Source organism: Mus musculus, chromosome 1 (genome assembly GCF_000001635.26).
Source record: "Mus musculus strain C57BL/6J chromosome 1, GRCm38.p6 C57BL/6J".
Lineage (NCBI taxonomy): Eukaryota > Metazoa > Chordata > Mammalia > Rodentia > Muridae > Mus > Mus musculus.
Genome location: NC_000067.6, coordinates 142,493,672 through 142,565,760, shown reverse-complemented (window position 1 = coordinate 142,565,760; position 72,089 = coordinate 142,493,672).

The window sequence follows — 72,089 nt, the reverse complement described above, 5'->3', positions numbered from 1 at the left end:
CAGCAATTGTTTTGTCAGAGTAGTTCTATAGCTGAGTTACTCATACTTATCTTGAGTATTTCTGGGGAAGTTATATGGAGGCAAGATTCATATTCTTTATCAATGCTGTATCCATGCTTCTTGTCCATGTAATTGCTAAGTGACTTGTCTCTATTTGAAGTACAGTTTAGATACAATGAAAACTTTAGTCTTAGCAGATTACAGAAGGAAAGAAGGAAGAATATAATTTTTCATAAGTCTCCTGTTTTGGAAACTCTTAACACTTGAAATGCATTGAATAGTGTATTGCAATTTACTTAGGAAGCCTGTAAACTGTTGGTGGCTGCCACAGCTTGCTATCCATCCTGTCTGCATATACTAAACCCTAACACTGTTGCTGTTGCTAAGAGGAGCTTGCTAACAGGAACCTGGTGTGGCTTTGCCTTGGGAGGTCTGCCAGCAACTGACCAGTGAAGATGTGGATGCTTGGAGCAAACCATCACACTGGGCTCAGGGTCCTCAGTGATGGGGAGACAGAAGAAGGCTTGGAGAAGCAGAAGGGGATCACAACCCCATTGGAAGAAGAACATCAACTGGCCAGTGCTCCCAGGGACTAGGCCACCAAGGAGTGTAGAGGGGAGGGATCCATGGCTCCAGATATATGTAGTAGATAATGGCTTTGTCTGACATCCATGGGAGGAGAGACCTTTGGTACTGTGGAAGTTTGATGTAAAGCTTAGGGGGATACTGCAGCAGTTGGGTGGGAAAGTGTGTGTGGGTAAGGGAGCAACCTCAGAGAAGCAAAGGGAAGGAAAAGAGGGCTGTGTGATATGGGTGGTTATGGAAGGGTAACTGAGAAGTGAGATATAAATGAATGAAGTGGTAAATAAACAAACAAACAAATAAATAAATAAATACTTTCTGTACAACTCTTTAGAGTAGAGATTAGTGTAAAATTAATTAAACTCAAAGGAATTGGAAATGTCATTACTGTGTTGTACAAGCTGCTGAGAATCAATAACTTTATACATATATGACTTTGGCCAATATAATTATCTTTCTTTTTCTTGTTGTTTGTTTGATTTTAGGTGTGATATTATTGAGATAATTTTTTGATGGCTATACACATGATATACAAAATATCGGCAAAGGATGTGACTAAATATCCTAGAATTTATGTTTTATTTCTATGAGGTCTTCTTCAAAACCCACATAGTCTATGAAAAAAGCTCCAAAGGCTAGAATATACTTATATACACATACCCTCACATCTTGAATTTTATTAAAGGAGTAGAGATATTAACAATGTTGACATGGTTTTATGGCTATATGTGATTATATCTTAATACAAATAGTATTTAGAAATAGATTGAGTTATTTGAACAACTTGAAATGTGGTGAGAAAAAAAGGTCAAAAGCAAAATTTTTGATAGTATGTATTTTTGAAAGAGTATAGGCATGAAACCCCAAATGTTAGAATGGAGAAATCAAGATGATATTTTAGATCAGGTTTTGTCTTGGAAAAATGAAGAAATCAAAGGCCAGATATGTACTGAAAGGGCATTCTACCTACCATTTCATGTCATTTTTCCTGTTGTTTCTCTACTTTCAGTTAATTCTTTCTTCTCTGACTTGAGATATTTAATTTGAATGTGTATTTGGCTATATTTTTGCACAGCCATTTTGTTGGTTTGAATGAGAGTGACCTCATTATCTCTTATATCTTCATTTTTTTGTTCCCAGTTCGTGAACAGTAGGATTAAAAGGTACAGCCTTGTTGGAAAAGGTAGTATATCACTACAGAAGGGTGGCTGGACCTTGAGTTTTAAAAAGCCTACAAGAGGCCCTGCCTACCTCCCCACCTTCCTTTCTTCTTTATCTTAAAAGTTTTTATTAGATACTTTATTTACATTTCAAGTGTTATCCCTTTTCCTGGTTTCCCCCAAAACTCCCTATCCCACCCCCCTCCCCCTGCTCACCAACCTACACACTCCCACTTCCCTGTCCTGGCATTTCCCTACTCTGGGGCATTGACCCTTCACAGGACCAACGGCTCTCTCTCCTTCCACTGATGCCCTACAAGGCCATCCTCTGCTACATATGTGGCTGGACCCATGGGTTGCTCCATGTGTACTCTTTGGTTGGTGGTTTAGTCCCTGGGAGTTCTGGGGAATCTGTTGGCTTCATATTATTGTTCCTCATATGGGGTTGCAAATCCCTTCAGCTCCTTTGGTCCTTTCTCTAGCTCCTTCATTGGGGAACCTGTGCTCAGCTCAGGCACTCTTCATGTATCCTGCCTGCCTGACTACTACCATGTTCTAGGTCATAGTGCTAATATGACCCTCTACAATTCCAACAATGTAAGGGTTGCCTGGGTCATAGTTTGTCTTTAAAATAAGAGAATAGTACCTAAGAGAAATTGTACAAGGAATTTGGGGTACTGATATGATAGGCCTGACCATGCTGTTGTTTTAAGTAACATGGGAGATTTTGAAACTTTAGACTAGAAAAGAATAGAGAGCCATAGGAAGGCTTAATGGATCATCCTCATAGGAACATGGAATACAGTGGTGTTGACAGCAATGTGGACTATGTGGGACTAGGTCAAGTGGTGTCAAAAGAGTAGGATATTATCAGTTGGCCTAGAAAATATTCTTGTGATAGTTTGTCAGATATTTTGGATGATTTCTACCCTTGTCCGAAGAATCCTTCTTGGGCTAAAATGAAGATTCTAGAATTAATGTCCATGGCAGAGATGATTCTTAGACAGCCCAGTATTAAGTGTGTCACACAGTTACTAGTGATTACTGTTATGCAGAACTACAATGAAATTGAGCAAGTCTAACAAAGAGAAATACAAAACATATAGCTTGAGAAGGAAATGAGCACTGAGGAATGTAGTACTGAGGCCAAGTCTTGTGCTCAAAGAGATGAGAAGGGTTAAGAAGGCCTGATGCTGAATGCAGTAAAGGAAGTGATAACTTGAAGGCAAAATAAAACCCAACTAATATTGCAGTCTGTGTAAGCAAAAGGACTTTGGGATTTCTTGGACCTAAACAATTCAAGAAAGCAGGCATGCCCATGCATGCGCACATGCACACATGCACACACACACACACACACACACACACACACACACACACACACACACACAAAATAGAAATAGAAAAAAAAATAGAAAATAGATTTTCTAGCCCCAGTAAGCTGAAGAGCTTGGCATCTTCATCTAAATCCATCTAAATCTATGCAGTTCTGGATTTAGAGTCAAGAAAGCCATAGAATGTGGCTTGTAGTTGTGTTTTTTATGGGATTGCTATATCAGGATGATATTTTCTAGTTCCATCATCCATTTGCCTGCAAAAGTCAGGATGTCCTCGTTCTTAATAGCTAAATAGTATTCCATTGTGTAAATGAACTACATTTGCTTTATCCATTCTTCTGTTGTAGGACATCATGGTTTTTTTTTCTGCTTTTAGCTATCACAAACAAGACTGATATGAACATGCTGGAACAGGTGCCCATGTGCCATGGTGGGGCATCTTTTGAGTACATTCCCCAGAGTGGTATTGCTGGGTCTTCAAGGAGACCTATTTGCAATTTCCTGATTTCCAATTTTCCAGATTGAATTCCAGAGTTGAGGATGTGGAGAGAGAGAAACATTCCTCCATTGCTGGTGGGATTGCAAACTGACACATAAATGTTTTCAAATTAATTATTTTGTGAATCAGAGTATTGATCACATCTGTTGTGTATGACTGAAAAAAATAGAGAAAAGGACATTCATGGAATGTACTTACTAATAGGTGTGTATTAGCTCCCCCCAAAAAAGTGTCAGATACCCAAGATATAGCCCACAGAACTTAAAAAGGTTAACAAGCTAAAGGGCCCAAGTGAGGATGCCTCAGTCTCACTTGGGAGGAAGAAGAAAACAACCACAAGTTCGGAGGAAGGGACCTTGGAGGGAAAGTGGATATAAGGGCAGAGAGAGGAACATGATCAGGTACTGGGTGCGGGGAAACTACAGAAATACCTGAAAGCCAGCAGAAAGAATGGAAACATGCAACCTCAGGAGGTAGGAGGTTGGGGGAAACCTTCCAGAATTGTACCAGAGACCTGGGAGGTAAGAGACTCACAGGACTCAAAAAGAGGGACCTTAGATGAAATGTCCTACATGGGGAGATGGAACTTGTACAGCCCACCTCCAGCAGGAAGACAGGGCATCAAGTGAGGGATGGGGTTGCTATCCGCCAGTCAAAACTCTGACACATAATTGTTCTTGTCTGAAAGAACTGCAGGGATGGAAATGGAAAGGAGCCTGAGGAAAAGAAGGTGCAGCAACAGGACCAAACTAGGAGCCATCTCAAGGGGAGTTCCCAAGACATGACATTATTATGAAGGCTGTGGAGTACTCACAAAAATGGACCTATCATGACTGCCCTCTGAAAGACCCAACAAACAGCTGAAAAATTTAGATGCAGATAATTTGCACTCAAACAATGGACAGAAGCTGCTGACCCCTGTGGTTGAATTAGGGGAAAGCTGGAAGAAGTTGAGAAGGGTGACTCTGTAGGAGAACAAGCTGTCTCAAGTAACCTGGACCCAGGAGATCTCTCAGATACTGAAACACCTACCAGGCAGCATACCTCAAGTGCTATGAGGTCCCCAAGGCATATACAGTAGAAGACTGCTAGGTCTGGGTTTTGTCAGAGAAGGTGCACCTAATGCTCACAAGACTGGAAGCCTTAGGGAGTTTAGAGTTCTGGTGGGTGGTGTGGGGGTGTGGGGTGAGGACATCCTTGTGGAGACTAGGGGGCAGTGAGGAGGTATGTGATGTGGAACTGTTGGAGAGTGGACCAGGGATGGGTATAAAATCTGGAGTTTAAAATAAATAAATAAATTTAAAAAAAAAAGAAAACAAAACATTCATGTGTAATTCTGGGTATTTTCATCAAATGAATGTACATGTTGGGTTACACACGTAGCACATTCTTTTCTTTCTATTCCAGTAACAAGTATCATTTCTTTATCTATCAAACTTTTTTCCCATTGTGTTAGAAAACTATATTTTTTTGAGCGTTGCATGATGTTGATCAAAACTACCATGAATCTTTTCATATAAATCCTTTCTGTATGTGTTTTAGAACATGTTTGAATGAATTCCTGAGCTATAATGTACTGATGTCTGTGTGTGTGTGTATGTGTGTGTGTGTGTGTGTGTGTGCACGCGTGTATACTGTCATTTTTTTTCTGAACATATAAAAATAATTTAGTGCTCTCCTAAGCAGTTGTATGATTCCAACCTACATTAATTATTTTGGTTTTGATTGAATGTTGGTAACATCTCACTGCCATAATTTTGATCCTCTAGTTAAAAGTCAAACACTACTTTTATGTATACTGTTATGCTTCATGTTTTCATCTTTGACACATACACTGTACTTTATTCTAAGGTATTTATATCACCACATATGTTTTATTACACACAACTATCCCTCTCTTATCTTCCATCTTAATACAAATTATAGCAAACATTACCTCCGTATCTGAGGTGAAAATATAATTCCTGAATTCCATTTTCATATTTTTGCTTGTTTTTTTGTTTGTTTCTTTTCTGAGACATGAAAATCCATGTAATATCCAGAGGAGATTGAAAAATTTTAAGGAAATCAACTTTGTTGAGGTATTAGGCCTCTGCTTCCTTCATGAACCCATTTTGTACATACATTCCAGAATCCTATTTTTTTGTAATCCTCATTAGACACCTGTTGTTTCATTCATATTTCTAATCTTTCCCATAATAGGTTAAAATATGTAGTTTGAAATAAATTAACTTTCATATTGACAAATAATTCTATAAGGATAAACATGAGTATATTTACTAATGAATTTTTCAGTGTTTTAATTTGAATGTTATCTTTGAGGTTTTCTAAAACTGTTACTTAAAAAAGAATACATATTTTAAAATATTTAATGGATTTTTGTATAAGCAATGACTTTATGTTTGTATATTACTATTTCTGTACTACCCTAACTAATGAGGTTTATTTCTGCATTAGTTCTGATGAAGCAGCCAAGGCATATATTTTTTAGTATGTTACATATATTTGATGGTGATAAATAGCTGAGGTGATTAGAAGGACCCATAATTGACTAGCAAATATATCTAATTTCTAACTTAAGGAGCACGGAACTTAGAAGTTTAGTAAAACTAGTTTTACTAACACAAGTTTTTTTGGTTATGATGGCTGATATATTTTTTGCATCTTTTTTATAACATACATAATAATGTGTGTCTTAGGACATTTTCACAGGTAATATATTTTTTTAATTTTTCTTTCTCATGTATTTCCCTATCCCCCATCCCTATTTATGTTCTTTCATCCCATCCTCTACCACTCTCTGCTACCAGGTTGGTAATAGAAAAGCTTAGCCCTCTGCTCATCAGTCTTCCTGTCCAGCAGTACATTGTAATAATTTTCCATTTGTTTGATGAATCATCCCGTGCATTCATATCTAAATTGCAATTTGAATCCCTCATACTAAATCATTTTGATAGTATTCTTCACTTTGGATATTACAGAATATAACCCTTGACTTAGTCTGAAGCAAATAATCCTTTTAAAATCAGTCCCAGCGTTTCTTTGATTTTTATTCTCCTTTGGGTACAAGCGTGTTAATTAGAAATGAGTCAATGGTAGCAAGAACACTTGATAGCCAGTTTAATTAAATTTCCATGAAATAACAGAGGTGAGGAGCTGACTCTGTGTCTTCCCAGTTGCGTATTAAAGAACAGTTTTGTATTATTACTGAGAATTTCTGATCACTTAAGTGGTGGTTTAACTTGCATTAAATACAGTTTTTTTTTTCAGGCTTGTTTTTAATTGAATAGTATCCTTTACAATCTCTCTTGTATTTGGAAATGTTTCTGAGCAATTAAAATATTCTGGTAAAACTAGACATTTTTAACACAAAATAAATGTTTTGTAGAAAAATAGTCTTCAAGCAGTTTAAAAGCCTCAAGGGGAAGGGATATTTATCTCTGGACCAAGTATACACTATATATAATATGTTCTCTTTTAATCAAATATATGCGACTTCCATAAGGATTGCATGAGACTATGCCTTTGTCTGGCAAATACAGAAGTACATGCTCACAGTCATCTATTGGATGGAACACAGGGCCCCCAATGGAGGAGCTAGAGAAAGTACCCAAGGAGCTGAAGAGGTCTGCAACCCTATAGGTGGAACAATATGAACTAACCAGTACCCCCTGGAGCTCGTGTCTCTAGCTGCACATTTAGCAGAAGATGGCCTAGTCGGCCATCATTGGGAAGAGAGGCCCCTTGGTCTTGCAAACTTTATACGCCCCAGTACAGGGGAATGCCAGGGCCAAGAAGTGGGAGTGGGTGGGTAGGGGAGCAGAGCAGGGGGAGGGTATACGGGACTTTCAGAAATGTAAATAAAGAAAATATCTAATTAAAAAAAAAAGAAAGAAAGAAAAGAACCTAAGGTTTAGGATCATCTGTCAAACCTTTTAAATATCAAATGCTATCGGCATGAGTATCATCTGATTTTTATTTTCAGAATTTATAAGTCCTTTATTTTATTTTTAATTTAGAAGAAATTGTGAGGTAACTTATTTTTGCCCTCTAGACCTCAGGAATCATTACCTTCCTTTTCCATTTTCTTAATTTTAATTACTTTTATTTACATTCCAAATATTGGCCCCTTCCCGGTCCTCCTCATCACAGAGTTCTTCACCCCATTCCCTTTCCTTGTTGTTTATGAGAAGTGATTCCCAACCCACCCACCAACCCACTCCCCTCACCAACCTCCCACCTCCTCAGCCTCCATCCCCTCAGCATCTCTCTTTCCTGGGGAGTCAAGTCTCCAGGATTAGGCTTATCCTCTCCCACTGAGGGCAGACAAGGCAATCCTCTGCTACATATGTGCCTGGGATCATAGACCAGCCCATGTTTGCTCTTAGGTTGGTGGCTTTGTCTCTAGGATACTGACAGGTCTGGATTAGTTAATACTGTTGTTCTTCCTATGGTGGTGCCACCCCTTTCAGTCCCTTCAGTCCTTCACCTAACTTGTAAAAGTTTCAGGACTTAAGTCCAGTGGTTTCCTGTAAGTATCTGCATCTGGCTCAGTCATTTGCTGATAGATCCTCTCAGAGGACAGCCATTCTAGGCTCCGGTCTGCAAGCACAACATAGCATTAGTAATAGTGTCAAAGTTTGTGCAAGTCCATGGAAGGCCTTTCCTTCAGTCTCTGCTGCAGTTTTTTTTTTCCCTGCATTTCTTTTAGAAAGGAATAATTCTGAGTCAAAAATTTTGATGGTAGGTTGAGCCCATCTTTCAGGTTCCATCTTCCCACTGTTGAGCATTTCAGCTAAGATCATCCCAGTTCAGTCCTAGGAGCCTTTAGCATCCTAGATCTTGGAATATTCTAGAGATTCCCCCTGCCCTCCATCCCCTAAAGTTTTTATTCATTTATTTATTTATTTATTTATTTATCATTTATTTGTTTATACTCCAGAATTTATTCCTACCTCCAGGTTCCTCATCCCATACCTCCTCCCTAACTCCCAGTCTCCACCAGGATGTAGCTACTGCCCAGCCAACCAGACCGCTAAACTCCCTGGGGCCTCCAGTCTTTTGAGGGTTAGGTGTATCTTCTCTGACTAAACCAAGACCCAGCAGTCCTATGCTGTATATGTGTTGGGGACATTATAGCACCTGGTGTATGCTGTTTGGTTGGTGGTCCAGTGTCTGAGAGATCTCAGGAGTCCAGGTTAATTGAGACCACTTGTCCTCCTACAGGATTGCCATCCTCCTCAGCATCTTCTAGCTTTTCCTTAATTCAACGACAGGAATCAGCAGCTTCTGTTTGTTTTAATTTTTAGATTAGTTAACTCATTAAGTTTGAGTCTTCTGTTTCTAGTCCCTTCTTTCTTTTTGTATATAATCTCAAAAGAAATGGACTTACTTATTTTAAATAGCATTTAACTTAAATTTAATATTTATTACTAGGACATTATTTTACTTATGTACCTAGGATTCACAGTGGTGGTAAAAATTTCATGCACCAAAGCAAATATGATCCATCTCTTTGAAAGCCCCTTCCTGTTTTAAACTCAAAAACTGACAGAAATTGTGATTTCTTTCACACTCAACGTTTTGGCTTTTACTTATCTAAGGAATGGTTAAATTAGAATTTTTTTACTGCATTTTAATTGATAGAAGTGATAATGAAATTTAATTAGATGTTTTAATGAAATCCTACGATTGTACATTAGGTTCCTTGTACTTATAGTCACCTACGTGTGTAACTTTCTCAGTGGAAAAAAACTCATCCTGTTACCTTTGTGGTTTCTTGTTCTCTTTTACTCTATCATAGAAAATACATGAAGCATAAATTATGATATGTATAAGTTAAAAAAGAGGAATAAAATGTGAAATTGTAGTGATATTTTTACTATATTTTTTTATTTTTCACTTTTTAATAACTTAAAATATTTTATAATATAAAATTAAAAATAGGGGCAAGAGTCGTGGCTCATCAGTTAAGAGAATTTGCTGCTCTTGTAAAAAGTTTAGCTCCCAGCGCCCACATCAGGTGGACCATAAACACCTGCGTCTCAAGTGGCAGGACTTCACCATCTACCCTGGTCTTGATAGGCTCCTATACATACATGCACATAGACACACATATACATATACACATACACATACATATACATATATGCATAAGCATATACATATAGATATATATTTATACATATATAAATTTATATGTAATATAAAAGGGTAAGTATATATATATATATATAAAAATAAAATAATGGATATACAAAAATTCTAACCACATAAAGACATCATTAATCAAAAATAAAATTGTGGCTGAACTCCTAGAAAACAGAAGGTAAGTGGAATCTTACTGAAAGAAAAGAAAAATATGTAACCTGTAGCATGTAGTATTGTATCTAGAAGTAAAAACACCTGTGAAAATTCTCAAGCTCAGACTGCACATGTAATAAAGGAATGGAAACTGAAGACCAATTATCAGAATGATTTATTAACATTTTACCCAGAACCAATTGGTTCTGTGCTTACTTGTCAAGGGAAGCAATCAGCTTTTGTTGATGTTCCTCGGAGATAGTGTTAACCGTCCTGTGAATAGTGACCTACTAATCCACATATCAGAAGAACTGAGGAGGACAAGAACTGGAACAAGTTAAAGCAGATTCCAACAAGGACAGAGGAATGAAATAGGGTCATCGCACTTCTTTGCCATGGATGTCCTGCTCACTGTGGATCATACAATAGATGCAAACTTTTAGGAATTATATTTTATAGTGCAGGAGTACCCTTCTGACTTACAAATCTAAAATGGAGACATTTTACCATGTTCCTCAGTCAAAAGCAACTGCATTGTGAGAAAAACATAGAGTGCTACATGATTACCATCTCTCAGTCAAGAGCATTTATTCATTAAAGGCATACGTTAAATATGATATGCAAATATGACAAGTACAAATATGATTTGAGGATAACATAAAACAACAGAAAATGAAGCCCTCACAGAACATCTTACTTCTATCTAACTATAACTGGGACCTGTGGACCAATTTCCTCACACACATCCATTTCCTGTACTGTCTTCAGCAATTGGTAAGCTCCACTCCAATCTCAATGTCTAAGAGCAGCACATTCATATTCTACATATGAACAATGCAGTAGGAGCTGTTGCTTTCTGTGCCTGCCTTCGTGTCCTCAATGAGTTGTCTTTCCATCCACATTGGCACATATGACGTTATTTCATTCTATTTCTAGTTGATTATGATTCACTTGTATATATGTATATACCATATTTTAAAAACCCATTCAATTACTCAACACTTAAGTTCTTACCATTTCTTGGCTATCATGGATGCTTTTTAGTGAACATGTTTTTGCAGATACCTTTTCATATTAATTAATCTCCTTTGTATATATAAGTAGTGGTATCATTGATGGATCATGCAATAAATTTCTTTGTCATATTAAAGAAACATCTACACTGATTTATATAATGGCTCTAATAATTAGCAAACCCACTCACACTCTACAGCACTTTCTTGGTTCACCCTTTCCTTAGTACATGTAATGGTTTTTTTATTCATTGTTTCCTGAAATAAAATGATACTCAGTGGTGTTTTGATTGGGGGAGCCCAAATTATTATGGCATTGAACATTTTGCATGCATCTCGACAACATAGGTTTTCATTTTCTAAAATACTAATTTAGTTTAATTACTTATTTTTAACAAGGATTTTTTTTTTAAATCATCATGTTTAAGACTTTGATACATGCCTAAAAGGTGTTTTAGCAAACATGGTTCCTACTCCCTCCCATCCAAATCCTCTCATGTCCTCAGCATTACTTTCCTAAATTCATGTGTTCCTTTGTAAACTACTGAATATTGTTAATTTTTTGTTAGAATACAAACGTTATGGAAATGAGGATTGCTAGAAATTAAAGGCTTGATAAAAAAATGTGACTTTTTTGCAGCTCTTTTGGTAATTTGTATAGTTCACTCAGACAATAATGACATGAGGATAGCCACATATTCACAACTTCTCACTGACTTCTAATCATTTCCCTAAGTATTCTTTATTATCCAGTGCCTTATTTTGGAAAGGTTTCTTCTCTTGTTCATATCCTAGGGACTTGGCAAGATCAAAACTTCCATAAGTATTTAGCTAAGAGACACTGAGCTCAAAACTTAGATAACTGTTATTTACACTAAAAATAAGCCTTCGGTCTTTCGACCAACCTATTTAGAAAATAAGCTTCCTCTGGGATTAGAGGTTTCCTATTTTAGCAGTTGTACACTACTTTCTGCCAAAACAGAAGTACAGTTACAGTAAAATAGAGGTGAACTTTTTTAAAATTTTATTACGTATTTTCCTCAATTACATTTCCAGTGCTATCCCAAAAGTCCCCCATACCCTCCCGCCCACTTCCATACCCACCCATTCCCATTTTTTTGGCCCTGGCATTCCCCTGTACTGGGGCATATAAAGTTTGTGTGTACAAAGGGCCTCTCTTTCCAGTGATGGCCGACTAGGCCATCTTTTGATACATATGCAGCTAGAGTCAAGAGCTCTGGGGTACTGGTTAGTTCATAATGTTGTTCCACCTATAGGGTTGCAGACCCCTTTAGCTCCTTGGGTACTTTCTCTAGCTCCTCCATTGGGAACCCTGTGACTCATCCAATAGCTGACTGTGAGCATCCACTTCTGTGTTTGCTAGGCCCCGGCATAATCTCACAAGAGAGAGCTATATGTGGGTCCTTTCAGCAAAATCTTGCTAGTGTATGCAATGGTGTCAGCGTTTGGAAGCTGATTATGGGGTAGATCCCTGGATATGGCAATCACTAGATGATCCATCCTTTTGTCACAGCTCCAAACTTTGTCTCTGTAATTCCTTCCATGGGTGTTTTGTTCCCAATTCTAAGAAGGGGCAAATTGTCCACACTTTGGTCTTAATTTATCTTGAGTTTCATCTGTTTAGCAAATTGTATCTTATATCTTGGGTATCCTAAGTTTTGGGCTAATATCCACTTATCAGTGAGTACATATTGTGTGAGTTCCTTTGTGATTGGGTTACCTCACTCAGGATGATGCCCTCCAGGTCCATCCATTTGCCAAGGAATTTCATAAATTCATTCTTTTTAATAGATGAGTAGTATTCCATTGTGTAAATATACCACATTTTCTGTATCCATTCCTCTGTTGAGGGGCATCTGGGTTCTTTCCAGCTTCTGGCTATTATAAATAAGGCTGCTATGAACATAGTGGAGCATGTGTCCTTCTTAACGGTTGGGACATCTTCTGGATATATGCCCAGGAGAGGTATTGCTGGATCCTCCGGTAGTACTAAGTCCAATTTTCTAAGGAACCATCAGACTGATTTCCAGAGTGGTTGTACAAGCATGCAATTCCACCAACAATGGAGGAGTGTTCCTCTTTCTCCACATCCTCACCAGCATCTGCTGTCCCCTGAATTTTTGATCTTGCCCATTCTGGCTGGTGTGAGGTGGAATCTCAGGGTTGTTTTAATTTGCATTTCCCTGATGATTAAGGATGTTGAACATTTTTTCAGGTGCTTCTCTGCCATTCATTATTCCTCAGGTAAGAATTCTTTGTTCAGTTCTGAGCCCCAATTTTTAATGGGGTTATTTGATTTTCTGGAGTCCACCTTCTTGAGTTCTTTATATATATTGGATATTAGTTCCCTATCTGATTTAGGATAGGTAAAGATCCTTTCCAAATCTGTTGGTGGCCTTTTTATCTTATTGATGGTGTCTTTTGCCTTGCAGAAGCTTTGCAGTTTCATGAGGTCCCTTTTGTCAATTCTTGATCTTACAGTGCAAGCCATTGCTATTCTATTCAGGAATCTTTCCCCTGTGCCAATTTCTTCAAGGCTTTCCCCCAATTTTCCTCTATAAGTTTCAGTGTCTCTGGTTTTATGTGAAGTTCCTTGATCCACTTAGATTTGACCTTAGTACAAGGAGATAGGAATGAATCGATTCCCATTCTTCTACATGATAACAACCAGTTGTGCCAGCACCATTTGTTGAAAATGCTGTCTTTCTTCCACTGGATGGTTTTAGCTCCCTTTTCGAAAATCAAGTGACCAAAGGTGTGTGGGTTGATTTTTGGGTCTTCAATTCTATTCCATTGGTCTGCTTGTCTATCACTATACCAGTACCATGCAGTTTTTATCACAATTGCATTATAGTAAAGCTTTAGGTCAGGCATAGTGATTCCACCAGAGGTTCTTTTATCCTTAAGCACAGTTTTTGCTATCCTAGGTTTTTTGTTATTCCAGATGAATTTGCAGATTGCTCTTTCTAATTCGTTGAAGAATTGAGTTGGAATTTTGATGGGGATTGCATTGAATCTGTAAATTGTTTTTGGCAAGATAGCCATTTTTACAATGTTGATTCTGCCAATCCATGAGCATGGGAGATCTTTCCATTTTCTGAGATCTTTTTTAATTTCTTTCTTCAGAGACTTGAAGTTTTTATCACAAAGATCTTTCACTTCCTTAGGTAGAGTCACGCCAATTGTGACTATTGAGAAGGGTGTTGTCTCCCTAATTTCTTTCTCAGCCTGTTTATTCTTTGTGTAGAGAAAGACCATTGACTTGTTTGAGTTTATTTTATATCTAGCTACTTCAATGAAGCTGTTTATCAGGTTTAGGAGTTCTCTGGTGGAATATTTAGGGTCACTTATATATACTATCATATAATCTGCAAAAAGTAATATTTTGACTTTTTCTTTTCCAATTTGTATCCCCTTGATCTCCTTTTGTTGTCGAATTGCTCTGGATAGGACTTCAAGTACAATGTTGAATAGGTATGGAGAGAGTGGACAGCCTTGTCTAGTCCCTGATTTTAGTGGGATTGCTCCCAGCTTCTCACCATTTACTTTGATGTTGGCTACTGGTTTGCTGTAGATTGCTTTTATCATATCTAGGTATGGGTCTTGAATTCCTGATCTTTCCAAGACTTTTATCATGAATAGGTGTTGGATCCTGTCGAATGTTTTTTCCGCATCTATCGAGATGATCATGTTGTTTTTGTCTTTCAGTTTGTTTATATAATGGATTACCTTGATGGATTTCCATATATTAAACCATCCCTGCATCCCTGGAATAAAGCCTACTTGGTCAGGATGGATGATTGCTTTCATGTTTTCTTGGATTCAGTTAGCGAGAATTTTATTGAGGATTTTTAAATCTATATTCATAAGGAAAATTTGTCTGAAGTTCTCTATTGTTGTTGGATCTTTTTGTGGTTTAGCTATCAGAGTAATTGTGGCTTCATAAAATGACTTGGGTAGAGTTCCTTCTACTTCTATTTTGTGGAATAATTTGTGCAGAACTGGAATTAGATCTTCTTTGAAGGTCTGGTATAACTCTGCACTAAACCCATCTGGTCCTGGGCTTTTTTGGCTGGGATACTATTAATGACTGCTTCTATTTCTTTAGGGGATATTGGACTGTTTAGATCGTTAATTTGATCCTGATTTAACTTTGGTACCTGGTATCTGTCTAGAAATTTGTTCATTTCGTCCATGTTTTCCAGTTTTGTTGAGTATAGCCTTTTGTAGAAAGATCTGATGGTGTTTTGGAATTTTTCAGGATCTGTTGTTATGTCTCCCTTTTCATTTCTGATTTTGTTAATTAGGATGTTGTCCCTGTGCCCTCTAGTGAGTCTTGCTAAGGTTTTATCTTTCATGTTGATTTTCTCAAAGAACCAACTCCTCGTTTGGTTAATTCTTTGAATAGTTCTTCTTGTTTCCACTTGGTTGATTTCACCCCTGAATTTGATTATTTCCTGCCGTCTACTCCTCTTGGGTGAATTTTCTTCCTTTTTTTCTAGGGCTTTTAGATATGTTGTCAAGCTGCTAGTGTGTGCTCTCTCCAGTTTCTTTTTGGAGGCACTCAGAGCTATGAGTTTCCCTCTTAGAAATGGTTTCATTGTGTCCCATAGGTTTGGGTATGTTGTGGCTTCTTTTTCATTAAACTCTAAAAAGTCTTTAATTTCCTTCTTTATTCCTTCCTTGGCCAAGGTATCATTGAGAAGAGTGTTGTTCAGTTTCCATGGGAATGTTGGCTTTCCATTGTTTATGTTGTTATTGAAGATCAGCCTTAGTCCATGGTTACCAGATAGGATGCAAGGGACAATTTTAATATTTTTGTATCTGTTGAGGCCTGTTTTGTGACCAATTATATGGTCAATTTTGGAGAAGGTCCTGTGAGGTGCTGAGAAGAAGGTATATCCTTTTTTTTTTTTTAGGATAAAATGTTCTGTAGATATCTGTCAGATCCATTTGTTTCATAACTTCTGTTAGTTTCACTGTGTCCCTGTTTAGTTTCTGTTTCCACGATCTGTCCATTGATGAAAGTGGTGTGTTGAAGTCTCCCACTATTATTGTGTGAGGTGCAATGTGTGCTTTGAGCTTTACTAAAGTGTCTTTAATGAAAGTGGCTGTCCTTGCATTTGGAGCATAGATATTCAGAATTGAGGGTTTCTCTTGGAGGATTTTACCTGTGATGAGTATGAAGTGTCCCTCCTTGTCTTTTTTGATAAATTTGGGTTGGAAGTCGATTTTAGTCGATATTACAATGGTTACTCCAGCTTGTTTCTTCAGACCATTTGCTTGGAAAATTGTTTTCCAGCCTTTTACTCTGAGGTAGTGTTTGTCTTTTTCCCTGAGATGGGTTTCCTGTAATCAGCAGAATGTTGGGTCCTGTTTGTGTAGCCAGTCTGTTAGTCTATGTCTTTTTATTAGGGAATTGAGTCCATTGATATTAATAGATATTAAGGAAAAGTAATTGTTGCTTCCTTTTATTTTTGTTGTTAGAGTTGGCATTCTGTTCTTGTGGCTGTCTTCTTTTTGGTTTGTTGAGGGATTACTTTCTTGCTTTTTTTAGGGCGTGATTTCTGTCCTTGTATTTTTTTTTTTTCTGTTATTATCCTTTGAAGGGCTGTACTAGTGGAAAGATATTGTGTGAATTTGGTTTTGTCATGGAATACTTTGGTTTCTCCATCTATTGTAATTGAGAGTTTGGCCGGGTATAGTAGCCTGGGCTGGCATTTATGTTCTCTTAGTGTCTGTATAACATCTGTCCAGGCTCTTCTGGCTTTCATAGTCTCTGGTGAAAAGTCTGGTGTAATTCTGTTAGGCCTGCCTTTATATGTTACTTGACCTTTCTCCTTTACTGCTTTTAATATTCTATCTTTATTTAGTGCATTTGTTGTTCTGATTATTATGTGTCTGGAGGAATTTCTTTTCTGGTCCAGTCTATTTGGAGTTCTGTAGGCTTCTTGTATGTTCATGGGCATCTCTTTCTTTAGGTCTGGGAATTTTCTTCTATAATTTTGTTGAAGATATTTGCTGGCCCTTTACATTGAAAATCTTCATTATCATCAACTCCTTCTATCCGTAGGTTTGGTCTTCTCATTGTGTCCTGTATTTCCTGGATGTTTTGAGTTAGGATCCTTTTGCATTTTGTATTTTCTTTGATTGTTGTGCCAATGTTCTCTATGGAATCTTCTGCACCTGAAATTCTCTTTTCCATCTCTTGTATTCTGTTGCTGATGCTCGTATCTATGGTTCCAGACTTCTTTCCTAGGGTTTCTATCTCCAGCATTGCCTCACTTTGGGTTTTCTTTATTGTGTCTACTTCCCTTTTTAGGTCTAGTATGGTTTTATTCATTTCCATCACCTGTTTGGATGTGTTTTCCTGTTTTTCTTTAAGGACTTCTACCTGTTTGGTTGTGTTTTCCTGTTTTTCTTTAAGACTTGTAACTCTTTAGCAGTGTTCTCCTGTATTTCTTTAAGTGAGTTATGAAAGTCCTTCTTGATGTCCTCTACCATCATCATGAGTTATGCTTTTTCATCCAGGTCTAGCTTTTCCGTAGGGTTGGGGTGCCCAGGACTAGGTGGGGTGGGAGTGCTGCGTTCTGATGATGGTGAGTGGTCTTGATTTCTGTTAGTAGGATTCTTATGTTTGCCTTTCATCATCTGGTAATCTAGGAGCTAGTTGTTATAGTTGTCTCTGGTTAGAGCTTGTTCCTCAGGTGATTCTGTTAACCTCTATCAGCAGACCTGAGACTAGGTCTCTCTTCTGAGTTTCAGTGGTCAGAGCACTCTCTGCAGGCAAGCTCTCCTCTTACAGGAAAGGTGCACAGATATCTGGTCTTAGGACCTCCCTCCTGGCAGAAGACAAAGGCCCAAAACAGGACCTGTCCGGAAGCTGAGTTGCTTTGGCCTGTCCCAGAAGCTGTTAGCTTCTGTATTCTACACTCTCACCTGTGCAGAATACTCTCAGAAGAGTTCTGGAACCAAGATATCTGCAGTCGATGCTCAGGCCAGGCACTCCCGGCCTGGGCAGACCCCTATCCTCTGGCCAGGAAAGTGGCCAGCTGTCTGGGGCCCGAAAAGCGGGCTGACTTAGAAGCTTTGTGACTCCCGCCTGTCCCAGAAGTGTTTAGCTTCTGTATTCCGTACTCTCACCTGTGCAGAATACACTTGGCTGGTTCCTGGAACCAAGCAAGGTGAACTTATTTTATAGTATGTTTTCCTTACTAGTGATTTCTGGAGACTTCTCTTTCAGAGCTCTATTACCAGCATGTAGACCAATATTCCCCACATTGTAGGTTCATAGTAAATTTCTAGCAATGCATTCTTGAATTTATGTTTTTGCTCTTCCTTTTTGTATTATGAGTTTTTAAAGTTGTGGGATTTCAGTGAGATTCTTTTTTTAATGGACAGTGCCAAACCATAGCAATTCCTTTCAATTATAAAGTAGCTGAGTTACTAAATTGGTTGACAGATAGAAGACAAATTGATGATTCTCATGACCAAATGTTGGTGCTATTCTACTTAAAGTCAATATAAAACCAGCAAAGTCAGTGTTTCTGACAAACAACTCATGTCATGCAACAAATTTCCTAACTGAAATAAAAGTAATCTATTTTATCATGAAATGCATATTTTACAAGAACTTATTTTTGGTATAACTTATTATTCTACTTTAGCTTAGAGTAAGGATGAAGTGTATTATTTTTACTTTAATTTAATTTTATTTTATTTTGCTAACATTAGTATATCCTATTTCATGTTGAATAAAACTGGTGAATTGACAAAAGCTGCATATACATTTGTGAGTTCTGTTTTGCCATACTAATGCTGTAACTGCAATGTAGAAAGCAACATTTTAAATAAGATATAACATGTTTCACAAATGTACAAAAGTAATATTTAAAAAATTTTGTTATTTGCATTGTTATTGTAATATGTTTTGACGTGAAAGAACTAAACTTGATGTAATTTCATATGCACCTACGAACATCTAAAGAATTGCTAGAACTTCAGGTCCCTGAAGAAATAAATCAAAGAAGATTTCAGAAGTTGGAAAATTCTGCCATGCCTATGGATTGGGAGGATTAACAGTAAAGTTGGCCATCTTACCAAAATCAATCTACAGATTCAATGCAATCCCCATCAAAATTCCAACACAATTCCTCACAGACATGGAAAAAGTAATTCTCAACTTCATATGGAAGAACAAAAAACTCAGGATAGCAAAAACAGTTCTCAGAAAATTGGACATAGTACTACCGGAGGATCCAGCAATACCTCTCCTGGGCATATATCCAGAAGATGTCCCAATCAGTAAGAAGGACACATGCTCCACTATGTTCATAGCAGCCTTATTTATAATATCCAGAAGCTGGAAAGAACCCAGATGCCCCTCAACAGAGGAATGGATACAGAAAATGTGGTACATTTACACAAAGGAGTACTACTCAGCTATTAAAAAGAATGAATTTATGAAATTCCTAGGCAAATGGATGGACCTGGAGGGCATCATCCTGAGTCAGGTAACCCAATCACAAAGGAACTCACACAATATGTATTCAGTGATAAGTGGATATTAGCTCAGAAACTTAGGATAGCCAAGATATAAGATACAATTTGCTAAATGCATGAAACTCAAGAAGAATGAAGACCAAAGTGAGGACACTTTGACCCTTCTTAGAATTGGGAACAAAACACCCATGGAAGCAGTTACAGAGACAAAGTATGGAGTTGAGATGAAAGGATGGACCATCTAGAGACTGCCATTTCCACGGACCCATCCCATAATCAGCTTCCAAACTCTGATATCATTGCATACACTAGCAAGATTTTGCTGAAAGGACCCACATATAGCTGTCTCTTGTGAGATTATGCCGGGGCCTAGCAAAAACAGAAGTGGATGCTCACAGTCAGCTATTGGATGGATCACAGGGCCCCCAATGGAGGAGCTAGAGAAAGTACCCAAGGAGCTAAAGGGATCTGCAACCCTATAGTTGGAACATTATGAACTAACCAGTACCACAGAGCTCTTGACTCTAGCTGCATATGTATCAAATATGGCCTAGTCGGCCATCACTGGAAAGAGAGGCCCATTGGACTTGCAAACTTTATATGCCCCAGTACAGGGTAATGCCAGGGCCAAAAAGTGGGAGTGGGTGGGTAGTTAAGTGGGGGGGGGTATGGGGGACTTTTGGGATAGCATTGGAAATGTAAGTGAGGAAAATACCTAATAAAAATATTTAAAAAAAAAACAAAACAGTTCTCATCAATTAAAGAACTTCTGGGGGGAATCACCATTCCTGACCTCAAGCTGTACTACAGAGCTATAGTGATAAAACAAATCTAAACAATACAAAACAAAACAACCAAAACAAACAAACAAACAAACAAAAAAACCACATAGTATTATTGGTTCAGAGACACATGGGTGAATCAATGGAATAGAGTTGAAAACCAAGAAATAAATTCACATACCTATAGACAGTTGATCTTTGATACTTATTTTTTAACTAGCAAGATAGGTTAGTGGCTTAAGAGGCTTGCCAACAAGTCCAAAGACCTGAGTTCAATTTTAGGATCCACATAAATAAAGGACAGAATGGACTCTGAGTCATGCATGTTCTACTTGGTTTTCCATGTGCACCTTGTGAAATGTATATAGAAACACACACCACATACATGAAATTTAAAAACATTAAAAATCTTGATTTTATCAGAGAACATTATTTTAAAAATGAAGATTATTCCTATTAGGAGAAAATGTCTGAATCACATAAAACTGAATTTATGTCCAGATTATACACATATTTTAAATTCAGAGATCTCAGTGAAACTCATAGAAAAAAGAGTTAAGAGAGATCCAGAGATTCATGTAAGTTCATATAGCAAGTAAATGTTCAAGGAATCATCTTACTTTAAGGATAGTTTATACACTAGGATATTGGACAAAATAAATGACCCTGTCATACCAGCATAGGTAACCAACCAGATAACTGACCAAAATAATCATCAAAAGGTAAATAGATGTATAGCATAGTATAGTATATTATAATATAGTATCATATGTTTTCTTTGGTGATTGGGTTACCTTACTCAGGATAATATCCTCCAGATGCATCCATCTGCCTAAGAATTTCATAAATTCATTGTTTTTAACTGCTGAGTAGTACTCCATTTTTTTATCCATTCCTCTGTTGAGCGACATCTTTCCAGCTTCTAGTTATTATCAATAAGGCTGCTATGAACATAGTGGAGCATGTGTCCTTATTATAAGTTGGAACATCTTCTGGGTATATGTCCAGAAGAGGAATTGCTGGATCTTTCGGTAGTACAATGTATATAATAAATGCATGAAAATCAAATATAAAATGAGGTAGCATAAAGATAATATGTATATTTTCTATTACAACAGTATAAAGGCCAGGAGGACAAATGATTTATGTAATCTTATGTATTTCTAGGAGTTGTCAGTAATTACATTAAGCAAAACAGTAACCAGATGCCATAACAAAGCAAATGTGTCCCTTGTTAATAATTGGATATATATTAGATCTGTCATTTTTGGATGGGACCACATGAGACATGAGGAGCAGTCCACTCTTTCTGTATGTGGGCACCACACTCACAGGTATTCCATTCTCAACATTGCCTGTGCTGCATGAATACAGTACATTTTGTTTGAATATTATGGCTTAATGAACAGTTAAAATGTCTTGTACCCTCTAAAACCTTTGCTAATACAATCTGCATTTGATCTGCACTTAATGGTGTTTCTGTTGAAAACTTAATACCCATTCTCTGAATCCTAAGGAGAGCTCTCTGTCCACAGTTCTGTTTCAAAATCCCTTGCTTATTGTTGAATATTCAGTTATAGTCTACTTTTGTTCTGAATAGAATATTTAGTTTGCCACTCATGTGCAAAACTATGCCAGTTTATAAATATTCATATTTATATTTCCATGTAATGATCATAATAGATAATGGGTATAATGGATAATTAACCCATTTCCATTTCAAATTCCTCCCTATCTCCCTATATTATCTTTTTTACTTCATGAACAACGCTTCACTTTTGACAGAGTAGTGGTCGACCAGCACTCCGTATCTTATTCTCATTACGTAAGTAGCTTGCTTGAAATTGGACATTTTTAACATAAAGGAGGAGGGCTATACTGTTACCTATTTTTTTATTTTTTTTTTCACAAAAAATAGTTGTGCGCCTGTTTCATTTAGAACTATCTTACTACTTTTTAAAATTATACACTAAGTAGCTAAATATTATTTCTTGGTCTGTGAAATAATCATCAAGTTTGCTTCTGTTAGAGAAGAGAAGCAATTTTTAGGTCCTTCTTCTTTTGCTAAATCTGTATGAAAGGACTTTAAATGTACATGAGTGCATCAAGAACTTTATTATGGTGCATTGTGGGGCAGATGCTGTGTGGGATTATGTCATTCTCCATCAAATACCTGAACAAAAGCCATGGAGACCTGCTCAGACATTTCTTTGTATAGGGATCACAATGCTCCCTTGTGTTCATCTAATTTTTTATTAGTTTGTCCAGGATGACAGGCAAAGCTCAAAAGTAGGATTCCACTTTCACAAAATAGTGTTAAATATTTAAGGGAAGCCATTACCTAAGCATTGCTGACAAAGTTTATTAACTTTCATAGGCACTTTTCCCATAGTTCTCACTTATTTAGACTCCATGTAAGTCTAATGTATTTCTTAAGATTTAGAAACAACTTTTTAAAGGTTTAGAAATATTTCTTGCCCTTAGGTAAGTCCTTTGATTAGGACATGTTACTATTTTAATAAAAATTCATTTTGTGTGAAATAATTCAAAGATGTTTTTTACTTTTTTCTTTTATTTTTGGAAAAATTTTTAACATTTTTTCTTTAATCTTTTATATTCCAACTTTATCCCCTTCCTGGTTCACCTTTTGACTGTTCCATATTTCCACATCTCCCACCCTTCCACTCCAAGAGGATTTTCCCACCCCCACCCACAACCCACCAGCCCTCCCTCCCCACTCTGGGACACTAAGTCTCTGGAGGGTTGGCACATATTCTTTGACTGAGTCCACACCCGGAAGTCATCTGCTGTATATGTGTTGTGGGCCTCTCTACGTGTGTATCAGCTGGTGTATGCTGCCTAGTCGGTGGCTCAGGGTCTGAGAGATCCTGGGGGTCCAGGTTAGTTGAAACTGCTGGCCTTCTTATGGAGTTACCATTCATTCTCTGTCTATGTCTCTCTCTGTCTCTCTCTCCCTCTCCCTCCCCACCCCCCCCCCTCTCTCTCCTCTCTATCTCACTTAATTAGAACCTGCTTGGCCTGTATAATGTTACTTATATATTTCCGGGACTGAATATCATATTGGAGATTAGATCATATTCAATCAATTGGATAAACAAGTGTTTTGCTTTTCCCCTGAGGATTTCTACCAACAATCCAAGGATGCCTGTAGTAGTGCTTTGTATATGGTTGTGGGGCAATGGGCTAAGCACAGCCTGGTCTCCAGTTGAGCTTAGGTCTTGAACCCCAGTGGGACTGGTGGGTGGTAATTTCCACCTACATGGGACAGAAGGCTGCTTGATCAGGTCTCCTGGCTCCCTGGCTCCTGTCAAATTTACCACCCCCCAGCCCTCACAGGAGAGGCACGTGGAACAGCACCAAGCCTTCCAGAAGAGCCACCTGCGGTCCCACTGCACTCTTCACTGGATGGTCAGCTTCTCATCAGCCCGGTCCAACCCGACTCAGTTCAGAGTGGCCAGGAGTTACCAAGTGACCTGGAAGAAATGACAGAAACTTCTTCTCCCTGCCTGCACTTGCTTCCCTTCGCTGGAACCCTCGCACCAGGCCTGGACCAGAGATCGCCGTGGAAAACCTCTGGTACCCAGGCCTACATATGGTTGAGGTATCCTGGGTTTTCCCCTGTTCACTTTGACATGAAGGTATTTGTTGTCCCTTTTCAGCTTATGTTTAGGAACTCATATTAGTGAGACCTATGTCTGTAGCTGCTGGCATCACTATGTAAGTGCAGGAGTTGTGGAGATTAATCCATTGGGATTAGGCCCCACAATTCTGAATTTTGATTGGTTTTAATTTCCCATAATGATCACTGTTAAGAATAATTTTTCTTGATGGAGTGAGAACTATATGTATCTGTTAATATAATGCCACATATTTGATATTTAGTTCAGGATTATGGTGGTTAATAAACTAATGCTTATAGATTTTCCTCCAAGTTTCATGACATTATTAGCCCTGGGGTGTTGGCTAGATTTCCAGTACCAACAATGATTTTGTTTTTGTTGGGCATCTCTTTGGGTGAGATTATGGTTTGTCTCCTTAAGAAAGTAGGTATTTCAGAAAAAGAATTATTAAGTGGATTATGAATAGACTGAAAATTTAAATTTATATTTTTTTTTCATTCTAAATTTTATTTAAATTTTAATGAGATTTTAGAATTTGATTGTTACAGAAATATTCAATATCCTTGTACATCATGGAATACAAACCATACTGAAATTAAGATTGTATCTTTTCTTCTACAGAATGGCTAGTGTCTAGAAAAGGAAAAACAAATGCTAGCTGTGAGGATAAAAAAAGGTGAAACTGCTGAATATGTCTCATGAAATATGATAGTATTGTTTCTTTAGAAATCAATGTAGTTTTCTCAGAAATTTAAAAATATGACTATATTTCAAAATATAGCTATAGATAAAGAAATGTTTTCAAATCACACATGTTTTTCAGCTACAAAGACAAAAGACATGCTATTGATAGTGGGCTGGGATCCTGTGGATTGCTTATAGGCTATTTTAGGACCCAGGGCTTCTAAACTGTGTCTGTGTTTTCACCAAGCATATTCACTTAATGCACATGGACTTGATAGCAGGCTTATACACTAGTCGTAGCTTCTTCACTTAGTCTGCTGTAGGTTTATCTCCATATATTCTGCGCTATGATGTGTTCCAGTGTGTTGTTAGGATTTCTCAAAGGTTCAGAGCCATAGCAGAGTAGAAAGAAGAGGAGACAGGAAAAACACCTGTCTTGTGTTTAGCTGTAGAAAGCTCAATGGTCAGGGCAATTCGATTTTCTATCCAGGATCTCCAGCCTGCATTTTGTCTGTTTCCCTTTTGTTATTTATCCAAATTGTAAGTTGCAACCAGCAAGAGGTGTGAGTCCTTCAGGCGTGTGCTGCCGTGGGCAGTTTTTCAATATGGTGTTTCTGAAACGTACATATGCCCTTCCTACAGTGAGGTATTGGGAGAGTTGCCATTTGATCAATGAAATTCAGTCCTTGTAAGCACTCTCTGAGGTGTATTTGATTAGACTTGGCATGGTGCTGGTTCTTGTACTTTATTCAGCCATGACCTGAATCCACATGGGCCATTAATTTGCACCCATCAGGTATGTGTGGGTCATGTCTGCACAGCTACTTCACAGAATGTAAGGTGAGGAAATCAACTTCCATGTTTGCTATTTTGGATTACTCGTATTTATTATTTTTTGAATTTGAGCAGCTGCTCTTTCTTCTGGAGATTGGACAAACACATCTGTCTAAGAAAGCTGCTGGATTTAATGAAGAAAAAAGGTTTCTGTTAAAGTTAAACATTTATAAACAGGTTTAATTCCCCAGCTCTTTCAGGAATACATTTTTGGCTAGATTGTCCCTTTGACTAAAAGACAGTTTCGGTATTTAGTATGCTACTTATTAGTTTACTAACAAGAGGAGAGGATTATAGAAGTGGCTGTTAAAATAGCATGCGATCTTTGAGCAGCGACTCCTGGAGTTGAATGCAGAAGGATGATTAGATTTCATAAAGACTATTTTCTAGTTCGCTTGCTGATGATTCTCTGGCATCCTGTCTATAGACCCCATTGTTAAACTCCATGAGCCAGCAAAATATTTTAAAACACACAGCAGTCACAGTTAGCATTAATTGAATTATTCATGTTCATTTCCAGGCTGTGGAAGGGGCAAAAATGATGATATCAATAAATACAGGAAATGGTTCTATTTGAGTCATTCTCTGAAGATCATGCTGAGCATCTTGTAACCATTTTCTCACCAAGGTACCTTTATTTATACATTATAGTCTCTGTGCTGGGCAAGGATGTTTAGGATTGATTTTAGTTTATTGTTGTAAGACCACACATTCCTCATTGGTAAAACTTTCGTCTTCATCCACTTTTTAGTATCTCTAGGTTCATGTGATAAGAATGATTCACTCATGAGGAAAAAAATTAATAATTTTGTATCCAAAACTACTTGAAATGCAAAGGTGAAATTAAGGCATTAACTTTTTTCTGTGAAACAATATTATTTTCACCAAAGTCTATTTAGCATAAACACATGCTTAATAATCACAAGTAAAATATCTATGGTGTCTTAGTCAGAGTTTCTATTTCTGAACAAACATCATGATCATGAAGCAGGTTGGGGCGGAAAGCGTTTATTCAGCTTATACTTCCCCACTGCTGTTAATCACCAAAGGAAGTCAGGACTAGAACTCAAGCAGGTAAAGAAGCAGGAGCTGATGCAGAGGCCATGAAGGAATTTTACTTACTGGCTTGCTTCTCCTGGCTTGCTCAGTGTGCTTTCTTATACAAACTGAGACTACAGCCCAGGGATGTCACCACCCACAACAGACCCTCCCCCCTTGATTACTAACTGAGAAAATGCCTTAAGGCTGGATCTCATGGAGGCATTTCCTCAAAGGAGGCTGCTTTCACTGTGATAACTCCAGCTTTTTTTCAAGTTGACACACAAAACCAGCCAGTACATATGGTGACTGGGTTGTTTTTAAAATTTGAAACATTCTTATAAACCTGATATACTCATTCATTTATTTCATAATACTTAACCAAATGAACGAACAAAAATGTTAACAGCTATATTTCCTCTTTTTTTCCAGAACAATTTTGTTCCCTTATAACATGTTGTAATATGTGTGACATGTGATAAATGTCAGATAACTGATTTCCCAGAACAATTTTATTACCTTATAATATGTTATAGTATGTGTAACATGTGATAATTATCTGATGCCTCAGTATAGGGTAATGCCAGGGCCAGGAAGCACAAGTAGGTGGGTTGTGGAGCAAGGGGAGGAGAGATGGGATAGGGGAAACTAGGAAAGGGGATAACATTTGAAATGTAAATAAAGAAAATATCTAATAGAAATACATAGAAAAGAAAGAAAATGGCAATCAGACACTTATCACATGCTATACATACTATAACATATTATAAGCTATATTTCCTTTCATAGGAAAGTAACTGAATCCTTTTTCTACTCTGTAAGTTTGCTGGGTGTGGCTTTTGAAATCTGTTGTCATAGCAACCACATTGGCAAAGTATACAAGTCTGAGACCCACTGGTTAGCAGGGCAGTTTTCTGAGGATACAATGGGGAAATATCAAATATTTGTTCTCCAAACCCACTGGTCTTTTGGTATCAAAGATATGGATTGACGAGTGAATGCATCACCCTCGTGTCTGAAGTAAACTTTCAGGTGGTAGTCAAACTATGAATTTCTCTCAGTGCTCACAGTGTTTTTCATGAGATGATATTTTTTCCTGACATAAGTTCCACATCAATGATCTCATTTAACCTGATGACCTCTATAAAGAGATTTCATACTAAAATAAAGTCACATTCTGAAATAGTACAGATCAGGACTTTTTAGATTCTTTTTTTTAATTAGGTATTTATTTCATTTACATTTCCAGTGCTATCCCAAAAGTCCCCCACACACTCCCCCACACACTCCCACTTCTTGGCCCTGGCATTCCCCTGTACTGAGGCATATAAAGATTACACAACCAATGGACTCTCTTCCCACTGATGGTCGACTAGGCCATCTTCTGCTACATATGCAGCTTGTGCTCCAGGGGGTACTGGTTAGTTCATGTTGTTGATCCACCTATAGGGTTGCAGATCCCTTTAGCTTCTTGGGTACTTTCTCTAGCTCCTCCATTGGGGGCCCTGTGATCCATCCAATAGCTGACTGTGAGCATCCACCTTTGTGTTTGTTGGGTGCAACTCTACCTTTAAGAGTAATTACATTTTAAGATAGGACTTATCACAAAAGATGTGATGTAAACATTTACTTAGTAATAATTTTCTTGATATTGTGTTGATATTTCTTGAATTGTGATTGCAATGTTTATAGCAATCGCTTCATTATTCAATTTTTGCTTTATTGAAAACAAGTAATGAAACTACTGAGAATTTTATAAAGCAAATTATTCAGTACCATGATGGCTAATTACAGCATGATGATGGTTTACTTACTTTGTTTTCATTCAAACAACAAATATTTCTGCATACGCGACTGTGATCAGGGTAAGAACTGGATTTCCCCTTTGCGAAATTGAAAGCTCTTTTAGAAAATTTCCTCTTCTTTCTAATGATATCTTGATATTTTGAATGGTTGTGGTTACTCAATAACACACCCTCTTTAAATTGAGATGATTGACAGGGATCAATGAGACGGATGCTTTGCAAACAGTAAAACATCTGGACAGAAAGCAGAATATTTGCTGTAGTTCGAGCTAACAGCTGTCCTTATTCTTGCTGTGATACATAGTATAGTAAATAATGGCTTGAAGGCCTTCGGTTCAGGCCTATTGCTTTTTACAGTGTGGCTTAATAGGAACCTCACAGGTAAAAACTGAGTTTGTGAGGTGTTCTCACCAACCTACTGGGTTTATGACACTGAAAGAAAAGGAAATTTTCATTCACAAGAAAGAGTTAGAATGGAACTGTGGGTCACATGAGATTTCTATCTTTAGCTTTTTAAGAAACCACCATACACTTCTTCAATGCCTTTATCAATTTATATTCCAATCATGAGTGTACAGAAGTTTGTTCTTACCCATACTTGAATGGGATATTTTTTATTTTTTATGGTTAGTCATTTTTCTTGAATATTTTATTTATTTAAATTTCAAATGTTATCCCCTTTCCTGATCCCCCTACCTGGAAACCCCCTATTCCACCCCCCTTTCTCCTACTTCTATAAGGGTTTGCCTCTCCACACCCCCTTACTCCCACCTCCCCGCTCTCACATTCCCATACACTATGGCATCGAGCCTTCACTAGACCAAGGGTCTCTTCTCCCATTGATGGCCAATAAGGTCATCCTCTGCTACATGAGTCTCTCCATGTGTACTCCTTAGTTGGTGGTTTAGACCCTGGGAACTCTGGTTGCTTGATATTGTTGTTCTTCCTATGGGGTTGCAAACCTCTTCAGCTTCTTCAGTCTTTTCTCTATCTCCTCCATTAGGGACCCTCTGATCTGTTCAATGGATGTCTGTGAGCCTCTGCCTCTGTATATGTCAGGCTCTGGCAGAGCCTCTTAGGAGACTGTTCAGAACTAAAAAAGGGGGCCCTGGGAAAGAGGGGGAAGGGGAGACACACACCCTATCAGAGTTTTACCTATTCTCTGGTCATTCAGGTGTGGGAGAGCTGCCATACACTTTCCACTCATCCCCGTGTGGGCATCTAAGCCTCTGACCCACTCTTCCGGGGGTGGCAAAGGGGCAGCCCTACCTGGGAGCACTGGAGCCACTTTGCTAAAGCCGCCAGGTGTATGGGAGAGAGGGATGAGGGAAGAGAGGTTCCCAACACTGTTGAGGGTGAGCACAGCAGATCTTGACTGGAGCACAGGAAGGCCTTCTAACTGAGATAAGAAAGGGCTCATTAGGACAAAGCCTGTCCCCTCCTACAAGCACAGTGGGCCCTGATGAGCAGAGACATTCTGTGGTTTTAGAGCTTTATTATAGGAATGCAAGGGGAAAGAGAGAAGGTAGAAGAGAGAGACCGAGAGAGAGAGATAGAGAGAGAGAGAAGCTAGAGAGAAAGAGAGTAAGAGGGAGAGAGGAGAGGAGAAGACAGAGAGGAGAGAAGACAAAGAGGGAGAGAGGGTAAGAGTGGGGTTAAGAAGTAAGAGAGTGAGAAATAAGAGAGCAAGGTGGGGTTGAACAGCCCTTTTTATGGTCTTTACTGTTGCTAGGTAACTGGGGAGGAGTTTAGCCTGAAGGTCAGAAGCTTGGGCCTTTGCTTACTTGACTTCTAGCCATGCTTTTCTTGTGGGGGCTGTGGGGGGGGGGTGGCGGTAACTTGGTAACATAGGCAGGAGCCAGAATTCCGGGAGACATGAGAGTACTCCTTCCATCCCATGTAGATGAATTAACACCACAGGGTCCCGGGGTTCAGCATCTCAGCTTGACTGGAGACCAGCCTGTCTGTGCACAGCCCAATGCCCCACAGGAGACAGCTATATCAGCTCCTGTCAGCATACACTTTTTGACATCCACAATAGTGTCTGAGTATAGGATGACACTATTGTATGACTGTGTATTGTCATGGATCCCATATACAGTACTGTATATGGGATAGATTCCCATGTGGGACAGTCTCTGGATGGCATTTCCTTCAGTCTGTGTTCTACACTTTGTCTCCTTATTTGTTCCTGTGAGTATTTTGTTACCTCTTCTAAGAAGTACTGAAGCACTCACACTTTGGTCTTCTTTCATCTTGAGCTTCATGTGTTCTCTTATATCTTGTGTATTTATAAATACTTATGTTAACAATATATAAGAATCTACTCTTAATTTACAGTAGGCAGAACCTGTAAAGAACCCAGATGTCCCTCAACAGAGGAATAGATACAGAAAATGTGGTACATTTACACAATGGAATACTACTCAGCTATTAAAAACAATGAATTCATGAAGTTCTTAGGCAAATGCATGCAACTAGAAAATATCATCCTAGCCGGGTGTGGTGGTGCACACCTTTAATCCCAGCACTTGGGAGACGTAAGCAGGCAGATTTCTGAGTTCGAGACCAGCCTGATCTACAAAGTCAATTCCAGGACAGCCAGGGCTATACAGAGAAACCCTGTCTTGAAAAACCAAAAACCAAAAACCAAAAACCAAAAAAAAAAAAATAAAAATAAAATAAAAAAATTAAAAAAAAATCATCCTGAGTGAGGTAACCCAAATCACAAAAGAACGCACATGGTATGCACTCACTGATAAGTGAATATTAGCCCAGAAGCTCAGAATACCCAAGATACAATTCACAGACCACATGAAGCTCCAAAAAGAGGAAGACCAAAGAGTGGGTACTTCAGTCCTTCTTAGATATGGGAACAAAATACCCTTGGGAGGAGATAGAGAAACAAAGTGTGGAACAGAGACTAAGGAAAGGCCATCCAGAGACTGCCCCATCTGGGGATCCATCCCATATACAGTCACCAAACCAGACTCTATTTTGGATGCTAACTAGTGCTTGTTGACAGTATCCTGATATAGCTGTCTCCTAAGAGGCTCTGCCAATACCTGACAAATATAGAGGTGGATGCTCTCAGCCAACCATTGGACTGAGCACAAGATTCCCAATGGAGGAGCTAGAGAATGGACTCAAGGAACTGAAGGGGTTTGCAGCCCCATAGGAGGAACAACAATATGAACCAACCTGTATCCTCAGAGCTTCCAGGGACTAAACCACCATCCCAAGATTACACATGGAGGGACCCATGGTTCCAACTGCATTTGTAGCAGAGGATGGCTTTGGCAGTCACCAATGGGAGGAGAGGCCCTTGGTCCTGTGAAGGTTCAATTTCCCAGTGTAGGGGAATGCCAGGTTCAGGAAGTGGGAATGAATGTGTTGGTGAGGAGGGTGAGTGGGAGGGGATAGGGGTTTTCAGAGAAGAAGCCAGGAGAGGGAATAACATTTGAAATATAAATAAAGAAAATATTTAATAAAAATAAAAGAAAGAAATAAAGTATATAATATATAAAGTATATACATTGTAATAAAACAGTTAAAAAACTTCTACTTTTAAACTGCTTTTCTTGTGATTGTTTTTATTTACTCATGCTACAATTTATCTCTTGTAGATGGTACATCCTTTTCTAAATTGTTACAGGTTGAGTAAATGGTTTACCATTTTCACTTTTGCATTAGAGTTAAAGAGAATTGGTACACTGTCACTGTGATAGCAGAATATTCTGATTTGAATATATTCTAATTTTTGCAATGGGTTTATTTTGTATATAGTCTCATTATTAGTTATTTTTGTTTTTACTTAATGAGTCAGCTTTAGCATTTTTGAATGACGGATTGTTTTTTCAGCAAAGACTTTCCTGAATTCCCCTTTTCTTTCAGAATTAAAAAATAAAAGATTTTTATATTATTTTTAATATTTTATTTTTGTGTTTACATATCAGGTAGTGATTTTTTTTATGCTTTAAATTGACCCAGAGAGGAAATTCTAATGCCTGATTCCAAAGAATTAAACAGAACCAATTTTGCCCTAGACCTGTGTCTGAATATGTTAGTGTTAGAATATCTCTACAATGGGCCTTATACCTAGGCTTATGAGACATTCTTCATGACTTGTGTCTGTAAAGTCTACTTGTTACAGAGTCAGGTTTGCTGGTGTGGGAGTTGGCTACATTTTATATTCAAAACAACACGCCTAGTATCTGGAAATGTTTGGAGAAGCCTAATGTTATGATCTTTTGCAGGCCATTCTAAACTCTCAGTTTTAGTGATTTGGGATACACTAGAGCCTAGAGCTGTGTCAACCATCCTGTATCCTTTTTTGTCACTAGGTTAAGCCTGGAGCCTGCACACATAAAAACAATTCAGGGACCACTACTATCATGTCCTGTAGGGTAGAGCTACAGGGCCTATTGCAGTGCTGGACAGGCTTTATGCTTCTGTTTATGATAATTTATATTTAAGTGCACTATAGTCTTTTATAAAATAAATAGATAAAATATCCCACAATAAGATATGAGCATAAGAAAGCTACAACAGCTATTCGTGACATTATAACTGTTCCTAAGTACTGTTATAAAAAATGTACTTATCAATAAAAACAGGAACATTATTATGATATCATGATACAGGTGTATGAACTTAACAATATCATTAAGTCACCAGTGATACAGTTACAAAATCATATACTCTAATGATCTGGAGACACTGATGAATTCACTCATGCTTTTGAAATGCCATATTCATTCGTTACTAATTCATTCTTTTTTTTTTTTTTCCAAATTTCAGTTTACATTTAGAGCTGGAAAATATCTTTGTCCATAAATTAGTTGCATGTTAATTTTGGAAGGTCAAATGTTGTGGATTATTTTTTATATCCATTCAGCAGAAGACAACAGTGATACAAGTATGTAAGTGGAAATTAGCACGTATTTACACAAGGATTGAAAGATAAAATTTAGTGATTTTATAAAGTGGTTTGAAAGGAATGACAAAAGCAGACATACATATCAAAACTCATTGGATATAAGCAAACATAGTTCAAAGAAACAGAAGTCAAATACTACCCTTAATGCTTCTATAGACAGGGATATTAAGATCTAGATTAAGAACCTAGTAAAACAAAAGCAAAGTGAACCCAAGTAGCTGGAGGAAGGAAATAATAAAGATAAGGGAAGAAATCATTGAGGCAAAAGCAGATGGATTCAGTGAAGCCAAACATGGATTAGTTAAAAAAGAACCAACAGAATTTACACATCACTCAGAAAAGCTGACCAAATAGTGAAGGGGTGTGTTGGCTGGTTTTCTCTGTCAACCTGACACAGCTGGAGTTATCACAGAGAAAGCAGCCTCCCTTGAGCAAATGCCTCCATGAGATCCAGCTGTAAGGCATTTTCTCAAATAGTGATCAAGAGCGAGAGGGCCTATTGTGGGTGGTGCCATCTCTGGATTGGTAGTCTTGGGTTCTAAGATATAAGATACAATTTCCTAAACACATGAAACTCAAGAAAAATGAAGACTGAAGTGTGGATACTATGCCCCTCCTTAGAAGTGGGAACAAAACACCCTTGGAAGGAGTTACAGAGACAAAGTTTGGAGCTGAGATGAAAGGATGGACCATGTAGAGACTGCCATATCCAGGGATCCACCCCATAATCAGCATCCAAACGCTGACACCATTGCATACACTAGCAAGATTTTATCGAAAGGACCCAGATGTAGGTGTCTCTTGTGAGACTATGCTGGGGCCTAGCAAACACAGAAGTGGATGCTCACAGTCAGCTAATGGATGGATCACAGGGCTCCCAATGGAGGAGCTAGAGAAAGTACCCAAGGAGCTAAAGGGATCTGCAACCCTATAGGTGGAACAACATTATGAACTAACCAGTACCCCAGAGCTCTTGTCTCTAGCTGCATATGTATCAAAAGATGGCCTAGTCGGCCATCACTGGAAAGAGAGGCCCATTGGACACGCAAAATTTATATGCCCCAGTACAGGGGAATGCCAGGGCCAAAAAGGGGGAGTGGGTGGGTAGGGGAGTGGGGGTGGGTGGGTATGGGGGACTTTTGGTATAGCATTGGAAATGTAAATGAGCTAAATACCTAATTAAAAAAAAAAAAAAGAAAGCAAGCTGAGCAAGCCAGGGGAAGCAAGCCTGTAAGTAACATGCCTCCATGGCCTCTGCATCAGCTCCTGCTTCCTGACCTGCTTGATTTCTTTTGGTGATGAACAGCAATGTGGGAACTGTAAGCTGAATAAACCCTTTCCTCTCCAACTTGGTTCTTGGTCATGAATTTTGTGCATGAATAGTATCCCTAACTAAAACAAATTTGTGCCAGCATAGTGGGGTATTCCTGTGACAACCTGACCATATTTTGGGAAAGACTGTAGAAGAGGACTTTAGAACTTTGGGCTAATAAAGCCATTGGGTGTTAAAAGCTCTGTAGGATGTTCTGTAGGAGCTTGGAAGATGATGTTGAGAATAGTGCAAACGATGGAGACCTGGCTTGGGAAATTTCAGAAGGAAGACTAAAGACTGTTGATGTGCTGATTGTGAGGATTCTGTGGCTGAAGAATCATCTGTGATTAAAAAGATACCAGAACTACTAAAGACAAACCTTTCCTATACTGGGACTACTGGTACTGGTTAGCTGGAACTAAGAAATTGGTGGCAATTAAGAAGATATAACATCATTGAGGGAAGATTCCTGAGAGCACAAAGAGTCTGTGTTCCAGAGATAGCCAAATTGTATCTTGTGCTGTGGTTTGACTTGGTAATGTATAAGATACATCCAGGTGGTACTGGTTTTGAAGGTATGAAAGGGTCATGAAGAGCAGCTGAGGGCTCTGCACTATGAGAAGCCATCGAAAGCCATTGGTGAAGGTGCAGTGTCAGTTGCAATTCATGGTGCAGGACTAAAGGGGTCATGCAAAGAACTTGAGGCTTGGCACCATGAAGAGAGCCAATTAGCTATTGGTGAAGTCTAGTTTCAGCAGAAGACAGCAGTGTTTTGGAGATACCAGTACCATGAGATGACCACCAAGAACAGCAGAAGCAGTGGAGTACAGGCAGCTGGACCCTAGAAGACAAGAATAGTGCTACAAGGGGTGAAGCTGGAGAATTGACCAGCTCCCTTGTAGGAGCCCAGAAGTTTGTGAGCAGATACCAGGCATTGGAGAGTTTGATTTTGCTTCTGATTGTTACTGTGCCCTGATATTTTTTCCTTCTGAAGGAAGAATATAATTTAGTGGACCCCACAGTTAAAAGACTTTGAATTGTAAAAAATCTTTGAATTTTAAAAGACATTTGATATTTTAAAGGGATTGAAATTTTAATACGTAGAAATTTGTAAAGCCCATGGGACTTTTAAAGTTATTTAGATCTTGGGATGAATAAGAAAGTAAGGGTTGAGGCTTAATAATGATGTGTTTTGACTCAAGTTGACAAGGGGTCAATTGCACTGTCTGGTTTTGTGTGTCAACTTGACACAGGCTAGAGTTATCACAGAGAAAAGAGCCTCCCTTGAGGAAATGCCTCCATGAGATCCAGCTGTAAGTCATTTGATCAATTAGTGATCAAGGGTTGGAGGGTCTAGTGTGGGTGGTGCCATCCTTGGGCTGGTAGTCTTGGGTTCTATAAAGAACTCAAGAAGTTGGATTCCAGAAAACCAAATAACCCTATTAAAAATGGGATACAGAGATAAACAAAGAATTAAAAACTGAGGTATATGGAATGACTGAAAATCACCTAAAATTTTTTCAACATCCTTAATCATAAGGGAAATGCAAATCAAGACAACCCTGAGATTCCACCTCACAATAGTCAGAACGGCTAAGATCAAAAAACTCGGGTGACAGCAGATGCTGGTGAGGATGTGGAGAAAGAGGAACACTACTTCATTGTTGGTGGGACTGCAAGCTGGAACAACTATTTTGGAAATCAGTTTGGCAGCTCCTCAGAAAATTGGACATAGTACTACCAGAGGTCCAGCTATACCACTCTTGGGCATATACCCAGATGATGTTCCAACTTGTAATAAGGATACATGCTATGTTCATAGCAGACTTATTTATAATTGCCAGAAGCTGGAGAGAACCCAGATGTCTCTCAACAGAGGAATGGATACAGAAAATGTGGTACATTTACACAATGGAGTACTACTCAGCTATTAAAAAATGAATTTATGAAATTCTTAGACAAATGAATGGATCTGGGGGATATAATCTTGAATGAGGTAACCCAATCACCAAAGAACACACATAATATGTACTCACTGATAGATGGATATAGTTCAGAAGCTCAGAATACCCAAGATACAATTTACAAAACACATGAAATTCAAGAATAAGGAAGACCAAAGTGTAGATACTTTGATCCTTCTTAGAAGGGGAAACAGGATACCCATGGAAGGAGTTACAGAGACAAAGCATGCAGCAGAGACTGAAGGAATGACTATCCAGAGACTGACCAACCTGGGGATCCATCCCTTAAACAACCAGCAAATCCAGACACTATTGTAGATGCCAACAAGATTTTGCTGACAGGACCCTGATATAGCTGTCTCCTGAGATGATCTGCCTGGCAAATACAGAAGTAGATGCTCACAGTCATCCATTGGACAGAGCATAGTGTCCCCAATGAAGGAGCTAGAGAAAGTACCCAAGGAGCTGAAGGGTTTCGTAGCCCCATTAGAGGAACAACAATATGAACTAACCAGTACCTCCAGAGTTCCCTGGGACTAAACCACCAATCAAAGAAAACACATGGTGGGGCTTGTGTCTCTAGCTGCATATGTAACAGAAGATGGCCTAGCTGGTTATCAATAGGAGGAGAAGTCTTTGGTCTTGTGAAGGTTCTATGCCCCAGTACAGGGAAATGCCAGGGCCAGGAAACATGAGTGGGTGGGTTGGGGAACAGGGAAAGGGGGAAGAGGACTGGGTATTTTCGGAGAAGAAACTAGGAAAAGGGATAACATTTGAAATGTAAATAAGAAAAATATATAATAAAAGAAAAAAAGAGAAAAAAAAACAAGAAAAAAAGAAAGAAAGCTGAGCCAGCCAGGGGAAGCAAGCCAGTAAGTTACATGCCTCCATGGCTTCTACACCATCTCCTGCTTCATGATCTGCTTGGTTTTCTGTCCTAAATTCATTTGGTGATGAACAGCAATGTGTAAAGTGGAAGTTGAATAAAACCTTTCTTCCCTAACTTGGTTCTTGGTCATGAAATTTGTGCAGGAATAGAAACCCTGACTACAAGGTGGAAGACAAAAATCAATAATATCATAAATAAAAGACCAAGGTTATCAAAACAGGGAGAAAGCCTCTAATAACCTTGTAAAAATAGACTTCAAGGGGAGGGTATTTTTAGGTACACTGAGCCTTAGTTTATAACTTACCTTGTCATATTTTTGGCTTTAGCCACTGAGTTTTTTCTTTAGATTATTTTATTTTTATATTTTTCTTTTATTTTTATTAGGTATTTATTTCATTTACATTTCCAATGCTATCACCCACACGCACTTCCACCCACTCCTCCCACCCACCCACTCCCACTTCTTGGCCCTGGCGTTCCCCTGTACTGAGGAATACAAAGTTTGCAGGACCAATGGGCCTCTCTTTCCACTGATGGCCGACTAGGCCATCTTCTGATACATATGCAGCTAGAGACACGAGCTCAGGGGGGTACTGGTTAGTTCATAATGTTGTTCCCCCCAGCTCCTTGGGTACTTTTTCCAGCTCCTCCATTAGTGGCCCTGTGATCCATCCAATAGCTGACTGTGAACATCCACTTCTGTGTTTGCTAGGTCCCAACATAGTCTCACAAGAGACAGCTATATCAGGGTCCTTTCAGCAAAATTTTGCTAGTGTATGCAATGGTGTCAGAGTTTGGAAGCTGATTATGGGATGGATCCCGGGTATGGCAGTCTCTAGATGGTCCATCATTTTGTCTCAGCTTCAAACTTTGTCTCTGTAACTCCTGCCATGGGTGTTTTGTTCCCAATTCTAAGAAGGGGCAAAGTGTCCACACTTTGGTAGTCCTTCTTCAGTTTCAAGTGTTTTGCAAATTGTATCTTATATCTTGGGTATTCTAAATTTCTGGGCTAATATCCACTTATCAGTGAGTACATATTTTGTGAGTTCTTTTGTGATTGGGTTACTTCACTCAGGATGATGCCCTCCAGTTCCATCCATTTGCCTAGGAATTTCATAAATTCATTCTTTTTAATAGCTGAGTAGTACTCCATTGTGTAAATGTACCACATTTTCTGTATCCATTCCTCTGTTGAGGGGCATCTGGGTTCTTTCCAGCTTCTGGCTATTATAAATAAGGCTGCTATGAACATAGTGGAACATGTGTCCTTATTTGAGTTTTTCTTTAGATTTTAAAAAAAAGAGATTATTTGCCTATCAAGGCAACCAAATAGATATTGTAGTATTCCAAAGGTTTATTTTCAACTTTCCTTTTGTGGGCACATTCAATATATTTGTAAATTCACTTCTCTCAAAACTTTCAACTGTATACTTTAAAATAGCCAATATTTAGAATATTTCTAAAATGTATACACATATCATCTTGTTTTTAACATAAATATTTATGGAGTTTATTTAGGAAATAACAACACTAAAAGATAACAAATTATTCAAAGGTCTCATGTCATTGTGTGTAGCTACTAAGTGCTGTTCTTAAAGATATACTTCATCCAAAGCCCTTATATATCTAGATTCCTCCTCTTTTTCATCTCCATGGAACTGTGATTAACTTTTTGGGTAATCTATAGAACTGTGATTAAAGTTTTTGGGTATACTATTGTACTGTGATTAACTTTTGTGTGATAACACTGGTTTTGTATATTTATTTTCCATCACTCCAGACTATTATTCCTTATGTAGGCTGTGATTGAACCTATAGCCATCTTCTTACCTCCTTCCTGAGTGTTGTGCATAGACTCTATGCCTCCTGTTTTGACTTTGATTCACTCTTATTCCTTTACCATTAAACTAGTAATGAAAAACAGTACTTTTCGTGATTCATGGTAAAAATAGGAGATCAATAAAATAATTTTATTTCTGCATGTAGAAATCAATCTCTAAAGAATAGTATAGCTGCCTCCTCACTCCAAAATCCAGGATTTATTACAGGACACTCAAGTATTGCCTTAATTGTTGTATTGTCTTTATTATATATCAAAATGTAGCTCTTGTTTGTCTACTTGTACCTGTTTGTGAAAAACCACGCTAACAGGACCTGAAGAATAGAAAACCCAACAGAACAAGGCTCAGCTGCTTATTGTCTTTCTTTTTTCTATTTAGTTGATATTATGTTACCTGAGCCACAAATGAGTAGATCAATGATTCATGTAGCTGTCTATAATCATGATTGCTTTCCCCTTAGGTCAGAGATAGACCAACTCTGTAAACACATGTCAAATGTATTCATACGTTCTGAGCTACATAAATCTGGATTCTAGTTGAAAGCAGAGCCTGTCAATTAAGTGTGTTTAAATGTGTAGGTTTTATTTAAATTTTACCAGATGCAAACAATGAAGACCACAAATTTTCATGTCTAGGCCTTTGGGGGTTTAAGGAGAAGTCTCTTTCTTTACTACCTGTGTGCTATTTTATCTGTATTTGAACCAGGAATGATAAGGTACTATAATTTTCTCATGATAGACACTTGTTTATTAAGAGTAGCTCTTTCATTTGCATAAAGTTGTTCCATACCTGAATAAAGAGTTATCTGTGGAGTTAAGGTTTTCACTGAATTAAAGATGTGCCATATTTATATTGAAGTATGTTTGTGGTTAGTATTGTGGCTGAAGCTGACATCAGAGATTCTGTGAATAATTCAAAACAAAAGTGGTCAAGAGGCTTCTTAGAAAACTTGTTTTCTGATGTTCTTATGAGCTATGTGAGGTAACTGGGTATATCCAGGTTCAGAGGTAGATGGTAATAGTGTTGCAGCTAAAACATTCATTTAATATTTTCTTTTGGTTATATTTACAAATATTTCCTCAAATATAGTCCCCACAACTTGGGAGGAGGTACTGGATGTACTATTTTTATCCCTTACACTTGTAACCAATGAGTATGACTGCAGGATTCTCAAGCTTCACGTTTGATAGTCCTAATGATTTCAGTAACATAATGAATTCAGTATCACTACCAAATCCATTAAAGATCTTACTAAAAATGTACAATTCTGCCTGGCAGTGGCGGCATATGCTTTTAATCCCCTTTAATCCAGTACTTGGAAGGCAGAGTCAGGCAAATTTCTGAGTTTGAGCCAGCATGGTTTACAGAGTGAGTTCCAGGACAGTCAGGACTATACAGAGGAACCTTGTCTCAAAAAAAAAAAAAAAACAAACAAACAAAAAAAAAACAAAAAACAAAAAACAAAAAACAAACAAAAAAAACCAACCAAACAAAAAAAAACAAACACCCCAAAACAAAATAAAAAACAAAACAAAACAACAAAAAACCCAACATATCCCCCAAACAAAACCAAAACCAAAAAAGTACAGTTCTTGTGTAGTATCACATATCAAGAATCAGGAAGTACTTAATAAAGAATTGAGGGGTTTATTATTGAGATTTCTTAGTGGGTAGGAGAGATGTAGATAATGTGACAGTGAATCAAAGGGAAAAAGGCAAACTTGTGAGAAAATTGTTAGATACGTTTGAGGAATAAAAGAAAGAGCAATATTCATTTTAGCATGGCCACACAAGAGAATCTCTTTGGGAGCTGTTAAAACACATGTGAGTCTTGGCTGTACCCCAGACCCATTAAGTCTAGGTCCTGCCCGTTAGTACTTTTAAAATGTTCCCCAGACAATATTCATGAGAAGCCAGGTTGTTCACTGGCAGAAATCTCTGCTTTTCAGAGAAAATCTGTAATAAAATGTGACTCCTTCTTAGACTAAGTAAGCTCCCCTGATCTTTTTTTATGTCACAGCATATCCTTTCATATATTTGGGAAGCTACTGTCATTGACAACAATCAAATTATATTTCACCCACATATATATGACTTGGGCTATGGATTAAATCCCATTTCAAGAAATAATTATATCCAATTATTTTTCACTAATGCTACATATGGTCTTACTTGCAATGGACAATTCTCAGCATAGTTTAATTGATTTGTTTTTTGTTCTAAGAGAAATAATTGATGTTAGTTGATCTATGCAAACCTTCTTTGTTGATGTCTCATTAGTCCTCAGTATTCAGTATATAACATTTTAAAATTTCTTCTATTGTATAATGTACTACTATCTCTTTAGTCAGCCCTTATATTCTGATATTCAGGAGAAACTTATAGCTCAAAGTGCCTACACTGAAAAAACAAACAAACAAGCAAGCAAACAAAAAAAACAAAAAAATAACACAAATAAATTAATGGTACAACTAATAAACAAAATTGGCAGACTCATGACCCAAAGGATAAAGGGATATAACACATATTAACAGAATCAGAAATTGAGAAGGAATTATTGTAGTAGATAACATTCTGTAAAATCCTAAATTCCATTTAGTTGGAAAATTTTAACCAAAAGGATGAATTTTCAGATTTATCTAAACCACTAAATCTAAACCTAGAAGAGATCATAAATAAATCTTAATTCTCCTTAACCCAGAGTCTAACTCCAATTGATAGTTGCTGAAATGAAAAATTATTATTCTCCAAAGAAGTCTCACTGGGTATACAAACCACTCTAAAAGCCAGACCTCCTTGCCAGAGGTAGATCAGTGGATGACATACACACACAGAAAATAGCATTTTTGAGGATTTTAAATTTTATTTCTTCTCATTATAATTTGTTTGTACATTTTTTATTACCATACAAGTCTTTTGTTTATATGTAATGATTTGTGATTTTGTGAGTTTTGGGGGGGCATCTGCATTTGGGAATGCATGTGTGTTTCTTCTGTACATATGTTTCTTGTCCTTTTCAATTTTGTTTTGTTTTTGTCTGTTTGTTTGTTTTGTCCTACTTGGGGTTGGTTATTTTTATATTCTTTTATTTATTTTCATTTCTGTGTTTAGATTTTGTGACTGTTTACTAATAAACTAGATTACAAAAGGATGGGATGTTTGGTAGCACATATGGGATATTTGATTTTTATACTGCTATCCCTCATCTTGAAAACTGATCTCTCTAATACTTTAGACAAAGATATTTTATTCTAGCTTAAGTTTCTTCACTGGGGAATCCATTTGTGTGTGTGTGTGTGTGTGTGTGTGTGTGTGTGTGTGTGTGTATGATGTATGTTCAAGCATGCTCTTAAGATTTCTTTTGCATGCTGCTCTATAATATTCCTTCTAATATTTTAACTTGATACTTATTATTGTTTTCATTTCTTTCATTTTTCTTTTCTGAACTTCTTTCTTTCTCCTGCTTCTCTTCCCCTTTATCCTAATCTCCTTTGTTTTTCATGCCTCTTTCTGATTTCCACAGTAAAATGATGCATTTGATTCTTGCAATTTGCTGCTTTTATTGTTTTTACTATCTTTTCATGTTTTCTTGCATTTGATCTGTTTTTAATCATTACCATCTCTTGTCTGAAACTATATCTCTGTCTTCTAATATTGGTAGGCATAATTACTCTGTTATGTTATATTGACTTATATTTAAAATGCATTGTTATATTTTCTTTCCAACAGTTGGTATTTTATAAATACATGATATTTGGAATTTCTCACATGGTTTGTAAATCTGGGTAAATTCTTCTAATTGTGCTGTCATCTTTTACTTAAAACATATACACATACAAGCATGAACACACACACACACACACACACACACACACACACACACACACACACACAAATACACACAAATGACCCCAGTGAAGGAACACAAACTAGAATTTAGTACACTTACCTAGCTTATTAGAGAGTTCAATGAATTAATTTACAACACTTGCCTGAAATACCTGCTCCTGCCATGCTTCCTTTAGAGAAAGTGTGTGATAGCTACTCCAGGTCAAGTGAGATTTCAACACTTAATTTCTCTCCTCATTAGATGCCTCCCTATACTGGTTAGTTTTTGTGATTTGGACACAAGCTACAGTTATGTGGGAAGAGGGAACCTCAGTTGAGTACATGTTTGTATAAGACTGGTAAATAAGCAAATCTGTGGGACATATCCTTAATTAATCTTATGTGTGAAGGCCCAGAGCTCTTCAGAAGGTGATCCTGGTTTATATTAGTAAGCATGCTGAACAAGCTATGTAGAGCAGGCAAGTAAGCAGACTTTTCCATGGTCATGTTTTAGTTCCTTCTACCAGATTAATTCCAAGATTGAGTTTCTGGTTTGACTTCCCTTCATGATCAAGCACTATAAGATAATTATCTTATAAGGTAACTAATCCTTTCTCAAGTAGTTTTGTGGAAACACTTTGCTAATTTGTTAGTGTTTACTATTGACTACAAAGCCTTCTGGGTCTCTGAATAATGGACGACTCCCTTAATAAGCACGGTTTCACCTTTGACCTTGTCTGGGGAATTCAAAACACAACATACCTCTACCTGAAGGATCTCATCTAGCCTTAGTTAGATTACACGATCAGCTTCCTTTCTCCTGATAGGAACCCACTCAGTTATCATCTGAGATTCCAGAAAAGCTTACCGATGATAGTGAAGCATCTTGGTACCCTAAGCTTCCAGTCAATGACCTTTGCTTATCATGAATGTTTCTCCTCAAGTCCCCCAAATAGTATAAGCCTTGAATCACACCAAGTAAAGTTGATATGACTCCCCACAGCTGGTGCCCGTGTGACCATTCACTGTAGATATGCATTGGCTTCTGAACACCTCCCTGCTCCTGTTCTGTGGTCTCTGCTCCCATTATCCTTGTGAATCAATATCTGCCAACAATCCCATGACGACAAGGAGAGCCAAATAATTTCTGATCATGTTGTTTATCCCAACAATAGAGTACACAGTAGGACAATTCCTTATTCTATATGTTTTTAAAGAGGGTCAATTCTCTATCCCCTCTCAAATTCTAGAGGTCACCACATATTCCCCATAATTTACATCCATTAATACAAATAATAAAAAATGTTTTGGAAATTATAAGTATGTTGCACATACATTCTTTTACAGTTGTACTTCATCTTTTTAAATACTTTGATTATCTTATCTATATCATTTTTCATATTGTATTCATTATTTCTTGCAAATGCAATATGGACAATTTGAAAAGAGTATACTTTATGAAAGTTACTTAGTTTTAACAAAATATTTTTTATATTATCTTTATATGGATCATACAAACACCAAAGAAAACTACTAAAATTGTTTCCAATTCTCTACTGAATGTCAATAAATGCAAAAGTTAACAATTTTTGTTTACAGAGGAAGACTTGAGAGCATATTGAAATTACATGGTATGCCTCAAAATAGGCAATAATTATGGATAAAATTTAAAATTAATCTAAGAATCTGATCCCCCACATCGTTTTCATGAGTATACACTATGGATAATTGAGTATATGCTAGATAAAATAGAGCACATGCTGGAAAAATCAAGGCAGAAATACTGTTCTAGATTAAGATTTGTCGCTCTTTGTATTGTAGTTTTCCATCTATTATACTTTGTAGGGCTGGATTTGTGGAAAGAAATTGTTTAAATTTGGTTTTCTTATGGCTGCAGCTGCTTATTGTAGCAGGTGATTGCTTTATCTGGCAATACTGGGAGGGAGGCCTTTGTCCTGTGGAGACCTGATGCCCCAACATAGGGGAATCTTAGGGTGGTGAGGCAGAAGTGGGTGGGTGGGTGGGATAGCTTCCTCATAGAAGCAGAGGGGAGAGGGATGGGATAGAAGGTTGTGGAAGTGAAGCCAAGAAGTGGTATAAAGAAAGGGGATAAAATTTGAAATGTAAATAAATAAAATAACCAATAAAACTGATATTAAAAAAAAGATTTGTTGCTCACATAAATAGTATGTTTTAAGGAAAATATTTGTCATGGAAACAATATATTATATATGAAATTATGATTTTTTTAAAGATTTATGTATTTTAATTCAGAAATTGTACTAATAGCTATTTCTTCAATATTATGCAAGCAAGACAAAACTGAGTATGTAAGTAGCTTTTACATATATTTTAAATTAATTAATTTTCGATAGTTTTAATTGAGGAGAGTGCACTATATTCCTGAAGAAGTGTGACATTCACAATGAAGTGCACTTTAGTTTTTATTCTGTCATCTTCTATGCAGGTGTGCTGATACCTTGATCTCATTTTTGTTTGATTTTTCACTGAAAAGAATCATCACTAAATATTTTTTTTTTCTGTTTTCTGAGTTATATGTTTGATTTTCTGTGTGTTCTATTATTCAATTTACTTTTTACCACTCTCTGTACATGCTCTCAAGGTTCATATAAAATTCTGTCACAAGTTTCTGTTATTTTTTAAATCTCACTCCCTTTGTTTACATTTTTTGGATACTAGGAAAATATGACTCTATTGATTGCCTTTGATGTTCAAGGATAAACTTGTGGGGTTTTTTTTTTTTTTTAATGTTACTCTTTCCCTCCTACACTAGTCTCCTTAACTTTATTACTTTGGGATGGATATCATCTATGATTTATGTGAGCTGACCTCCCATTTATTTACTTCTGGCTGAAAAGTCTATTGTCATGCATTTCCTCATAGGTATCACCTTCATCATCAAACACACTTAAAAAATATGTTTCAAATTATATTTTCCACTTTCAAAGATATTTAAGGAATTGAAACTGACTTTTTTTGATTTAGTAGTTGTATTACTCAGTTTTAGTATTTAAATGTACAGTAACAATATAAGATGAGGATAAATTTATTTAACGTGGACTTTTTTTTACATATTGAAATTAATAAAATGTATCCAGCTTATGTAGCTTTAATTTTTTCAAAACCTATTTTTAATGATGTTTCTTAAATGCTTTAACCTCCCCTCTAGGATATGGGCAAATGTGCCTCGGTTTTGCAAACTTTATATGTCTCAGTACAGGGGAACCCCAGAGCCAAGAAGTGGGAGTGGACGGGGGAGTGGCGGGGGGAGAGTATGGGGGGACTTTTGGTATAGCATTGGAAATGTAAATGAAGAAAATACCTAATTAAAAAAAATGGTTCTTTGGAGCAAATTCCATCTGTGTTGTCAGGAGATCAGCAGTTCAATTCACAGGTTAGCAATGACACCTTGATCTATTAGCAAATACTTCCTTCATGAATATACAAGAGCAGTCCAGTTCGGTAGAGTTGGGAGAGAAGCAGCGGTGGCACTATCTAGGAAGAATAGCCAGATCTCAGCTGAATAGGCTTGAGTCAGCAAGAATGTTTCAGACCAACAGGGATACCAGAAGTTCTTAGCTGTGCCTCTCTCAATTAAGCAAAGATCAGTGAATACTTGAGACCAGGAAGCATTGCACAGCTAGCTCTACCAGCAAGCTTCTTTCAGAGTCCTTTGAGTTCTATTTATACTTCCTCCAAATATCATGTGTTTTCTATGGGTCTTGCCTCACCAGGTATCTTGCCTCTGCTCATGAGTCTGATTTAGCAAAACTCCATGTGAGTCTGTATCAGCTGACATCACTATGCCAATAGGCCCAAGTCCACAGAAGTGGCAAGAAGCGATAGCATACCACTAGAGATTTCTCTCTATGGAGTCCTGACAAATGGAGCTCAATTACGCAATATAAGGCAGACCAATACATGCATGTTGTTAGAGAAAAATTCTTTATCACATGTTCTTTCATGTGCTTGCGTTAGCAGGACATTGTCTAACCTGTGTCTGCCTCAGTGAAATGCTCCTTCATGAATCTGTCATAGGGAAACATCCTTTCACTTGTGTACACCTCAGGAAAACACTCTTTAACATGTTGGCTCCAGCAAAACACCATCTGATAGAACTGACTTTCCAAAGAATCGTTCAGTTCCACTTCAATCTTATCTGACTAGTCTTTCAAAGCTCAATCTTCATTTTGCTGTTGTTGTTGTTGTTGTTGGTTTTGTTTTGTTTTTAAAGACAGGGTTTCTCTGTATAGCCCTGGCTGTCCTGGAACTCACTTTGTAGACCAGGCTGGCCTCGAAATCAGAAATCTGTCTGCCTCTTCCTACTGAGTGCTGGGATTAAAGGCATGTGCCACCACACCTGGCTCAATTTTCATTTTAAAACTTGTTTTTTCCAAGTTGATAGTGTCATCTTTCATAAACTTAGCATGCACTGGAAGCATTGTTTTGGGTTGATTTATAGTATTTCACACTACTATTGTGAAATTTTCACTTGAAAATTTAACAAAATTAAAATGTTCATATTTAGTTGTACATGCATATATTATTATAAAAGCAGTTGTTACTTTAATGAAACAAAATGTCCTTTAAAATCACTAATGGACATATATTCACTGAGTATGTGTACTATTTTTGAAGGTTGATGGCATAGGAAAGTCAATTTTGTCACTGAGATTATATATTTATCTGTATCTATATCATCTATATCTGTTTATTTGTATTGATAAACTTTATCCAGCTTATCTAAATATGGGTTTGGTGATTTCACACAAATAATATTCATCAAAATCTGAGAAAAAAATATGAGATCTTTGTTATAGATGCAAGATGACCCATTTATTTATACACAGACTTTGAGGAAAGAATATGGAACATTGATCTAGATTTATCAGATAAAATATGTTGAAAAATTGTTTTCATTTAGGAGGAAGATAACTTTACCTTCCATGAAATAAGTAAATTCATTTAAAATAATGTTTATGGGGCCAGAAATATTGCTCAGTGGTTAAGGTCACTTTTTCTTCTGCTACGACAGGAGAAAGAAAGAAAGAAAGAAAGAAAGAAAGAGAGAGAGAGAGAGAGAGAGAGAGAGAGGGAGGGAGGGAGGGAGGGAGGGAGGGAGGGAGGGAGGGAGGGAGGGAGGAAGGAAGGAAGGAAGGAAGGAAGGAAGGAAGGAAGGAAGGAAACAAGGCAAGGTTTGCAGAAGCCTCAAGCATTTGCCTACATATCTACAACGAGAAAGAGGAAATCAATGAATTATGCTCAGCTTGTGTAAAATATCTGATTCCATGACAGGGATCACCAATAATAGGTGGTTCTTCCAATTTTAACTAACCTAATCTAATCAAGTTAATCACCTACAAGCAGGTCTAGAGACCACTTTTCAAATATTTTACTTCACAATTGACAACTGATATTTACCCTTATATCTGGATAGGGAAAAGGGGATGGAGTTTCTGGAATATCCTTCAAAGAAACCAGGTCCTCCTGAAACTAGAGACTGAAAGATTGGGAGGGCTTATGGAGGGAAAGATCTGGAATAGCTAAAAATGGTCCTCAGAAAAATAATAGAGAAAAGAGGTGGACCTCAGTTGTTAACAATTATACATTAATTCTTCCAAGAAGTTACAGGACTCTGCATGCAATTCTCATTTGTCTTATTAGAGCTCTGGGATGAGGACAGATTTCTGGTGTATGTTACCTTCCCATTACTCTGTTTTACATGTGTAAAAGCAACATTTCCTTCCTATGAAATTTCATATTATAAATGAATTAAAATAGATACAATCATAGATAGAATGAATTATTATTGTTCATGATAAATAAAATTAACTTATTAATACACAGCTGCTTTTTAGAAATATATGATTCATTTTTCTCATTTATTTTTCTCATACTTATTTCACAGGAAATCTCACTAGCTCACTTGTCCTACAACTTACTGTGTTATACAATCTGGCCTTAAACTCATTATTATCCTCATCTGTCAGCATCTGGATTGTCAGGATTATAGAAAGGTTTGCATTATCTCTAATCAAATATTTCCCTAATTCACTGAGAGCTAGATTTTCTTTGTTCAATGTTTATGACAGACCTTGGAGAAAAATACACAAAAATATTCTTTTTCTTTTAAATGTTATTCTTGGTTTAGGCTGATAAAGATAATTGTGAATTCTTTGTCTACTCCTATTTTCTGTAAACTTTCTGTGAATTTTAACAGAAGTCATCAATCTTTTACTATTAGAGATGCAGTCGAAAGCTCCCTTGCTCTATAAAACGGATTTGTCTGCATTTTGGGAAAGTAGTTTAGTGGTTAAGAGGACTTGCTTCTCTTCCAGAGGATTAGATTTCCTTTGCTAACACCCAAATTGTATACTTTACAACCACATGTATATAGCTCTTTTCAACACCATCTTTTGGCTACCACATGCACCTGCCCTGATTTGTGCATAGCACACACAGACATACACATGAAATTGAATTAAAATTGAAATAGACCTTTTAAAATGATGGACTTTTAATTGCTCACTGCCAGTTGATACCTAAAAATCAGTGTCTGTGTCTTATAATATGTTTGATTAAGATAGCTACAAATTCTGAATAAATATGTGAACCTTTTTTTGAGAAAAATGATTTGAATGGAATTCTCTTCTTCTTTCTATACCTGAACCAATACAGTGAACATTTAAACAAACAAACAAACAAAGAAACAAACAAGCTGCAGGAAGTCATCATAGAATAGTCTTCCTTTTGAATTCAGTACTTCTTACAACAACTAAGAGTGGCAGAGCAGATAACATTACTGAGGAAGAGATGCTTGAAGGTGAACAACTCCCAGATCCAGAACATAGACAACTACTTAAAAATGCTGTGCTGATTGTATTGTGAAATCAGTTTAAAAGTATAAGGGGTTCAAATCGTTGCAACCCAGGATGAAAAATTGGTTTCTCATTATTGAGTTAGAACAATTGGTTGTTAAAAATGGACAGCAAGTAGAGCAGACAAAAGACCTATGACCACTGTCCATAGCAGAACGCTTCTGTAACCATGGAAGAAATGCAAATTCTGGGTAAATAAGGGGTTCAAGAAAGGATAGAACAGAAGCCACGGAGAGATAATTTAAATGTACACAAAATATATACCCATTTCATCATCTAAACACACAAAGAGATTATCAATTTTTGATAAGGAGGTTACACTTGGAATCAATATGCAGAGTGGAGCTGTCCTGGTGCAATTATCCACTTCCATACTAACTCATCCATTTCTTAATTGTTTTTTGATAAGTCTGGTTACAGATTAGAGATTCATTGTATTCATAAAATAAGAACCATATATGTATAAATGATAGGCACACTACTGGTCTGAGGGATTCTTAGCTGTGTTATTTACATCTATTCTTTTCATTTTTAATTTTTTCTAACCCTAACCCTAATCCTAACCCTAACTACATCTATTCTTGAACATGCTCAGTAATATTACAGTAATGCTCTGTAATATTTATTACAGAATAAATGGATTCTGTAAATTTTCAAGCTATAAGAATTTAGATTTATATATTTTGAATCATACATCTTCTACATTTTTGTTTTTGTTTTCAACCATAATTAAACCATTAATCTAATTAATAATGGCAATTTTAAATTATTTGAGGGTTAAGATTGTGTCTCCTAACTTCTATGGGATAAATTTTGAAGGGCTGTTTTTACTACATTGACACAATCCAGTTCTAGTTTTGTAAAACTCTTCAGAGTTCTTAACATTACTGAATGATCATTTCTGGGTAATGATGAACAGAACTGCAGAGACTGAATGTGATGCCACTGTACATTTATCTTTTACTACATGCATATGATTTTAATGACTTGTTTTTAAGCAAAATAAGTCTAATGAACAGGAAGTGTTTAGATATTTTACTTGAGGTATAGACATAAGAATTAGAGTTTCAAACATTTAGGCAAGTTCTGGCACTGGGCAATATCTTCAGTCCTTACAAGAATTAACTTACCCTCTGGCCTCATAAATTCACTGTAGCTTAGGTAAGTCTTGAACTTAGGATCCACCCTCAACGTTAATAAGATTTGCCATACTACCTTTTTGTCCTTAGTTTTGTGATCTTTAAGAAATATTTTCTTTTATACACATGCATTGCCACAGAGAATTTTATACAGAGCTTACTAAAATTTTGTCTTCAACTTAGTTAATTTATTTATTTACTTACTTGACATCTGGATTAAAATTTTCCCCACATCTTCTCCCCCTACTTCCTTCTATCCCAACTCCACATCCTCTGCCAATGCCTCCCACCACTCTCATTTACTCCTCCTCCATTTGCCTTCAGAAAAGGGCCTGCCTCAATGGATATTAACCAGCCATGGCATAGAGGCCCTTGGTCTTGTGAAGATTATATGCCCCAGTACAGAGGAATACCAGGGCCAGGAAGCAGGAGTGAGTGGGTTGGGGAGCAGGGTGGGGGGGAGGGTATAGGGAACTTTCAGAGAGGAAACTAGGAAAGGGGATAGCATTTGAAATGGAAATGAAGAAAATATCTAATAATTTAAAAAGTTGTATTAAAGCTAGGCATGGTTTTTCTCCTACTGAGGCCGGACAAGGCAACAATAAAGGGAAAGGGTCCCAAAGGCAGCAACAGAGAGACAGCTTCTGCTCCCTCTATTAGGAGATCCTGAAGAATATCAAGCTAAACAATTGCAACAGTTGTTTGTGCAGAGGGCCTAGATCAGACCTGTTTAGGCTCCCTGGTTGGGGGTTCTGTCTTTGTGAGATACTATGGGTCCAGGTTAGTTGATTCTATGGATTGTTTTTGTGGAGGTGTCCTTCACCCCTCTGGCTCCTACTATTCCACCTTTCCCTCTTGCTCAGGATTCTCCAAGCTCCACCTACTGTTTGGTTGTGTGCCTCTGCTTCTGTTTCTATCATCAGCCTAATTATTTTAAGTTCAACCAGGGAGAAATCCAACTTTGTGTGATTCATCAATAAGAGCCAGTAAAACAAGTAGGTGGAAAATGGCATGGTGTGTCTGTGGTATATAGCTGATATTTTCTGAAAGGTAAATTGAGGTCTACTGCTTAAAGAAATGATTCTTGAATGAGTTCTTCAATTGGATTTATACACTAAAATAGTGTATTACTTTGAAATAGGGACCAGCTCATTAGCATATAAAATGTTAACTCTGATACACACTGGTAATTCAATCTTGTACTATTGTTATATTAAAAAATAATTTTGACAGAGAGAAATCATGTCTGCTTTTAATGTCACACAATTTGTTAAGTGAGAGTAATTTATGTTTTTATTGCTTCCTTCTGAAATGGGCTTTTGCATCATCTTTGGTTTTTGGGAGATAGTCACAATAGATAGCAATTTTACATATAATACTAGAATCATATAAATATACCTGTCTGTTAGTTTTAAGGGAATTCAAGAAAAATATGAGCAAATATTATAGAACTCTGTACAGAAGTTCTGAGGCTTGAGTATCCTGGCATGGTATTAGCCAGACCTTTTGACAATTGTTCAGTGCTTCTACATTATAGTGATACTCTTGCCTTGCTGCAGGCTGAGGTAGAAGTGTCTTGTAAGTCAAGTTCCCCTTTTACAAAGACAAGGAAAGTCAGAGTGCACATTCAAGGATACAGTGCAGTTTATTGATCTGATATTCAATTCATGCTATTTTATGAACATCTTTAAATCTTTATTCAGACTCAATTATTCATGGATCATCAGTATTGACTGACAGAATCTTTAGAGTCAGTTTAAAATCTAAGGATCTTTGCCGAACTGCAATTCTAAGAAGTTGTCATTTCAAGTATAAACTCAGAAATCTGAATGCTGTACAGTTATTATGTAGAAATATAAACCACTTTGTTCCACATATGACCATTGTGCTTACTACCTGTTTTCTAAATCCACAGTAGAGAGATCATAATTCTGACATTGCTTGCCCTCTCTTCCTTAGAGAATTTGGTTGATAAATGCATTAATATTTGTCTTGGGCTGATCTGCATCTCAAGTAGGACACATATTGGAATGGTAGATAATTTAGTATTACTTGAATAAATTAAGGAACTAATTTTAAATGCTTGTTTCTTTGAAAGGTTATAATACAAGTATAAAATATTAAAAAGTTGTTGCATGTGTATCTCAAAGCCCAATAAGTATCTTATTTATAAACAAATTAATACAAATCTAAAGCATAGATATGATAACAGGATTCTCATTATAACAATGCTATTAACTTTTTTAAATTCTAAAGTATGTTTTTACTTGCAATTTATGGTAAATTACTTCAACTTTGAAAATAATTATTTGATATTACACAAACACACACACACACACACACACACATATATATATATATATATGATTGACATATGATATACACTATATGATGTTATAGCTTGAATAGATATGGTCCCCTTAGACATATATGGATGAATGCTTGCTCAACAGGGAGTGAGTGGCACTTTTAGAAGATGTGGCCTGTTAGAGTAGTTGTGGCTCTGTTGGAGGAAATGTGTCAATGGGGTTGGGCTTTGAAGTCTCAGATTTCCAAGCCAGACATAAAGGCTCACTGTCTCTTCCTGCTACCTTAGGATTCAATGTAGCATTCTAAGCTATTTCTTCAGTAACATGTCTGCCTGTATGCTGCCATGCTTTCCTTCATCATGATAATTGACTTAACCTCTGACCCAATTAAATATGAGCCAGACCCAATTAAATATGTTTTTTTAATAAGAGTTACATTGGGTCAGGTGGAGGAAGAACATGCCTTTAATTTCAACAATCAGGAGGCAGAGCAAGGTGGGTCTCTGAGTTCAAAGCCAGCCTGAGGTACACCAATAGCTAAGCCTACATAAAGAAACCTTGCTCCTCCCCAACTCCCCAAAAGAGAAGAGTTACTGAGGTCATGGTGTCTTTTTTACAGCAAATGAATCCCACATATGATGTATTTTGAACACATATGTTCCCCTCTTATTTAACAACTAATTAATATTTATCAGTTTCTTCTCTGTTATTTTTCACAAAATCAATAAGAATTACAGGGAAAATATGTAACATCAAAATCCAAATTCTCATTGTTATCATGGGATAGAAAAATCTCCAAAATATAAATCTATTCCATGTTTCAACATGAACAAAGGCAGGCTCATGGAATTATACCACTAGCTACAGGATTATTTTAATATTGTATCCTAAAATAAACATTGGCTTTTGAGAATACTGATAAAAATACCGATAAATATAGTAAAATTGTGTATTTTGTTTTATTTATTTTTGTTTGTTTCATTCATTCATTCATTTATTCATTCATTCTTATTTTATTTATTTACATTTCAAATGTTATACCCTTTCCCAGTTTCCCCTCTCCAAACTCCCTATCCCATTCCACATTACACTGGGACATCAAGCCTTCACAGGACCAAGGTTCTCTCCTCCCATTGATGCCAGATATCTGGTTTTATGTGGAGGTTCTTGATCCACTTGGACTTGAGCTTTATACACTGCCAGTATAACTAACACCACTTTTTTTTTCCACACTGTCTTTTTTCCACTGGATGGTTTTAGCTCCTTTGTCAAAGATCAAATGAGAAGAGGTATGTGAGTTCATTTCTGGGTTTTCAATTCTATTCCATTGATCTACCTGCCTGTAACTGTACCAATACCATGCAGTTTTTATCATGATTGCTCTCTAGTACAGCTTAAGGTCAGAGATGGTGGTTCCTCCAGATGTTCTTTTATTATTGAGAATAGTTTTCTCTCTTCTGGACTTTTTGTTATTTCAAATGAATTTGAGAATTGCTACATTATAAATTTTTTACACTTTAACTTCCTTTTCATCTTGTGATTACTCATATAAAATTCAGGCATTGCTACTTGTCAATAGAGTCTCTTCAGGTAACATAGTTTATCACAAATTATTGTGAAGATGGTTGAGGATCTTTCAGAATAAACATACATAAGTCATTTAGTAATTCTGTATATCTTTATGTGCATTGATTTTACTATTAAAATGTTCTTAATTTATATCATTACCTTGCTACTCCTCTGTATCGTGTAATATTCAATAGGCATGTATAAAACATCTGATGATTATGCTGTTTGAAATCTAGCTTCTACGATTGCAATTTAAATAATTAGGAAACTGAAATATTTTTCTTGCATGTCGTTTAAAAAATTTCTTTTCCAAATACTAAGACACATTTCTGTAAAACACTGTAATTGATTGCTACCAACACATACCAGGTGTCACTTCTGATTCTGTTAAACCAGAGATTTCAGTTAGTCACTCTGATAAAATATTCTAATTTGGGGATTCAGTGCAACTGCAATGTTCATGTTGATAGGATGAGACAGCCGATAACAGTATATTGTTTATTGGAACTGATGCACAATAAATCAGATAAAAGCTCAGCTGTCATGCTATGCTACAACCAAAAAAATATGACAACCAAAATTTGAGTCCTAGACCTCATTAAATATTGATTTTTTATTCTAGATATAGATGCATAAAAATAATTCTTTAATCTGTATTCACTCTGATTTACAGATTGTATTTGGGTTGGTTTATTGTTTTGTTTATTTTTTGACAACATGTCTTTGTGTTGCCAATCCTGGTATGGACACTTTTTGATATTGTATCAGCTTATAAGGAGATTTAACTTCAGAAGTCTGCCATCCTTCCTGGCTCTAACTTGCATATATCAATCCTATGGTATTAAACATATCAATGACTAAAACAGAAGTATTTTTATTCTTATCAGAGTATATAAATATTATTTTATACCTTAAGTTTTCAAAGACCATACTTTTGTTTAATCAAATAATCATAAGTATTGAGTAAAAAAGAGTAAGCATATTTACTTTCAGAAGTGTAAGCACTTCTTGAGAGTATAACAGATACAATGCCATTTGAGGTCTTCTAAATTCAGAGAACATTAAATACGCAAGATTTAAACAGACTTATAGTGAACATCATACTTCTACTGCTGAAAATTTCATATTAATATAAAACTGGGTTGGAGACATAACAAATTCAATATTCCAAATCAATGGCCTTTCTCTAAACAAAGAATAAATAGGCTGAGACAGAAATTAGGGATACAACACCTTTCTCAATAGTCACAAAAAGTATAAAATTTGAACTTTTAAATGAGTATTTTAAGGAAATTAGAATAATTTCCAAAACAATGCAATTTATCAATTTAGTAACCTTGAAATTAATAATTATTTTGATTAAATTTATTTGTAGCTTAGCATTCACTTAAGTTTAATTATTTGATTTTCCAATCAGATAACATATTGATAATTAAAATTTATACTATTGTTAGAATGGAAAGAATTTAATTTCTTTATAATATAGTAATAGACTATATCAAGTATTTTAATTCTTATGTAGAAAACAGTACTTATGTAGACTAAAATACATAATCACCTACTGTAAAGTAGTGTAAGATAAAACAAGTATGAAAGTAAAATAATACTATGTAAAGAAGCAGAAACATTTAAGTTGCTCAAAAAATAAGATCTAACGAATTTATTGAAAATGAACATTTTCTGTATCCATTCTTCTGTTGAGGGAAATATGGGTTGTGCTAGTTTCTGGCTATTTTGAATAAAGCTGCTATGAGTGTAGTGAAGCACATGTCCTTGAGGTATGTTGGAGCAACTTTTGGGTATATGCCCTGGAGCAGTATAGCTGGGTCTTCAGGTAGAACTATTTCCAATTTTCTGAGAAACTGCCAGGTTGATATCCAGAGTAGTTGTGCAACTTTGCACTCCTACCAGCAATGGAGGACTATTTCCAATTCTTTAGATCCTTGACAGCATGTGCTGTTACTTGAGTTTTTTTGTTTTTTCTTTCTTTTTTAGCAATTCTGATTGGTATAAGGTGGATTCTTGGAGTCGTTTTGATTTGCTTTTCCTTAATGATTAAGGTTGTTGAACATTTCTTTAGTTGCTTTTGAGACTCTGATATTCCTCTATTGAGAATTCTTTGTTTATCTCTGAAACCAATTATTTATTAATATTTTTATTACATATTTTGCTCAATTACATTTCCAATCCTATCCCAAAAGTCCCGCATACCCTTTCCCCCCCCCACTTCCCTACCCACTCATTCCCATTTTTTTTTTTTTTTTTTTTTGGCCCTGGCATTCCCATGTACTGGGGCATATACAGTTTGCGTGTCCAATGGGCCTCTCTTTCCAGTGATGGCCGACTAGGCCATCTTTTGATACATATGCAGCTAGAGTCAAGAGCTCCGGGGTACTGGTTAGTTCATAAGGTTGTTCCACTTATAGGGTTGCAGATCCCTTTAGCTCCTTGGGTACTTTCTCTAGCTCCTCCATTGGGAGCCCTGTGATCCATCCAATAGCTGACTGTGAGCATCCACTTCTGTGTTTGCTAGGCCCCGGCATAGTCTCACAAGAGACAGCTACATCTGGGTCCTTTCGATAAAATCTTGCTAGTGTATGCAATGGTGTCAGCGTTTGAAAGCTGATTGTGGGGTGGATCCCTGGATATGGCAGTCTCTAGATGGTCCATCCTTTCGTCTCAGCTCCAAAAATTGTCTCTGTAACTCCTTCCATGGGTGTTTTGTTCCCAATTCTAAGGAGGGGCATAGTGTCCACACTTCAGTCTTCATTCTTCTTGAGTTTCATGTGTTTAGCAAATTGTATCTTATATCTTGGGTATTCTACGTTTTGGGCTAATATCCACTTATCAGTGAGTACATATTGTGTGAGTTCCTTTGTGAATGTGTTACCTCACTCAGGATGATACCCTCCAGGTTCATCCATTTGCCTAGGAATTTCATAAATTCATTCTTTTTAATAGCTGAGTAGTACTCCATTGTGTAAATGTACCACATTTTCTGTATCCATTCCTCTGTTGAGGGGCATCTGGGTTCTTTCCAGCTTCGGGCTATTATAAATAAGGCTGCTATGAACATAGTGGAGCATGTCCTTCTAACCGGTTGGGACATCTTCTGGATATATGCTCAGGACAGGTATTGCTGGATCCTCCAGGAGTACTATGTCCAATTTTCTGAGGAACCGCCAGACTGATTTCCAGAGTGGTTGTTCCAGCCTGCAATCCCACCAACAATGGAGGAGTGTTCCTCTTTCTCCACATCCTCGCCAGCATCTGCTGTCACCTGAATTTTTGATCTTAGCCATTCTGACTGATGTGAGGTGGAATCTCAGGGTTGTTTTGATTTGCATTTCCCTGATGATTAAGGATGTTGAACATTTTTTCAGGTGCTTCTCTGTCATTCGGTATTCCTCAGGTGAGAATTCTTTGTTCAGTTCTGAGTCCCATTTTTTAATGGGGTTATTTGATTTTCTGAAGTCCACCTTCTTGAGTTCTTTATATATGTTGGATATTAGTCCCCTATCTGATTTAGGATAGGTAAAGATCCTTTCCCAAATGTTGGTGGTCTTTTTGTCTTATTGACGGTGTCTTTTGCCTTGCAGAAGCTTTGCAATTTCATGAGGTCCCATTTGTCAATTCTCGATCTTACAGCACAAGCCATTGCTGTTCTATTCAGGAATTTTTCCCCTGTGCCCATATCTTCGAGGCTTTTCCCCACTTTGTCCTCTATAAGTTTCAGTGTCTCTGGTTTTATGTGAAGTTCCTTGATCCACTTAGATTAGACCTTAGTTCAAGGAGATAAGTATGGATTGATTCGCATTCTTCTACATGATAACAACCAGTTGTGCCAGCACCAATTGTTGAAAATGCTGTCTTTCTTCCACTGATTGGTTTTAGCTCCCTTGTCAAAGATCAATTGACCATAGGTGTGTGGGTTCATTTCTGGGTCTTCAATTCTATTCCATTGGTCTACTTGTCTGTCACTATACCAGTACCATGCAGTTTTTTTTTTTATCACAATTGCTCTGTAGTAAAGCTTTAGGTCAGGGATGGTGATTCCACCAGAGTTTCTTTTATCCTTGAGAAGAGTTTTTGCTATCCTAGGTTTTTTGTTATTCCAGATGAATTTGCAGATTGCCCTTTCTAATTCGTTGAAGAATTGAGTTGGAATTTTGATGGGGATTGCATTGAATCTGTAGATTGCTTTTGGCAAGATAGCCATTTTTACAATGTTGATCCTGCCAACCTATGAGCATGGGAGATCTTTCCATCTTCTGAGAACTTCTTTAATTTCTTTCTTCAGAGACTTGAAGTTTTTATCTACAGATCTTTCACTTCCTTAGTTAGAGTCACGCCAAGATATTTTATATTATTTGTGACTATTGAGAAGGGTGTTGTTTCCCTAATTTCTTTCTCAGCCTGTTTATTCTTTGTGTAGAGAAAGGCCATTGACTTGTTTGAGTTAATTTCATATCCAGCTACTTACCCGAAGCTGTTTATCAGGTTTAGGAGTTCTCTGGTGGAATTTTTAGGGTCACTTATATATACTATCATATCATCTGCAAAAAGTGATATTTTGACTTCCTCTTTTCCAATTTGTATCCCCTTGATCTCCTTTTGTTGTCGAATTGCTCTTGCTAATACTTCAAGTACTATGTTGAAAAGGTAGGGAGAAAGTGGGCAGCCTTGTCTAGTCCCTGATTTTAGTGGGATTGCTTCCAGCTTCTCTCCATTTACTTTGATGTTGGCTACTGGATTGCTGTAGATTGCTTTTATCATGTTTAGGTATGGGCCTTGAATTCCTGATCTTTCCAAGACCTTTATAATGAATGGGTGTTGGATCTTGTCAAATGCTTTTTCTGCATCTAACGAGATGATCATGTGGTTTTTGTTTTTGAGTTGGTTTATGTAATGGATTACATTGATGGATTTTCGTATATTAAACCATCCCTGCATCCCTGGAATAAAACCTACTTGGTCAGGATGGATGATTGCTTTGATGTGTTCTTGGATTCGGTTAGCGAGAATTTTATAGAGTATTTTTGCATCGATATTCATAAGAGAATTTGGTCTGAAGATCTCTATCTTTGTTGGATCTTTTTGTGGTTTAGGTATCAGAGTAATTGTGGCTTCATAAAATGAGTTGGGTAGAGTACCTTCTACTTCTATTTTGTGAAATAGTTTGTTCAGAACTGGAATTAGATCTTCTTTGATGGTCTGATAGAACTCTGCACTAAGCCCAGCTGGTCCTGGCCTTTTTTGGTTGGGAGACTATTAATAACTGCTTCTATTTCTTTAGGGGATATCTGACTGTTTAGATCCTTAACTTGATCCTGATTTAACTTTGCTACCTGGTATCTGTCCAGAAATTTGTCCATTTCATCCAGGTTTTCCAGTTTTGTTGAGTATAGCCTTTTGTAGAAGGATCTGATGGTGTTTTGGATTTCTCCAGGATCTGTTGTTATGTCTCCCTTTTCATTTCTGATTTTGTTAATTAGGATTTTGTCCCTGTGCCCTCTAGTGAGTCTTGCTAAGGGTTTATCTATCTTGTTGATTTTCTCAAACTACTCCTCTTTTCGTTAATTGTTTGAATAGTTCTTCTTGTTTCCACTTGGTTGATTTCACCCCTGAGTTTGATTATTTCCTGCCGTCTACTCCTCTTGGGTGAATTTTCTTCCTTTTTTTCTAGAACTTTTAGATATGTTGTCAAGCTGCTAGTGTGTGCTCTCTCCAGTTTCTTCTTGGAGGCACTCAGAGCTATGAGTTTCCCTCTTAGAAATGCTTTCATTGTGTCCCATAGGTTTGGGTATGTTGTGGCTTCATTTTCATTAAACTCTAAGAAGTCTTTAATTTCTTTCTTTATTCCATCCTTGACCAAGGTATCATAGAGAAGAGTGTTATTCAGTTTCCACGTGAAAGTTGGCTTTCCATTATTTATGTTGTTATTGAAGATCATCCTTAGTCCATGGTGGTCTGATAGGATGCACGGGACAATTTCAATATTTTTGTATCTGTTGAGGCCTATTTTATGACCAATTATATGGTCAATTTTGGAGAAGGTCCTGTGAGGTACTGAGAAGAAGGTATATCCTTTTGTTTTAGGATAAAATGTTCTGTAGATATATGCTAAGTCCATTTGTTTCATAACTTCTGTTAGTTTCACTGTGTCCCTGTTTAGTTTCTGTTTCCACGATCTGTCCATTGATGAAAGTGGTGTGTTGAAGTCTCCCACTATTATTGTGTGAGGTGCAATGTGTGCTTTGAGCTTTACTAAGGTGTCTTTAATGAATGTGGCTGCCCTGCATTTGGGGCATAGATATTCAGAATTGAGAGTTCCTCTTGGAGGATTTTACCTTTGATGAGTATGAAGTGCCCCTCCTTGTCTTTTTTGATAACTTTGGGTTGGAAGTTGATTTTATTCGATATCAAAATGGCTACTCCAGCTTGTTTCTTCAGACCATTTGCTTGGAAAAATTTTTCCAGCCTTTCACTCTGAGGTAGTGTCTGTCTTTTTCCCTGAGATGGGTTTCCTGTAAGCAGCAGAATGTTGGGTCTTGTTTGTGTAGCCATTATGTTAGTCTATGTCTTTTTATTGGGGAATTGAGTCCGTTGATATTAAGAGATATTAAGGAAAAGTAATTGTTGCTTCCTTTTTTTTTGTTGTTAGAGTTGGCATTCTTTTCTTGTGGCAGTTTTCTTTTTGGTTCATTGAGGGATTACTTTCTTGCTTTTTCTAGTGCGTGATTTCTGTCCTTGTATTTTTTTTTCTGTTATTATCCTTTGAAGGGCTGGATTCTTGGAAAGATAATGTGTGAATCTGGTTTTGTCGTGGAATACTTTGGTTTCTCCATCTGTGGTAATAGAGAGTTTAGCCGGGTATAGTAGCCTGGGCTGGCATTCTTGTTCTCTTAGTGTCTGTATAACATCTGTCCAGGCTCTTCTTGCTTTCATAATCTCTGTTGAAAAGTCTGGTGTAATTCTGATAGGCCTGCCTTTATATGTTACTTGACCTTTCTCCCTTACTGCTTTTAATATTCTATCTTTATTTAGTGCATTTGTTGTTCTGATTATTATGTGTCTGGAGGAATTTCTTTTCTGGTCCAGTCTATTTGGAGTTCTGTAGGCTTCTTGTATGATCATGGGCACCTCTTTCTTTATGTTTGGGAAGTTTTCTTCTATTATTTTGTTGAAGATATTTGCTGGCCCTTTAAGTTGAAAATCTTCATTCTCATCAACTATTGTCTGTAGGTTTGGTCTTCTCATTGTGTCCTGGATTTCCTGGATGTTTTGAGTTAGGATCCTTTTGTATTTTGTATTTTCTTTGATTGTTGTGCCGATATTCTCTATGAAATCTTCTGCACCTGAGAATCTCACTTCCATTTCTAGTATTCTGTTGCTGATGCTCGTATCTATGGTTCCAGATCTCTTTCCTAGGGTTTCTATCTCTAGTGTTGCCTCGCATTGGGTTTTCTTTATTGTGTCTACTTCCCTTTTTAGATCTAGTATGGTTTTGTTCATTTCCATCACCTGTTTGGATGTGTTTTCCTGTTTTTCTTTAAGGACTTCTAACTGTTTGGTTGTGTTTTCTTGTTTTTCTTTAAGGACCTGTAACTCTTTAGCAGTGCTCTCCTGTATTTCTTTAAGTGAGTTATGAAAGTCCTTCTTGATGTCCTCTACCATCATCATGAGAAGTGTTTTTAAATCTGGGTCTAGATTTTCAGTTGTGTTGGGGTGCCCAGGACTAGGTGGGGTAGGAGTGATGCGTTCTGATGATGGTGAGTGGTCTTGATTTCTGTTAGTAGGATTCTTATGTTTGCCTTTCGCCATCTGGTAATCTCTTATGCTAGCTGTTATAGTTGTCTCTGGTTAGAGCTTGTTCCTCAGGTGACTCTGTTAGCCTCTATAAGCAGACCTGGGAGGCTAGATCTCTCCTTAGTTTCAGTGGTCAGAGTATTCTCTGCAGGCAAGCTCTCTTCTTGCAGGGAAGGTGCCCAAATATCTGGTTTTCAAACCTGCCTCCTGGCAGAAGTTGTGTTCCACTCACCAGAGGTCTTAGGATCCCATGGGAAATCCTGTGTGGGCCCTTGCGGGTGTTGGGAGAGTCTGCTGGCAAGGCACCCCGGTGCTCGAGTGGAGTGGAAGGGACTTATGCCCCAGGTCAGGCCTGCCCGGGTCGTCTGCTTCCCTAGTTACTGCAGTCTCAGGTTCCGCGCGATTGGATTGGGGCAGATGCTGTGTTCCACTCACCAGACTTCTTAGGATCCCGTGGGGAATCCTGTGTGGGCCCTTGCAGGTGTCGGGAGACTCCGCTGGCAAGGCACCCCGGTGCTCGAATCTGAACCCCATTTTTAACGGGGTTATTTCTTTTTATGAAGTAAAACTCTAACTTCTTGAGTTATTTATATATTTATGATTTTAACACTGTATCTGAAGTGGGATTAGAGATCTTTTCTCAATCTATAGACTGTTGTTTTGTCCCATTGACAGTGTCCTTTGCCTTATCAGAAGTTTTCCAGTTTCATGACATCAATTGTTGCTTTTAAAGCCTGTTTTTATTGTTACTCAGTTCAGGAAATTGTCTCCTGTACCAATGTTTAAAGTTATTTTGCACTTTCTATGAGATTTAGTGTATTCAGTTGTATGTTGAGATTCTTGATTACCTTGAACTTGTGTTTTGTTCAGGGTGATAAATATGAATCAATTTGTATTTTCTATATTCAGACATTCCATTAGATCAGCACCCTTTGTTGATTATGCTTTCTTTTTTTCCATTTTGTAGTTTTGGCTCAGATGTTCAGATGTTCATAGTTATGTGGGTTTATTTCTGGGTTTCCAGTTGTATTCCATTGATCAACCTTTGTGTTTTTGTATAGATAAATACTGGACAGAGGTTGGGACTCTTATGGAAGAATTAGAGGAAGGATTGAAGGCCCTGAAGGAGATGGAAACCTAACAGGAGAACCAACAGTGTCAACTTATCTGAACCTCTGGGAGCCCTCAAATACTTAGCCAAAGAAGAGGTAGAGACTCAAGTCAGGACCCAGGCACCTATGCTGCAGATATGCAGCTCAGTCTCTGTATGGGTTCCCCAGCAACTGAAGCAGAGGCCCTTCATAATTTTGTATAGTGACTGTGGTATCTGTTAGCCAACAGGCTGGTTGTCTGGCGTCAGTGAGAAAGAATGAGTCTAATGTGGCAGAGACTTCATGTACCGGGGTAGGCAAATATCAAGCCTGCCCCACCCTCTCAGAAGGAGAGGGGGAATGAAGGGAGTGTCTCAGTGAGGGGGGATCTGGAGGGGGCAGCACTTAGTATTTTAATTAATTAACTAATTAATTAAAATAAAATAGAATTTTATTTTTAATATACACTGTATTTCTTATAATTTTTGGTTGTGACTCTAACCTTTAACAGCTGAGTCCTCTTTCCAGCCCTATACTATATTTCTGTCATTGCCCCTATCCTCTCCTTTTTCAACACTCTCATTCCCTTACTTAATCTCAAATTCAAAATCTCTTTTTCCTGTGTGTGTGTGTGTGTGTGTGTGTGTGTGTGTGTGTGGAGAGAGAGAGAGAGAGAGAGAGAGAGAGAGAGAGAGAGAAGCAACTATAAATACTACTTTGTGAGTATGTTTGAAGTTGCTTGTGTGTACATGAATTCATGATAACCACTTGGAAATACGTAACCAGTCAGGGACTCATCTCTCATGAAGGCTTGTTCTCCCTCTCTCACTAGTGGAGAGTTGTCTGTAGCTCCTTGTTTAGAAGAAAGGCTCTGTGTCATTTCCCCCCTTCTGTGTTATCATGTTTATTGGTGTCTTAATTGTACAGATTTTGATTAGGAAGCCTTGTTGTTTGGTAGCATAGCTTTAAATCTTCAGTTGTAAGGATATAATCTTGAGGAAATAACCAGAAATCAGAAGAGCACAAAGAACCTGGTTAGGAGAGGTTGAGGGGGACTAGCAGGATAAAATTTATATGAAGGGAAATGGGAAAAATAGGAAGGAGATAGAGACTAATTGGTGAAAGTAGAGAGCCATAAATATGGAGAAAGTTTAATGGAAGTAAAATAAGAGTATATTTTATAACTTTTAAAAAGATAATATGACAAGTCCCTTCCGCTCGACTCGAGACTCGAGCCCCGGGCTACCTTGCCAGCAGAGTCTTGCCCAACACCCGCAAGGGTCCACACAGGACTCCCCACGGGACCCTAAGACCTCTGGTGAGTGGATCACAGTGCCTGCCCCAATCCAATCACGCGGAACTCGAGACTGCGGTACATAGGGAAGCAGGCTACCCGGGCCTGATCTGGGGCACAAGTCCCTTTCGCTCGACTCCAGACTCGAGCCCCGGGCTACCTTGACAGCAGAGTCTTGCCCAACACCCGCAAGGGCCCACACGGGACTCCCCACGGGACCCTAAGACCTCTGGTGAGTGGAACACAGCGCCTACCCCAATCCAATCGCGTGGAACTTGAGACTGCGGTACATAGGGAAGCAGGCTACCCGGGCTTGATCTGGGGCACAAACCCCTTCCACTCCACTCGAGCCCCGGCTACCTTGCCAGCTGAGTCGCCTGACACCCGCAAGGGCCCACACAGGATTCCACACGTGATCCTAAGACCTCTAGTGAGTGGAACACAACTTCTGCCAGGAGTCTGGTTCGAACACCAGATATCTGGGTACCTGCCTTGCAAGAAGAGAGCTTGCCTGCAGAGAATACTCTGCCCACTGAAACTAAGGAGAGTGCTACCCTCCAGGTCTGCTCATAGAGGCTAACAGAGTCACCTGAAGAACAAGCTCTTAACAGTGACAACTAAAACAGCTAGCTTCAGAGATTACCAGATGGCGAAAGGCAAACATAAGAATCCTACTAACAGAAATCAAGACCACTCACCATCATCAGAACGCAGCACTCCCACCCCACCTAGTCCTGGGCACCCCAACACAACCGAAAATCTAGACCCAGATTTAAAAACATTTCTCATGATGATGATAGAGGACATCAAGAAGGACTTTCATAAGTCACTTAAAGATTTACAGGAGAGCACTGCTAAAGAGTTACAGGCTCTTAAAGAAAAGCAGGAAAACACAGCCAAACAGGTGATGGAAATGAACAAAACCATACTAGAACTAAAAGGGGAAGTAGACACAATAAAGAAAACCCAAAGCGAGGCAACGCTGGAGATAGAAACCCTAGGAAAGAGATCTGGAACCATAGATGCGAGCATCAGCAACAGAATACAAGAAATGGAAGAGAGAATCTCAGGTGCAGAAGATTCCATAGAGAACATCGACACAACAGTCAAAGAAAATACAAAATGCAAAAGGATCCTAACTCAAAACATCCAGGTAATCCAGGACACAATGAGAAGACCAAACCTACGGATAATAGGAATTGATGAGAATGAAGATTTTCAACTTAAAGGGCCAGCTAATATCTTCAACAAAATAATAGAAGAAAACTTCCCAAACATAAAAAAAGAGATGCCCATGATCATACAAGAAGCATACAGAACTCCAAATAGACTGGACCAGAAAAGAAATTCCTCCCGACACATAATAATCAGAACAACAAATGCACTAAATAAAGATAGAATATTAAAAGCAGTAAGGGAGAAAGGTCAAGTAACATATAAAGGAAGGCCTATCAGAATTACACCAGACTTTTCACCAGAGACTATGAAAGCCAGAAGAGCCTGGACAGATGTTATACAGACACTAAGAGAACACAAATGCCAGCCCAGGCTACTATACCCGGCCAAACTCTCAATTACCATAGATGGAGAAACCAAAGTATTCCACGACAAAACCAAGTTCACACAATATCTTTCCACGAATCCAGCCCTTCAAAGGATAATAACAGAAAAGAAGCAATACAAGGACGGAAATCACGCCCTAGAACAACCAAGAAAGTAATCATTCAACAAACCAAAAAGAAGACAGCCACAAGAACAGAATACCAACTCTAACAACAAAAATAAAAGGGAGCAACAATTACTTTTCCTTAATATCTCTTAATATCAATGGACTCAATTCCCCAATAAAAAGACATAGACTAACAGACTGGCTACACAAACAGGACCCAACATTCTGCTGCTTACAGGAAACCCATCTCAGGGAAAAAGACAGACACTACCTCAGAGTGAAAGGCTGGAAAACAATTTTCCAAGCAAATGGACTGAAGAAACAAGCTGGAGTAGCCATTTTAATATCGGATAAAATCGACTTCCAACCCAAAGTTATCAAAAAAGACAAGGAGGGACACTTCATACTCATCAAAGGTAAAATCCTCCAAGAGGAACTCTCAATTCTGAATATCTACGCTCCAAATGCAAGGGCAGCCACATTCATTAGAGACACTTTAGTAAAGCTCAAAGCATACATTGCACCTCACACAATAATAGTGGGAGACTTCAACACACCACTTTCTTCAAAGGACAGATCATGGAAACAGAAACTAAACAGGGACACAGTGAAACTAACAGAAGTTATGAAACAAATGGACCTGACAGATATCTACAGAACATTTTATCCTAAAACAAAAGGATATACCTTCTTCTCAGCACCTCACGGGACCTTCTCCAAAATTGACCATATAATTGGTCACAAAACAGGCCTCAATAGGTACAAAAATATTGAAATTGTCCCATGTATCCTATCAGACCACCATGGCCTAAGACTGATCTTCAATAACAACATAAATAATGGAAAGCCAACATTCACGTGGAAACTGAATAACAATCTTCTCAATGATACCTTGGTCAAGGAAGGAATAAAGAAAGAAATTAAAGACTTTTTAGAGTTTAATGAAAATGAAGCCACAACGTACCCAAACCTATGGGACACAATGAAAGCATTTCTAAGAGGGAAACTCATAGCGCTGAGTGCCTCCAAGAAGAAACGGGAGACAGCACATACTAGCAGCTTGACAACACATCTAAAAGCCCTAGAAAAAAAGGAAGCAAATTCACCCAAGAGGAGTAGACGGCAGGAAATAATCAAACTCAGGGGTGAAATCAACCAAGTGGAAACAAGAAGAACTATTCAAAGAATTAACCAAACGAGGAGTTGGTTCTTTGAGAAAATCAACAAGATAGATAAACCCTTAGCTAGACTCACTAAAGGGCACAGGGACAAAATCCTAATTAACAAAATCAGAAATGAAAAGGGAGACATAACAACAGATCTTGAAGAAATCCAAAACACCATCAGATACTTCTACAAAAGGCTATACTCAACAAAACTGGAAAACCTGGATGAAATGGACAAATTTCTGGACAGATACCAGGTACCAAAGTTGAATCAGGATCAAGTTGACCATCTAAACAGTCCCATATCACCTAAAGAAATAGAAGCAGTTATTAATAGTCTCCCAACCAAAAAAAGCCCAGGACCAGATGGGTTTAGTGCAGAGTTCTATCAGACCTTCAAAGAAGATCTAATTCCAATTCTGCACAAACTATTTCACAAAATAGAAGTAGAAGGTACTCTACCCAACTCATTTTATGAAGCCACTATTACTCTGATACCTAAACCACAGAAAGATCCAACAAAGATAGAGAACTTCAGACCAATTTCTCTTATGAATATCGATGCAAAAATCCTCAATAAAATTCTCGCTAACCGAATCCAAGAACACATTAAAGCAATCATCCATCCTGACCAAGTAGGTTTTATTCCAGGGATGCAGGGATGGTTTAATATACGAAAATCCATCAATGTAATCCATTATATAAACAAACTCAAAGACAAAAACCACATGATCATCTCGTTAGATGCAGAAAAAGCATTTGACAAGATCCAACACCCATTCATGATAAAAGTTTTGGAAAGATCAGGAATTCAAGGCCCATACCTAAACATGATAAAAGCAATCTACAGCAAACCAGTAGCCAACATCAAAGTAAATGGAGAGAAGCTGGAAGCAATCCCACTAAAATCAGGGACTAGACAAGGCTGCCCACTTTCTCCCTACCTTTTCAACATAGTACTTGAAGTATTAGCCAGAGCAATTCGACAACAAAAGGAGATCAAGGGGATACAAATTGGAAAAGAGGAAGTCAAAATATCACTTTTTGCAGATGATATGATAGTATATATAAGTGACCCTAAAAATTCTACCAGAGAACTCCTAAACCTGATAAACAGCTTCGGTGAAGTAGCTGGATATAAAATAAACTCAAACAAGTCAATGGCCTTTCTCTATACAAAGAATAAACAGGCTGAGAAAGAAATTAGGGAAACAACACCCTTCTCAATAGTCACAAATAATATAAAATATCTTGGCGTGACTCTAACTAAGGAGGTGAAAGATCTGTATGATAAAAACTTCAAATCTCTGAAGAAAGAAATTAAAGAAGCTCTCAGAAGATGGAAAGATCTCCCATGCTCATGGATTGGCAGGATCAACATTGTAAAAATGGCTATCTTGCCAAAAGCAATCTACAGATTCAATGTAATCCCCATCAAAATTCCAACTCAATTCTTCAACGAATTGGAAGGAGAAATTTGCAAATTTGTCTGGAATAACAAAAAACCTAGGATAGCAAAAAGTCTTCTCAAGGATAAAAGAACTTCTGGCGGAATCACCATGCCAGACCTAAAGCTTTACTACAGAGCAATTGTGATAAAAACTGCATGGTACTGGTATAGAGACAGACAAGTAGACCAATGGAATAGAATTGAAGATCCAGAAATGAACCCACACACCTATGGTCACTTGATCTTCGACAAGGGAGCTAAAACCATCCAGTGGAAGAAAGACAGCATTTTCAACAATTGGTGCTGGCACAACTGGTTGTTATCGTGTAGAAGAATGCGAATCGATCCATACTTATCTCCTTGTACTAAGGTCAAATCTAAGTGGATCAAGGAACTTCACATAAAACCAGAGACACTGAAACTTATAGAGGAGAAAGTGGGGAAAAGCCTTGAAGATATGGGCACAGGGGAAAAATTCCTGAATAGAACAGCAATGGCTTGTGCTTTAAGATCGAGAATCGACAAATGGGACCTAATGAAACTCCAAAGTTTCTGCAAGGCAAAAGACACCGTCAATAAGACAAAAAGACCACCAACAGATTGGGAAAGGATCTTTACCTATCCTAAATCAGATAGGGGACTAATATCCAACATATATAAAGAACTCAAGAAGGTGGACTTCAGAAAATCAAATAACCCCATTAAAAAATGGGGCTCAGAACTGAACAAAGAATTCTCACCTGAGGAATACCGAATGGCAGAGAAGCACTTGAAAAAATGTTCAACATCCTTAATCATCAGGGAAATGCAAATCAAAACAACCCTGAGATTCCACCTCACACCAGTCAGAATGGCTAAGATCAAAAATTCAGGTGACAGCAGATGCTGGCGAGGATGTGGAGAAAGAGGAACACTCCTCCATTGTTGGTGGGAGTGCAGGCTTGTACAACCACTCTGGAAATCAGTCTGGCGGTTCCTCAGAAAACTGGACATAGTACTACCGGAGGATCCAGCAATATCTCTCCTGGGCATATATCCAGAAGATGCCCCAACAGGTAAGAAGGACACATGCTCCACTATGTTCATAGCAGCCTTATTTATAATAGCCAGAAGCTGGAAAGAACCTAGATGCCCCTCAACAGAGGAATGGATACAGAAAATGTGGTACATCTACACAATGGAGTACTACTCAGCTATTAAAAAGAATGAATTTATGAAATTCCTAGCCAAATGGATGGACCTGGAGGGCATCATCCTGAGTGAGGTAACACATTCACAAAGAAACTCACACAATATGTATTCACTGATAAGTGGATATTAGCCCCAAACCTAGGATACCCAAGATATAAGATATAATTTGCTAAACACATGAAACTCAAGGAGAATGAAGACTGAAGTGTGGACACTATGCCCCTCCTTAGATTTGGGAACAAAACACCCATGGAAGGAGTTACAGAGACGGAGTTTGGAGCTGAGATGAAAGGATGGACCATGTAGAGACTGCCATAGCCAGGGATCCACCCCATAATCAGCATCCAAACGCTGACACCATTGCATACACTAGCAAGATTTTATTGAAAGGACGCAGATGTAGCTGTCTCTTGTGAGACTATGCCGGGGCCCAGCAAACACAGAAGTGGATGCTCACAGTCAGCTAATGGATGGATCATAGGGCTCCCAATGGAGGAGCTAGAGAAAGTAGCCAAGGAGCTAAAGGGATCTGCAACCCTATAGGTGGAACAACATTATGAGCTAACCAGTACCCCGGAGCTCTTGACTCTAGCTGCATATATATCAAAAGATGGCCTAGTCGGCCATCACTGGAAAGAGAGGCCCATTGGACTTGCAAACTTTATATGCCCCAGTACAGGGGAATACCAGGGCCAAAAAGGGAGAGTGGGTGGGCAGGGGATTGGGGGTGGGTGGATATGGGGGACTTTTGGTATAGCATTGGAAATGTAAATGAGTTAAATACCTAATAAAAAATGGAAAAAAAAAAAAGACTGTAAAAAAAATAAAAAAAAAAAAAAAAAAAGAAGTGTCTCGCACTTCGGAGTCTTCTAGATGCTTTGAATATCAGCATGGATTTTTTGATTGGACAACCCTAATCTGAAAACTTAAAGCTGGAAATTGATATGAAATATAAATGTTTTTCAAGATAAAAAAAAAAAGATAATATAATATGTCTTATTACCTATAAGTATATATGATATGCCTAAGTATGTAGGCATATACGTGCAATGCGATACTACTTTTATCCTAATGCTAAATACTGGCTCTTAAGATCTGATTTTCCCTGAAAGAGCAGATCCTTATGTTTACCTTATGGGTCAGTAAAATACTAGAGCCTGTAATTAGGGAGTAAAGAGAGAGAGGTGGCTCTTAAGGATCAAGTAAGGGGATTACAGGTAGAAAAAAAGAAGTGAAGAAGAAAAGAGGATAGGGAGAACAGAGGTAGCCACCATGAGAGGAGATGGATCATGCACCCATGGCCAGGAAAGCAACCAGTATCAAGGAACGTAATGACTGGGACATAAGTTAGAATATCTTAAAATCTGCCCAATCTAGACTTTTGCTTATAAATAAAATAAATGGATTGTGTGTCTTTTCTATGAGCTAGTTATAATGTTTAATTTCATATAATTAAGGTTTTCATACAATTTCATATAATTAAGCCCATTTGGGGTGGCAATGCATCTCTAATCCTTGCAGACCATCAA